Source organism: Xiphias gladius, chromosome 8, assembly GCF_016859285.1.
Source record: "Xiphias gladius isolate SHS-SW01 ecotype Sanya breed wild chromosome 8, ASM1685928v1, whole genome shotgun sequence".
Lineage (NCBI taxonomy): Eukaryota > Metazoa > Chordata > Actinopteri > Istiophoriformes > Xiphiidae > Xiphias > Xiphias gladius.
In genome coordinates this window covers 29,216,988-29,282,835 of record NC_053407.1, presented here as the reverse complement: position 1 = coordinate 29,282,835, position 65,848 = coordinate 29,216,988, and the positions used below count along the sequence as shown (strand labels likewise).

The following is a 65,848-nucleotide window of genomic DNA, read 5'->3' as shown; positions in this document are numbered from 1 at the left end:
AGGGAGGCAGATCGCGAAGAAAACCTTCACTGTGTTTTGTAGGAACCTGTAGCTAAAACCAGTCCCCCAGATCGACCGTGACGAAGCCGGCAATGAAGTTTGCACACGGGGACCTGGGAGGTGCATTCAATGACGGTCTGAAAATCATCTTCTGCAGCACGCGCCGCGTCCCGGTGTTAATGATGTTGGGAAAATCACCCACAGATGAAATCGTGACGGGTGTGAAAAACCAGGGGAATTTGGCCATCGCTGGAAGTAAAGGCTCAAAAAATGAAAATACATGAATCCAAAATGACAAGAAGGGATGAGTGTACACGGTTCACACACGCACACACAATCACACAGGAAGCTCTGATAAATTCCCACAATTCAGTTGCCCCCCCCCACAAGATGAATTCAAAAATCCCTCTAAATATTTGTTCACCTCTAACGTCCACTTTCATTTATTCATTGACTTAAAGCTTCTGGACAGCAGGAAGCTTTTGCAGCTCCTTTGATTTAATTTTTCCGTCCGTGTCGGGGGTTAAAACGAACGGTCACATTATTCACAGACCAAATAAAAGTGAATCTGAGTTTTTTTTTTTAAAAAGAAACAGCAGATCAGGTCCTAAAACCGAAAAAAAAGAAGAGACACAAATGGAAGAAAAAGGTAACGAGGGATCCAAAAACTCCATGTTCCACAAACAGCAAAACCCCTGCTCACCTACGCTTCTTTTCTTCGCCTTAAACTGGGAGGTCACAAATTTCACGCTGCTGTCTGTGGTCTGCAGAGGCTCAGCAGGTATTTCGTTGGATTAGGGCGTCATCAGTGGGTGAAGACCAGAGTCATGCTGCAGGAAACTGGGTCGGCCTTTAGGTACCAACGTTTTACTGGCATCTCCGCTGATGGTTTGTATTTTGTTGCTGGTCACTTTCTGTTATTAAAATACATTTAGAAGATCGTGTTTGGACTATGACTGCTTTTTTTTTGGTCTTATTGCTGATGCAACGCATGCGCGGCCGAAAGGGTAATCTAAGATAATATTTGAATTTAGGAGGATTCAATCTTTTGATACACTGATAACATAAATCTTTTCCCCCCAAGTTCGACATCCACCGTTTCCGTTCAAGTAAACATTTTGCTACGTTTTGTCGGGGCTGAACGTGTCCCAGGTCGGTCTGGAGATGAGCAGACTGGGACGTTCCTCATATTAATACATGAAACAAACTGTCTACAAATTTTTCACCATTTCAGGTTTGACTGCTTTACTCTTTTGAGTCTTTTAATATCTTCTCATTGTGTCTTCTTCATCTGCAGTGGTTTAATGGCACAGACTGGAAAATATAGTGCCACCAGCTTTTTATCTCGACAAATCCACTCCTCGTGTTCACTAAACGGTGGTGGATGGAAACGTGCATCAGTTCGCATTTTCTTTCGCAGATTTTTCTTCAAATTCGGTTAAAATTTGTGCCACATTTGGATGGAAACCCACTTAACGACGCAGCCGTATTGCCAGTCGGTCAAAGTGGGCAACAACCCTGTGGCCCAAGACCTCCAGGGCCCCCAAACTCTCCAGTCCTACAGAAACACACTTCAGAGGTGGCACGATTGCATTTAGTTCACCCGCAGTGGCTCAACCTGATGCAAAAATGTTTCAGCTTGAGCCAAAAAATTGGTTTGTGCTGGTTTAACTGAAAATCACTTTAAGATGAAGCAGCACAAAAGAACAGGATTTACTGGCATGGTAAAGTCTTTACGGGTGATCCTTCTTTATGACCTGACCGCAAGGCCGCGTCTTCAAAACATCTAGTTTTCAAAACTTTGCAGATGTAAATTAACTGGGGAGGTTAGCGGCATCCGGTGTTCACTCCAAAGTCTCCTAACAGGTTAATCTGGCTATGTCTTCACTGTGTTTATATTTTTCAGTCCTACGGATGTCTTTCCGCAGCTGAACCTCTCTGGAGGTCGGCAGTGCCACTTGAAATCAGATCGACCGGGACCCACCTGCTGTCTGACTGAGATAGGACCCTCAGGAACCTCATGGGCGGCGGGTTGGGCTGCGTTCCAAGAGCCTGCCGGGTTCCCAGTAACGAAAACCTGCTCTGTGTGCAGCGGAGCGTGGGTTGCAGAGCGTCTGCTGGGAGGCCGAATTCAAAAACAAGTAAATCACCGTGCGTCCAGAGATGACAACGAGCATGCGAAGACGACTCTGAGGTTCAACGATCCCCCAGCTGGGGGGAGGAAACGGACGACCGCTGCCTCTCCATCTGCGAGCTCTGGAGCAATCAAAGTGAAACCATATGGAACTCGGAGAAAACAGGGGAAAGTTAATGAGGTTTTGAGTAGGCACTAAATGTGACGGCGCTCCTTGAACTTTTACGACGACCTCCAGCAGGCTGCACATAATAACCCTAAATGACTTTACAGCCTGGGTCAGTTATTAGGATCTGCTTGGGTTACCGTCATGAGGTCTGCAGGGAGACGACATGACAGAGGGCAGGACTGCGGAGCGATATAGTAACGATTCAGCAGCCTGAGGAGATGGAAAATGGCCTGGGCGCTTTTCACGGTGCAGGACTGGCCGCTGCAGGAAATAAGGAGACCTGCAATTCAAACAAAGGAAACATAGAGAGGTGGACGTACTAGAAACCACTCCTACCTCCGCAAAGACGGCACGGTCCTCCAGATTTGTTATTTTCGTAGGAGAAACGATTCAAGCGCAGGATGCTCAACAATGTTCTCCAAAAATCCTTTAAAAACGCCTGGATCTGCAGTAAAAAATGAATCACTTGTCCACAGTCAAACTTTAGACCGAACGTCACAGAAATCTGTTCAGGAACGACTGCGCCCGCACGTTGCGGAGCGCTGCTCCCAAAAAGGGGGCAGCTTTCACCGTCACGTCTTCATCAGATGCCGCAAACAGGCAGCAGACAAGCAATAAATGAGATACAAAATCCAGGGAAAATAAAAATAAAAATAAAAATACATGGTATACGTATACATAAATCTCACTTCTAACATTTCTATCAGTATTTCTATATCTGGGAAAGAAAAAGGTTCTGTACTCTCAATACAGACTAAAATATAAATCATTTATAAGGTCAGACTTAAAACATATAAAGTCCTACTGTGGATTTGAAATAAAAACAAACATTTCGCACCCAAAATCCAATCCATTTTTTTTAAATTAATGAAGTTTTCCTTCTCACGTATTTATGGCGAGGCCATATTTCATCCTCCGTGTCCTGAATACACAGTCAAAACACGGTTTATGCAGATTCACAGCCAAGCAACAGTAAATAATAATAACAGTAATAATAACAAAATTACAGTGAGGAAAGAAAGACAAGGCAGACACAACTCTCAAGTCTGAGACGCCAATAAACCTGCGTACATCTGGCCAACATTTGGTTCCAGCAACACTCAGATCCTCCCCCATCGCAACGGTCATTCAAAAAAAAAGGAGGAAAAAAAACTAGTAGCAGTAACACAGATGAAGGAAATCCACGTCCGGTCCATAATTTATGTTAGATCATCTCTTTCACTGAGGGATTCTGTTGGCAGTTTATCATCCAAACTGCTGTGGAGTTCCTCGGGTCTCCGTGCTGCGGCTCAGAGCAGAAACACAGGACAAACACGCCCCCTACTGACCGTGAACCTTTATCCACATCAGCACGGCCGTCCCTTAACGGCTCCACCAGCTCTGAACCCAGATCTGTTTCAGCTCTGGGCAGGAACCTCTCAGGCACAAAAGTCATGTATCTCCTTCTCTAGGAGAAACTAGCGAGGCTTCAGACTTCTGGTCCTGTCGTATGTGTTCTCGTGAGTTGCAGGTTTGGTGTCCTCTGCATTCACCATTTGTTGGACATCTGACCTTCGACCTGCTGGATGTGTATTTGCCGGGTCAGAGAGACTTTCAGCCCCGAACAGCACAAAAATGTGGTGTGAAATTTTCAGCTCCGTTCTTTATTATTCCGATTTTGTTTGTTTTTTTACACGATTTACATTGACGACACAAAATCCCACCTGAACAAGACTGATTTCACAGCCAACCTGGTGTGACTGGACAGATTAACAGGGCACAGACATCAGAGGTTTGCGTTACAGGAATCCAATCACATTCAGAGCCCAACCCTTCCCTTTAGGCAGTGTTGCGCCGCTTCGGTCCGAAAATATCAGCAGCAGCTTACAGAGAGCCTATTGGTCAGATAGGGCCCCTCCCTGCCCTCTGACCTTTGGCACCGCCAGGACCCAACGCTGGTGGAAACGTCAGCGTGGTTCTCTCGCCCCGCTCGTTGTAAATCACTCCGCACAAAACAAGTCTATTATTATTATTAAAACACTGTTTTCATACGTCAGTTCATTTCTGTGGAGACACCTGAACCATTCAACATATTACGGTAAATCAATGAAGAAGAGGTAACAGAACAAAACAAATCCAGGCACACGCAGTTAATCAAAGTCAAAAAAGCCAAAGAATTAAATAAAGAGAAAAAAAAAGACGAAATTACAACATAAATAGCGTAGCACAGTTTCATTATAACAATAGTAGGATTATTTTTATTCTGATAGGTTTCTTTCTTTATGTAAATTTTAAAAATGACACCAAACATCCTCCATCCTCCACCCTCCAATCTTTCAACCTTGTGATGAAAGATTCAGATGATTTTGATTGGTAAATTCGGTACGTACCAACCTGCAGTGTCTATCAGGTAGGATCGCTCAACCGAACATCACCAGGCGGTCCGAAGGGACGGCCGCCCGCCAGATAAAGCTCCTCCTACTGCGCCTCCTCCAGCAAGTGAGGTGACGTCACCACGTGCAAAAGAACGGCATTTTAAGAGAGCTCTGTTTTCTCCGTCCCTACTGAGACACCGGGACAATTGACACGACTTTTTGGAAAAGCTCTGTTTCTGAGGATAAAGACGCTTTTCTAGTCCTGACAGAGAGATGAACCAGAAAGAGGAGAACCCTTCGCGAATTTAGTTTGTAGACCAGTGGCCTGATGATGTATTAAAAATGGTGAAGAAACGTGCCAGGATAATATCAGTGCTGCAGTGTTTCTATAGGCCGACCGAGCACATCCGCCTGGTCGCAAAGGTGAGCTCGATTCAACATGCAAATCCGCCGGAGCGGCTGGAGATCACAGCAACGAGGGGGGAAAATGGGACGCAGGGAGAACAGTTGTTTACCAGAAATACAACGTGACCGTGCCGTGGACGTACACTAACCGTATGATCCAGAGGTTTATAGTGCTGCTCCCCAGCGCTGCTGAGTTTCTTGTAGCCGATTAAAACTGACCGCTAACTGCTTCCATCTGACTTCCCAGCTCTACTTTAGCACCTAATTAAACAGCAAGAATGAAAACCAGTAGGTCTCTTACCCCTGAGGAGCCGGACTGAAAGTGAAAACCCTCAGACAGTAGTCCTCAGTGTAGTTAAAGTTTTACTTGTGAGTTTAAAAATGAGAATGAAACTAAAAATAAAGTAAGAGAAAACCTCCTAGGAGTCCAGGTGAAGTGATGAATCCACTCTTCAGCAGAGTAAAATGGACTCTTGACATGTGCAGATGATGACCTGCCTGTAAACATCCGCGTGTACCTGTCAAAATATTACCGGCCTGTTTTTACGACCGTTGCTGACGTCAATAAACGCTCCTCTGGGAGCACTGTCTCACACATGCTGTTGCACTAATCAGTGTTTTTTTTTTTTTCATGTTAACAATTAATCAGACGTCTCTGGGTGATGCGAAACCACCCAGTTGTAATGCAGAACCAATTATGCAGCTCTTTAGCCTCTTTCAGCTCCTTGTTTTGGTTCTCTGGCACATTTACCGTCCGGTTCAGTCTCAGTGTTTCCAGCAGCAGCAGCAGCAGCAGATGTTTTCATCGAACAAGCTGAATACAGCCACCATCCACTTCCTGCTCTGCAGCAGACGGACACAATCAGAGACCAGCTGCTGAACATATTAAAGCATTTAGCAGCTGAAGAGCCCGAGATTTCTTTCAAGAGCTGGTGGAGACCAAAAACGGAGCTAAAAGTGGGAGTAATGGACTTACATACGTCAGGTGGACATAAACATGACTCAGGGTGGATAATCATGTAGCTCGGATGTGCAAACATGCAGCTGTGTGCTGAGATGTTCGCCTTATGTTTAATGTTTATTTAACCGGCCTCTCTGCACAGCCAGCTCCTGCGACTTCTCTGCTCACTCTGGACGGGTCAGTTGATCGGCCGCAATGGGGAGCTCACGCTGCACGAAGCACGAAACCCAATGACGTTTATTCAGAGTATATTTGTACCATTGACTCCTATCTAATAACTGTCTGTAAACTCATGTGTGATCTGCTGTGTTCACTGCATCCAAGGGCCCCGGGATAAGAGACAGGGGTCCATAGCTACCGTGGCCACGTTTCTTGAGTGGTAAACTGGATTTACAAATACTCAATCAAGTACGATACAGATTTGATTCTCATATTACAGTCTAATTTAGAGGCAAAATTGTGTCTTTCTCTGCTTCTCTGCTTAAAAAACCCCACAGTATGCCATGAAAAATCCAGCTAAATTACAGGCTGCTCGTACACGACTGGGCCCAGCAGACCGGCGACAGAGGGAAAACGCAGCGTTTTTTAAAGGGAGTCTTGGTGAAGTCACATGATCCAAATATAAGTCAGAGGCGTCTCCCCGCATTCCCCAGGAGGCTGAGAGGATAAAGTTAGCTGCTGAGGAAACTCTAGAGGCCCCGGAGCCTCGGGGCCCCGGCAGGTCGGAGGCAGAGCTGCGAGCACCATACAAGGAGTGTGAGGGCATCTGTGTGTGTGCGTGTGTGTGTGTGGAGGTTGGGGCTTACTTGAAACCAGCATTGAGTTTAATCATTAAAGAACAACAGGACCTTAATGGGAGTTTGGATCATTGATCAACCGTGGGACGTCACTAAATACTTGTGTTTTCCAGTTCTTTTCCTTCTTTTTTTTTTTTCCCCGTTATTTGACAGTCTTGAGACTGGACGACCTCCAGAACACAGCTTGTTAATTTAGCTAAACGAAACACTGTGACCAGTCCGGAGGATGAGTCCTAATGACTGCGGCGACCCCCTGACCTTTGCTTTAGCACCACCAGCAGGACACAATTTCTAATTATACGCAAGAAATAGAAAAATCTGAGGTCAAAAACCCGTCTGGCGAGTCACATGACGCACATCATTTGACAGCTGCGGAACAAAACAGACGTGAGGAGGACTGCACAACATTTGATGAAGAATAACATCAAAAATAGAAAGCGAAGCTGCTTTATTTCTGGACTCAGGAGTGTTATGTGTGTTTTTATGCTTGATTTCTCCCCCAGAAGTTGTTGATTTTTAATGTGAAAAAAAGATTTATTTACTTGTGAAATGGCTGAAGAAATGATTAAAAATCAGCTCGTTACTGCGAAAGGTTATTTCTCCATTTGTTTCCATAGCAACAGTTTTAGCGATATGATTTTTGTTTAATTGAAAACCTTTTTATTTCACGATGGTTCTTTTCACGACAGCGGGGTTGCCACCGCCCTCTCACCTTTCAGCCAATCACATGTCCCCTGCCTATTAAGCTAGAAGGCTCCACAACTGCTACCAGATTTAGCCAGTTAGCTCCTGTTGTGCTAGAGCTACAGCAATGTCAACGTTGTTCTGACTCAACTATCAAGCTGCTGCTGTAAATAAACACAGTTTACAGACCTGGATGAGAAAAAAACCGTCCAGGCTGTGAGAAGAGTCTTTGAGGATTCCTGAAATTCCTTCAGAACAGAGTTACGTTTTGTAAAATGTCCCTCTAGGTGTTTCAACCGTGACTCCAATGCAGTGCTAATACAGGAGACCCACAAACTGGGGCCGGATGAGTCAGCAAGACCACTCCCTGAGCTGGAACCGGGATTCGTCAGACCTCACGGTGCTGCTGTCGATGTAGGGACGCACACTGTATTTAAAATGGGACAATGATCCAAATCCTTCTGCGGGTCCAAGGTTTTTACCGAAGGCCCTGATGAAACCTGATGATAAATACACTCAGTGACCAGACGTGGTCAGACTCCAGCACATATAAAATACCACGCTAGGGGCATTTCCTCATGTAATTTTACCATTAAACATACAAAATATTAATGAAACATTTTTTGAAATGGATGGCGACATCACCATTCATTCATCACCATCGATTTCATTGTCGCTAATCAGGAATATAAAGGCTCATATTAATAGGAAAAGAATCCAAGTTTGACAACTTCTAACAATATGGAGGTTGAATACTGCAGTTTTTAATGTTTTAAAACAATGATTTCTTGTGTGGAGCACTGATTACTACACAATTCTTAACAAATATAACACACAAAACCATGATAATAAAACATAGAATGATAAAAATGTTGAAGCTATTTACTAAAAAGTGTGAGTTTTCAAGCAGAGCAAGAGGCAAAACCACTCGTAACTGATTACAGAAATTTAAGCTTACGTCATTTCTTACAACTATAAATAGACACGTAATATTATATATCTAATATCATTAAAATATTAAATTAAATTAAAACAAAATAAATGAATTGATGAATAAAGGATTCAGTATTTTCCCCACCAGAATTTTAATCCAAGTAATTATGGCTTTAAATAATGATGTAATTAAAATATTATTTCACATTTTTAACAATTTAAAAGGCTTCACGTTAAAAGAAGGGAGCATCGCACTTAGATTCAGTATCTCAGTATTTGTGAATCTGTAAGTCTGAGTGAGGTGAGATGGAAAAAACAGAACAGAAGTCCGCACTTATTTTATTTCACATTTGACTTTATTGTGTTCATTCAACACGGTTCAGTTGGTGTGAATGTTTCCCTGAATGTGTGGAGTTTAAGACTTGGCGCCGTGTGTTGGTGCTTGAACCTGCAGAAACCCCTCAAAAGCACCTCCCCCTCCCTCCGGACAAAACAAAGTGAAAAGGAAAAAAAAGAACGAAAAGAAAACCCTCAGACAACGTAAACCTCCTCCAGAGCGACTCCTCTCAGACATGCCAACCTGCTGCTCAACCTGCCGTGTGATTTGACCGAAACATACAGCAACCGCCCGATTCAACCAACAGACACGAGACACGTGGAGTTCATATGAACAGAGAGACCAACGGCGGCGATACGTTTAGGAAGTCTCGAACATCTTCTTCCTGTCGGCCTTGTCCTCGATGTTCTTCCGCCAGTCGCCCACTGCTTCCGTCGGCTGCGGAGGAGAGGGAATCAAAAGCCAATTAAAAACAGACGTCCATACGAGAGGACTCATCCCGGCCTGGGTTGTTACAGCTTTGGATTAGGTTTTACCAGAAGGCTAAACTACCATTTTTATTCCACACGGAGGCCGTGTTTTTAGTAGCCAGTTAAAAAATACACATAGATGAGTATTCAATTAGCTGATTCCAGTGTTTTGGATTCAATAGAGTTAAACTGACTGGTGTTGAGCCGACAAAATAAACAGATAAAATGTTCACAATTTCTCCACCAAAGTCTTACACCTAGCAGTGCAGAGAAGGTTGTGAGACAGCACACGAGGGGGGTTCTGATCTGAATCAAGGGTGGGACTTTACAACTGGGCAAACTCCGTCTGCTGAGGAAAACCGTGGGACTCACTTGAAAGCTAGGTGATTAAAAAGTAATGTTTCTTTCACTACCTACTCTCTTCTCATATTAATACTGAACTGGCCTTTCAGAAAGTCAGAACTCTGTTCCGGCTTTAGGTTTTAGTTTTCTAACTGTGACACTTGACTATCTAAGTGGCTACTTATAACGTTAGTAATCTGCAAAATCTATATTATTTCATTGTTCTACAGAGAAGCCCTGTGATAGATTGGCGACCTGTCCAGGGTTTACCCCGCCTCGCGCCCAATGTCAGCTGGGATGGGCTCCAGCCCTCCGGCGACCCTCGAAGGACAAGCGGTGTAGCTAATGGATGGATGGAGGCTCTACGGATCGTGGACATATTGCTGTCTACTGTCGAAAGACCTCAGACTCTATCTCAGATGGGCTGTACGACGTCTAACAAAATCAACGGCATTTTTGAAAAATAAACCCGGAGTCAAAACACTTACCCTTGGTAACAAACTAGAAATCGTTACTTGTCTTTGTGTTTATCAAGGACAGGACAAGGACAGAATTCAACCCAAACATCTCACTTCCTATGAGGACACAACCACCAGCTACATGCCAAAAATATGAAAGTAAAAAAATCATTGAACCCACCTCCTCTTTCACCTCCTTCTTCACCTGCTTCAGGTTGGACCTCAGGTCCATGGTCACCTTGTGTTTGGAGCCCAGCAGAGCCTGAAGCATGGAGTCAGCAGACATGCGAACCTTCTTCAGGGCAGGTTTCTTCACGCCTATCAGGTCCACCACTTTGATCTTCAGGTCTTCGATCTGTAAAGGGAGAGGATTTTAGTTTTAGCTTGCCGTCCTTCAAAAGGCTGTTGGGGTTGTGATGCTGTCAGAGGACATTTACCTCTTTGTCGGCCTTCCGCACTTTGGCCTCGGCGTCGTACCTGTCATCGTCGATCTTGTCGATGGCGGCGTGGAGCTTCTTGCAGACTTCCTGTCGACAAACAAACACAAACACAGTTCGCATGTTACATAAACAGTACGTTGGTGCTCTGATGTTTCAGCCAAAAAGAAATACAGTAACCTCCTATTGAAAAACAGGGAATCAAGTTTATAATATTAATTCTGCCCATATCACCAACCCTGCGTGGCTGTAATCATGTCAAAATAATGAACATGATGATGTAAGTAAATGTGAGTAAATCACATTTTTGCCTCCAAAATGTGATCAACGGACAGGTCAGTGCAACCTACAGTAATGCTAACAATGCTAATCTTGACAGCTATATGCTACTTTAGCGCTCCACTTAAAACTGCCAGAAAACCATTGTCTGTGGAGGCTTAAGATAAATACAAAAGTCCCACGTTCAGGCTAGCTTGTTTTAGCTTCCCTTGTTCAACAGGTTAATACTTCATAGACGGTTTCTTTCGTTAGCATTCAGCATCTGTACAGTTCCCATGAGGCTTTAGCATGTTTGTTTCTAATAGAGTTGGAGTTAAATGCTAACAAAAAAAAAAACGGTTGTATCATCTTTGTTAAAATGATGCGGCGCAAAATTTTATCCACACAAAATGAGAAAGTACATCGCAGAATGGAAGCTAGCTAGTGAAACACAAGCTGGGAAAAAACGTGTCTCAACCTTTTGGTGGGGCGGCAGATGTAAATATGACACCGCCTATAACTAAAGACCCCGTTCTGCGAAATATGGTCAGTGTTATGTAACAGACAAATGGGATGATTCTCAAACAAGGTCTGGAGCCGCAACGAGCGTCTTTTTTCCGTGACTTCTGAGCAGGTTTTTTAATTTGCATTGGACATCAGAGGTAACGATATCTTCGGAAAGTGTGGGTCGCACTGGGTCTAAAAACGTGTGTATCATGTCCGTGTGTTGAGATTTGACTGAGTTATGACTCACCAAATCGCGGCATTCTGGTGCTAGGGGTTTTGAAGTAGCCTACCATCGCTGCGCCACTGCTGCCCTTGCAATTGCTGATCGTGTTGATAAGTAGCCCAAACTCCAATAACTAACTTTTTTTTTTTTAATAGAAAACCTGTATACACCCGTCCCTTCACCTCACACAGTATTTTTGCCTCACGTCTCTCCGTCTGCGCCTCCCTTAAAGTTTACAAACACCTCTTGAACAAACTCGGAAATCGCCCTGATGGTACAAAAAGTCGCCCGAATTATAACAACCCGTCCATTTTACTGCCCATTTAATGAACAGGTAAAGAAAAACTAATCCAACCTGGCTACACAGTTTGCTATTATTGAACTGGTGCCATCCTACATTTTCCAGAATGCCTTGGGGCCTGAACTTGTGGCTTTCAGTTATAAGTAGGCGTAGTTACATTAACCAAAGCTAACTCGTCAAAGTGTCACAAAAACTTGACTTTCTGTTTCGATTGATTTCTCCCTGAATGTTCTTCCAAAATGGCGGTTCTACAAACACGCCCCCGCTCTTCGACTCTGTCGGTGTTTATGGTCATCCAGGGCCGATAATCTGGATCTTTTTTTTTTTTTTTTTTCCCCAGGGAGACACCGATGCTCCTCTCACCATGAGGGCAGCCTGGTCTCCGCTCAGGTCCGGGGAGGGACAGTGTTCGGAAATGTAGGCCTCCTTCGCCTCTGCTACTTCCTTCTTCCCCTGCTCGATCCAGTTCAGGGCGATTTGGAGGATCAGGCTCTGCGGGACAAACAAAGGACCAATGTCCATTCAGAACACTGGGATGTCGTTTAGAGAGATGCAGCCTTTTACATGCACGTAAGCAAAATCTAAAACCCTGTTTAAAGGATAACTCTGGGGAGGTGGAGAGTAGGGGAGTCAGGAAGTATGGAGAGAGACTGGCTAACACATTTTGGTTTTGGTCTTTTCATGGGATTTGGTGACAATTTTAAAAAAAAAATGAATAATACCAGGTTCATCCTGTAAAACTGGGTTGGAGAAGTGACTTAAAGCTCAACACTAACGTTTTTAAGGTTGATATTTTCAGATTAGGCCTTGATTTGTATCCGGGGCTGTAAGAAACGCACCTGTAACAGCACCGATTTAAACAGAAATAGGTCTTTTTAAGTGGCTGGTTTACCTTCAGGTGATGCCTGCGGCTGGAAGTCATCTTTTTCCTGTTTGGGAGGAAGTTGTTTCACAAATCATTCACTGTGAAATCCAGCAACCATCTCGAACAAGAAAATTTAACATTTTTTCAAAGCACTTCTGCTTGTGTAAGAAGTATTATAAATTGTGAGTTGATTTCTGATCCTAACTTTGGGATAATATTGTTAATTATTGGGGGAAAAAAATTGCAAAGTTGCCAGTAATATTGCTATTTTCAGAAAAATATGTTAGATTCTTCAATTATGAGATTATGTGCTTGTACACAAGGATATTTTTATACTGAAATAATTCAGGTGAAAAGGAAACCTGATGGATCTAATCACTGATGATGTTGCTCGGACTTACTCGGACATCTTGGCGGTTTTTGCGGTTCACAACCTGCGTGAAGAGAAAAAACCCGTGAGAACACACCGAGGGGAGGAAGCACTGTGGAGTCTTTTTGGCCTCTGCTGAGCGCCGTAGCGGTTCAGATCGGGGTGGCAGTGCGAGGCTCTCCGACACCAGCACGTTTCCGCTGCTCTGATGGAGATGGATGGACGAGCATATCTGTGCCGTAACGTGATCTGAGGCCACAGCTGAGGAGCAGCGACGTCGACTGAACTAAACTGGGAAGCTCGAGATCGAGTGTCAGTTTACGACCGGATCGAGTTAAGGGTTAATTTGAAAAATTCCTCAGTGTATATATCAATAGTTCCATATCATGAACTAAAATTCATCATTGGTATCTTTAAATTACTTAGAATGGTGAAACACTGGGTCCAAGTCAGGTGAGATGATGATTTCTTATTTACTTTTTTAAGAAAAACAAAAATAAAACTGTTCAACTTACATTTCATCAAGTTTTTTTTTGTTTCAGGAGAAACTTCTTCCCTTTTGCAGTGACTCGACACACCCAGCAGACACAAATTTACCACTTCAAAAAGTTCTACAAACTTTTTGTTGATTTGCGAGGTTTAAAATGAACAAATTTACAACCTATAGACAATCAATTAAAATGACAGCAGCAGCCAAGAAAATACTCCAACCAGCTGTAAGTGAAATTTCCTGATCCAGCAGACGCAGGCAAATAAATGACTTATTAATCCATGAATAGTATCATTAACCTAATATTCATGATCATTAAAAGGTTAATTGAGCACTCGACCCTCATTAAGTCCATTTGGTCACAGAAAGTAAAACATTACAGCCAATCAGCTCCAACATTTTCGTGTTTTATGAAACAAAAACGGCAAAAATTTTAAGGACTTTTGTGATTCAGCAAAATAAAAATTTACTCTCAGTCAAAAAGATGTTTTGTCAAATTGTTAATCAAAACCAGAATCACATTTTTTCTCACTTCAGACTCTCAAGGCATCGCAATTAAACAGCTGCTCTGGCAACGTGATGACAAAACGGTGCTGTAGCCGTTTGAGTGCCGTAGTTCGAAGACTCTGCCTCCACTTGCCGGGTTACGATCACTTCCTAACGCGGAGCTGCAAACAGCCTCAGGACCATAAAACGCAACACAGCGGAGCTGAGCGGGTCTCATAAGTCCAGGTCTGTCAGGAAAAGGTCAAGTGTCAGCGACAAACACGTAGAAAGCGAGTTCAGGATGTCAGGACGGGTCAAAGGTGCGGAAACAAAGGGCTATGATCCTGTTTTATATGTCGGGTGGCTGAACTGAAGATCTTTTTTTTTCTTTTCTTTCTTTTTTGGTCTGGCAAAATAAAAGATGCTGCTCTCAGAGAGGCTGGAGAAATAAAATTAGAGGAAATGAAGAGGAGTTCTCACCTATTGAGAGGAGGAAGAAGAAGAGGACAAGACACACTTGGTGGAAGAAAGAGAGACACTGCCAAAGCCACAGACAGTGAAAAATGAAATAGGGTATATATGGTGGGTTGCGATGCCTCAGCAAAATGCCCAGATCCTCTTTATGGAAATGGATCCCCGGCCAGACCAATGGGCCGGCGAGCTCCTGAAATACACCCGGCCCAGCCCCACTCCGCTAACCGCACCTCCCCGTCAGAAGACCTCAGGCTGATCTGAAGGCTTCGGGATGCAGATTCACTGTATATGGGTGGGTTCACCGGATATAAAGGAACCCAAACCGAGGCCACATTCAGGGCTCTACAAACTAAAACCAGAGGTCCTGAATCAGCTCCAAAGGCTGCTTTTCTTTCTGCTCTCCCCCCTAAATCTTCCTTTAACGAGCTTTAATGTTGTTATTTGAAGCAATATCATCAACCTCAACCCAAACCCAGCGTTTTTAACCAACGTGAACACAGAGTCAAACAAAGCTCTGTGGTCTTCACGTGGGTTTGTCATCTCCATTAAACAGGATCACGTGAGCTTCCGCTCATCATGTCCCAAGAGATGCAAACACAAATCGGCTGTTTCAAGAGCTGTCTCACGTCATTCTAGAGCAGAAGTTGTCGTCATTCTTTCTTCTTTAAAAGGGGTCGTTCGACATTTTGGGAAATTTTCAGATTGATATCAGTTTCACGTCTGTGTGTTAACTTTGGACCGAGCCAAGCTAGCTGTTTCCCTCTGCTCGCAGTCTTTATGCTAAGCTAAGCTAAGCAAACCGTGCCCTGACTCCAGCTCTGTGCTTAAAACGCAGACATGAGATCTCTGTCCATCTTCTCAGCCTGGTCTCAGAGAAAAGGTGAATAAACATGTTTTACAAAATGTTGAACTATTCCTTTAGGACACTTACGCTAGTGAGTTGACTGCCGTTTAAAAATATTCTCACTGTCCTGGCAGATTGTTTTCATCTGTTTAAAGAAAACAAGACTTTCGTGGCTCAGCAACAGACAACAGGTGCTTGAATTATTGATGTTTAGATACTGATCAATATCTTTTTAAAAAAAACTGACATTACCAGGCTCAGATCTTAGTTTTGTATTATTGGCATTTAATTACTTAACAAAGAAAGTAATGACTATTTTCTGCCCTCCTCTGTTTCGCTGACTGAGGTGAATAAACGTATGCACGAGGATTTCTTCTCCAACTGAAACTTCACTCTTATTATTATTAGATTTTTGTGAAGCTTTCAACAACCAAAAGGTTTCATTTCTCTCGTGTGACAGACGGACAACTTTTGCTCCGCGCTGTATTTTTAAGTTAAGTAAAAAGAAACAGAACAGAGGGTTCAATTTATCCGGAGAATGACTCGTTTCCGAGTTTTCGAGCGACTCAGTATTTCAGTGTGTAATGTTACTGTTTAAGTGCCAGTTTGATGTAGTGTGATTTTGGAAAAAAAGCAAAACGAAGAATAATTAAAACACGGATAAAAGTAGCAAACAAATGAATCCTTATTTCAAAACATTTATTTCTAGTGGCTCCATGAAAACCTGTACATTTTGAACTAATGTTTCTCTGTCAGATGTTCTAACTGTTTCTTCGTTTCGGTTCAGTCTCTCTCGGGGCGACGGTATCACAAAAACAAACAAACAAAAAAAGAGTCTGAACTCTTGTCCCTGTGTGTCCCGCTGGGACTCATGAGACACAGTCAGTCACCCAGACCTCGGACGGAAACGTCTCCCCCGCTGTCGTCCTCGCCAGTCCAGGAGGGTTTTAGGAAGTCTCGAACATCTTCTTCCTGTCGGCTTTGTCCTCGATGTTTTTACGCCAGTCGCCGACCGCCTCTGTTGGCTGGAGAGACGACGACACAAAGACTCATTCACACGCAAACTCAAGTCTGAGACAAGACCTTCATGTGACATAAGAACTTTTTCTTACCACCACTACCACCAGTGCTACAAAAATGGACCCTTTTCTATTAAACAATGACCTTTTTCTGGGTTTGTTTTGTGGTTTTTCTTCCAGCCAGGCAGCCGTTGGTTTCCATTCATCTCACTTAGGTATAAAAATCAAGTTAGACTAGTCCCTAAACTCTCATTCACTTCAGACAAGTTTTAAAAAAAACTGCCAGTGCAGTAAAAGTATTTCATCTTGCTCTGAATATTTAGTCAAGCTTCGTTTCTCTTGATTCCACTACAGCAACCTGCCTTTTTCTTTATTATTTCAACACAGAGTCTCTTAAAACAAGTCGGTTCCTGCTGAAAACAGGCAGAAGTATTGTTAATGCACCGGCAGAGTTTAGAAGATACGGTCTTTAGGACTCGTTTATTATGAATTTGCCCCCTTGTAGTTACATGTTTTACATTACTAGTGATGGTTTGGATAATTATATGCCTTTGGTTCGTACAGGTGCTCGAGTTAACTTCTGACATCTAAAGATCAATAGTTAATAGATGATTACAAGCTGTGACTTGGAATCAAATCAAGTCGTTGTAGTCGATGCAGACCGCACGTCCAGCTGCAGCACCGCATAGTGATTACAAAACTTTGGCCACGGTGAAAGCAGGCAGGATGTTGGCAGTGACGGATCTTTTTTTCTGCAGCAAGTTTCACGTCTCCTCTACGTGTTTGTCAGAGTGCAGCCAAACGACATCAGGGCTTTGGTTGCAACAGTTAGCGTTTACGGATTTACCGGAAATGGGCCGGAAATGTGCAACGGCGCCGCTGTGGTCCTTTAACGTGTACAGTAACGTTTACTCCGCGGGGGAAGAAACAGAAAGGCGTTTCCTCAGCGGGACAGATTAGGAGGAGAAATGTACGGAAGCCAATTTTAGGCCAGAAAAAAAGAAGTGAAAAAATAAAACCAAGAGACAATTTGTACCGGCTGACTACCTCATACTAAATCAGAGTTATTGCCGTCATGGCCCTAAAGCTGTGGCTGAACTCAGTATCATCTCTAAAAACTCTTCTGAAAAGGCAATTCATCCTGACTGGACTTTTTAAATTACATTTCCTGAATCATTTCCTTCTTTATTCAGCTCATTTCTTGTGAAACGTCAGTTGGGTTGTTTGTGGACTCGTTCCTCACCTCCTCTTTGACCTCCTTCTTGACCTGCTTCAGGTTGGCCCTCAGGTCCATGGTCACCTTGTGCTTCCCCCCCAGCAGAGCCTGCAGCATGGCGTCAGCAGACATGCGGACCTTCTTCAGGGCAGGTTTCTTCACTCCGGCCAGCTCCACCACCTTCAGCTTCAGCTCCTCGATCTGGAGGCAGAGAAACGTCATGGCGTATTAGTTTACTCATGAGAAAGCGCCCGGTCGAGAACATGCGGTACCTCAGAGAGAGAAATGAATGACGATTTCTTTCATTTTTTTGAAAAGGACGAAAGCGTTTAATGTCTCTAAACATTTGTGCTGGTTCTCGTGGATTGCAGGGGTACGAGCAGAGGTGTAGCGCGCACCACCAAGGTCAAGTTGTGGCTCGTTTCCAAGGTTACGTAACCGCTGTGCCTGCGGTGGCAGGTTGACCTACATTAGTCCACTATAACTGACCACGCGAATGTTAGACCGACTTTATGAACAGTTCCTTCATGTTGACGCGGCACTCAGCTAAAGCTAAGCAGCGCTAGACGATAGCATGGATCTAGCGGGCTGAGATTAGCACGGCAATAAGCAACATAGGTAGTTTGTCCTTTGAATTATTTGGTTGACTTAATTGTTATTTATTGTATTTATTGTCGCATTTGAAGGTAGAGTTGCAGTGCAGGCAGAGGTCAGGCTCATCTGACGGGCTAAGCTCTCATTTCCTGCAGCCGCTGTGGACGCAGCACAGGCTGTCCAGGTTTAACAGGCCGGCCCTGTAACTTTTCTCTGCAAATGCATCACAAACAAAGCAACCGTCAGAAGCGTGAATGATGAATGAAGGGATGTTTTCGCTGCCTTTCGTCTTTACTCGCTATTTTTTTCTTGCACATCCCTCAGCACATGAGTTGAAGTTGTGAATCAGTCAATAGCTTATATGTCAGTTAGATAGCTTTGACCCTTCCAACTGTTTTTCTGGTCAATCTTTTACATGACGTATGCTTTGGTGATGACGGGATCTTCAATATAAAAGAAAAATGTTTATGAAGATTATGCGAACTGTGAATATATAATTTATAATATATCATATATCATATATGATATATACAAAATGTTCGACCCAATCTGAAACAAAGTTTAGGAAAATCCACCATGAACCGATGTGCAGACCCAATCCAAAAGGGACCCAAAGACCAGGTCTGATAAAGACCCGCAGATAATCACACTCAGTCCCACATGGATAATCCACCAATTAACGAGCAGCTTGGAAGAAGACCAACAATACACGTCTCCACTCTCCCACTGCCTCAACGGTTATGATGTTTGTGCTCAGTTTTACAAATACAGACTTGAATCTGTTTTGTTTTTTTCTACCCACCAGCTCTTCAGTGAGCATCTGGAGTCCAGCTCCCAACTTTCTACAGTTTCATAGTTATGACCAGAGATGGCGCTTGGCTGAAGGTGGAGGTCCCAGAGAAGCATCACAACAGAAACCTAATGTTTCTTGGCTAAAACATTCAGTCAATTTTTTTGCAATTTTATTTGACTCTTAGTTAATTGTGCACATTTATAATTCAACACTATTGACAATTTTGGACAGAAAACCTTTTGTCCTCCCTGAATAATCATCAAACTGAGAGTCGTACTCTGGCATTTGTTCTTCCCATACCCGATGATCTAAAGTCATGACTCCCCCATAAGTACAACGCCGGCAGATTTTTTTACTCCATCTCAGGTCTCTCACCTCTTTGTCGGCCTTCCGAACTTTGGCCTCGGCGTCGTACCTCACCTCGTCGATCTTGTCGATGGCCTGGTGAAGCTTCTTGCAAATTTCCTGTTGACAAATAAATAAACGTGATAAATACATAACGTGTCAGACTCATGCCTTCAGCTGCTATATGTCATATGCTACTCTATTCCTCCACGTCACTACTTTTCGGAGGGGAATGTTTTTTACTCCACTACCTTTATCTGATGACGATGATACTCTGCTGCTTTCGTGTTAACGCATCAGTAACAATAATCCAATGACATATACGATAAATATCTCAAGACTTCTACCACCACCACTGATGCCGTATGGCCACGGTACAGTCTACAGTGCAGTATTAATACTTGCGGGTCTTGAATTCTGACCCGTGCTCATGTCCTCTCTGCATTTTATTACCCAAGATAAACAAAAAAGATAAATAATAAATGTCATTTATGCATGTTCATTGTTTTCTACAAGAAAAGTGCAATGCAAAAGTTCTCACTTTGCAATATAAATAGACAAACGCACACACACACACACACACAGGTAAAATTGTGACCTGGTTGTGACCTGGTGTTCGTGTGTCAGACTTCATTATTCACAGAACCTCTTCTTGAGTTTTAGCGGTGAGCTGGGATCATCACTGTGCACATCAGGACAAGACCAGGGGGTGAATCTCTAACCTCACTGATTTCAGCTCGTAGCCGGCGCGTTGATCCGCCGGTGCGCAGGAACAGACATCAGGCCTCTGCACAACTTTTCACACCTCCACCGCCGAGAGAAGCTAAGTGGCTCATCTCAGTCATGCACTCACCCCTTTTCAGCTGCTACTACAACCTCTGCTCTGGCTGCTGGAAAGAGCAGCAGTAAGAGGGGAACTCCAACCTTAAGCTTCAAACAGCTGTTAACACTAGAGGAACTTCAGCCGTGTCATTCCCATGACGATCTAAATTCTGCTTCACAGGCTGTTTCACCACAACAGGAAAAAGTCTCAAGAATGAAACTGAATTTTTCACTTTTCCTTCGGCATCAAAAAGTGTCCAATGTGTTGAGTGTTGGTGCAAAGTATAAGCTAACGGCAGCATCGGTGCAAAGGTTGTTGTCTCACCATGAGGGCAGCCTGGTCCCCGCTGAGGTCGGGGGTGGGGCAGTTCTCGGCCATGTAGCCCTCCTTCGCCTCCTCGATCTCCTTGTTCTCCTGCTCGATCCAGTTGGCAGCGATCTGCAGCATCAAACTCTGCAGGGAGAGGAAAGGACGTTAACTTAGAGGTTGACGATGAGGTTCCACTGACACTCAGAGAGGCTGCTCATAAGAAGCGGGTGACGAGGAAAAGGAGGATTGATTCTCACCTTCAGATGATGCCTGCGGCTGGAGGTCATTTTCTTTCCCCTTTGAGACAGAAAGAAGGAAGTTGTTATCAGGACTGACGCAGAGGTTTCATCAAACAATATCGTAGTGGCTTCGATAAGGTTGTCTATTGTTTTCTTAAAGGAATTTTCTGTAAATACACTTATTTGCTTTCTAGAGCTGATGCCACATATTTGTACGTTAAACATAAGGCTACAACCAGCAGCTTGTTAGCTTAGCTTAGCATAAAGACTGGAAACAGGGGGAAACAGTTAGCCTGGCTCCGTCTCAAGGCAACAAAATCCACCTACCAGCACCTGTAAAGCTCACTGGATAACAGCTTCTTATAAATGCAAGTGAACTGACTAAATTTTAAATAAACTCATCATTTTCCAAATAATCAGTACCAAATTAAAGTGTTTTTTTCCCATTGTGGCATGGACAGTGTAATGCTTTATAACCCTCCAAAAACAAACATTACCTTCTAAAATGACCAAAGCTAAAAAGAAAAAGAGGGTTGTGTTTGGATTATACACTTGATTCTGACCCACAAGGTCAAGGTTTTTCCTGTCAGGATAGATTTGTGATCGCACCAGAACACGTGCGGTGAATCCCTGTGTTCTCTCTGATCAGTCATCACTTAGCCTAGAATCAGAGACACCGGATTGTGACACTAGCTGGGATCGACACCGGTTTTTAAACCCAAAACTTCCTTGGAAATTACGAGTCATTTATAGACCCATGAAATAAAAGCTGAGCCTGACAAGCTGAGTCTGACATGTCTTAAAATGTCCCAAATTGGGAGGTTAAAGTCAGATTCAATCTCATTTGCAGGTTAACGAGACCCCCCCAGGGAAAAAGAAGAAGAAGACTGTACTCACTCAGACATTTTGGCTGCTTGTGATCTTCACACCCTGTTCAGAGGACAGAAAAACACTCATCAGTTGAACGTGAGCAGACAGGTTTCTTAAAGCACACTGATTCTGTCCACGGCCGAACTGGACACGTCTTGATGCCCCAACATTATCAATCAGTGACCCTTTGACCTCCGGCGGGAAACTCGACACGCTTTACTATCATGGAAAACCGGCTGCCAGCGATCACGAACCGGCTAATTTTGGACGGGCGGGGTCAGATGCCGGGGCCCTCCAGCCCACCAGTTGCCCCCTCTGAAGACATTGTGCCTGGAATTTAGCTTCTTACGGCGAGCCAAAGGTCTTGAGCACGAGACGCCACCAGCAGAGGGACCGAATGTGGCGCCAAACACGCATTGAGGGCCGTAAACACCAAATCCAACATCCCGCAGGCATGCAAACCACCGGCTGACACCCAGCAACTGTTCACACCACGATCTAAAGAATCAGAAACTATAGATCTATACCATGAAACTCACTTAAAACTTAAACGCAGAAGCTTTGGGGTCGAAAAAATCCTACAAAATGTTCCTATTAAAGAACGGGTATTTTTTTGTAAGCGTTAATATGAACCACAAAGTACAAACTCTTCTTGTCAAGATTCAGACAGTTTTAAATCATCAGTTGGAACATTAACACAAGATCTAGTTTTCATCAGTTCTCCACTGTAGCAGTTTTCCATTTATCCCAGGATGCTCACAAACACTTTGTCAGATCTTCTTAGTTTCCTACTAACAACTCCAGACAAAAACTGAGTCACAACAAAGCGTCCAGCTAAACCCAGAAAGTCAAGAAGAATGATATAATTAAAGAAAATGAAATCCCCAGTCCCAAAGCCTTATCACAAAGAATCACATTAAGTTAATCATAGCAAAAATCTGTGGTATTGCTTTATTTTACAGCTGCATAATTTCCGAATAATATCAAATCGGTTTTAAGGAAAGAACCGTGTCATTTGGTACTATTCATAAAAATACAGTGTTCAATCTCTGCAGTTTCAATTACTGATTTTATATTAGTCAGTGCACAGCAGGTCAGCTGAACATGCAAAACATGAAATTTGTTCGGACGCAAGCAAGCAATTCAACATATAGGAAGGATCGTGTTTCCGATAAATGAAAATGAATATGTGAATGTTTACGTGGGTTTAAATGAAGCTTTTCTTTCAGGGAAATTCCATTTGTGATAGAATTAGCACTTAATTACATTGGTTTTTAGTGTGAAATTGTTTGGAAACCACAGGTCTGTAATTTCATAATCATTTCTGAACATATTCGGAAATTACACGTAACATAATGTGCTGCCAAAACCGTCTGCAGATTTGAGATGCTGGGCTTTAAATGTCAAATATCCCAGCCTCAAAATTTCCCCCACACTTTGCGAGCCGAACGAAACATCCAAAGGCCACGGATTTCATGAGGAGCTGATTTTCTTTAACAGACGAGCCAGACTTTGTCAAAATAAAACAATTAAATGACAAATTAGCCTCAGTTTTACTTCAAGTCCGAACTTCAACCTGCCTGAACGTCCAATAGTTATTTCACCATTCAGCTGATTGTCCTAGAGTGTCCTTCAATGGGTCCAGTAGGTCTCAGCTGCTGTTTAACTGCTCCTTCTCTCTGTCTCTACCACCAGAGCTCTGAACGCAGCCTCAGAGGTCAGAGGTCAACACCTGCAGCACCACCTTTAAAAACCAGTCCAAGACAATTAGAACCACCGCTTCGGTCCCACCTGCTAAGCGGACCCTGTATTGTTTCCTACCTGAGTGAAAGACGCCCGAGCTGCAGGAGAGACTCTCACCTACTGAACGTGACGAGGAAGACGGAGAAGAAGGGGGGGGGGAGTCACCGCCAAGTCCCAAACAGTAAAGATTAAACAGGGTATATAGGGTGTGAAGTGCTCACTCAGCACAAAAGTCAGCCCTCTTTATGGTAGCAGAGCCACTTCAGACCAATGGGCCGGCAGGCTCCAGAAATACCCCCCAACTCTCCGAGGAACCTCGTAAATTTCTGCTGCGGGAAGTCGCCTCCCAGGACTGGATGCTGGACGGACGCTATCGGGTTCCCTCCCTCAGAGACAAGCGAGGGGATGAAGCAATTGTTACACAACAGTCACTGCAGAGCGGGAGTGACATGGTTAATGCTCCCAGATTCAGTTTCCTTCACAGCGGCGGCGTAGCCGGGCCGCAGTGAGAACAGTGTGCGAATGTTAGCCACACCCGCGGGATGTCAGTTGAGACAAAGCTCAACTCAAAGTTACTGCTGAGTGAAGGGTTGAGCAGCCCGAGTCAAACAAGTGTTACGGCCCTTTTGATTTCGGACAGAGTGGTATCAGCTTTATCAGCGCCAGTCAGACTGATCAAGCCTCACGTTAACTTCAGGTGAGCTGTATCTTTCAAATACATGTCTGCACGGACGGAGGACTGTGGATTTCATCCCCCCATCACTTCAAGTGGAAGCGTGTTAGGAGAAAAAAATATATATATATTTCAGTGTATCAGCGTAAATCAGCTGTTGATTCAGTTATTTCATTTCAGCGGACTGACTTGATCCTGTCACCAAGATGGCCGCGCATTCAAACCGTCGGTCACGCTGCCGCATCCTTCTTTCACTACGGGGTCGACAAAACCAAACTAACACCGTGTAAAAGATGAGTTAGTGTAACGGACAGACTGAAAAGGAATTCGCGTATCTTCATTCGTTCCATTTGAATCACTGAACAAAGTGGGGATGTGGATGGCGATTCAGAGGGATAAATACAAGGCACATGACCTTAATCAATAAATACACCGACTATTAAGAAGATCTGTTTATATTCCATCAGGTCTTCAAGCTCAATCAATGGGTTTTTGTTTTTTTTCAACATTTGTAAATTTATCTCAGAACTGTCATCAAGTTGTTGTTTTTTTTACCTTTGACCCCTTAAATTCTGAATTCCCCACATGCAAGTCCACCAGAAGTGTGAAGAGATCTAAGCGTTTTCAACGACACCAGATATGTCAGGCTGAATTTAGAGGGGACGCGTCTAAAATGATTTCACTGCTTACTTTCACACGGGACACTCAAGACACAGCATGGATTTTCAACACAAAAGTCAGTATTGGGAGGTTAAGGAAAATTTCAGGCAATGATAAATCAAAAGTGAGAAAAAAGTGCAAAGAGGAAATCGTCACTCACCGTTTGCGGAACTTCGTGTTGCTGCTGCTTTGTTTGCGACCATCACCAAATACGATGAAGAGGTGGGCGAAAGAAGTGTGATTTGGCGGGAATGTTTGGCAGGGAGCTACGTTTCATGACTGAAACCAGGGAGAGGTAATGTGCAGGAAGAAAAACCATCCAGAAAGAGAAAAGAGGGAGAGCAAGGCTCCCCGCTGACATCTGGTGGCTCAACATGAGCACACCAGCCCGCTAACTAAAAGATTAATATACTGCACATGAAGAGGGTTTGTTCCCCATTTTGTTGCTTTGCCAAAAAAAAAAAAAGTTAAGTTAAATTTCAAGCGACTCCTGGTTTGGGATTAGTCTCTATTTCTATGTCAGACTTTTCGTCTAAGGGAAGAAATTTTAGGTTCAGATCAGAGAATTAGTGAGAGAATAAAAGTGACCGAGTTAATGAAACAAAACCAAGATACTCCCGACTAAAAAAACAACCCTTTCACCTCTAAACCTTCAAACATCGTCTGTAAAAAAAACTGCAGAATCACAGCATTGCCTTATTCCAAAAAAAAAGACATTTAATGGCACGAGTTTTTCCAATTCCATGAAAAAGGTCAGATGTAACAGTGGGAGGAGATGTGGCAGCCCAGAGGCTGTAAAAGGAAAGTTGAATATGAAAGTCTTTAGGAAGTCTCGAACATCTTCTTCCTGTCAGCTTTGTCCTCGACGTTCTTACGCCAGTCGCCGACCGCCTCCACAGCCTGACGGAGGAACAGGTTATGTGAAATGACGCAGGTGACGTATCCACCCCCATGGTAACGACTGAAATAAAGACGGAACGACGTCTCACCTCCTCTTTGACCTCCTTCTTGACCTGCTTCAGGTTGGCCCTCAGGTCCATGGTCACCTTGTGCTTCCCCCCCAGCAGAGCCTGCAGCATGGCGTCAGCAGACATGCGGACCTTCTTCAGGGCGGGCTTCTTCACTCCAGCCAGCTCCACCACCTTCAGCTTCAGCTCCTCGATCTGGACACACAAACGGAGGCTCAGAGAGCAAACCCAGCTGACACAGAAACTCACACAGTAAACCCAGAGGTGATGATGCCAAAGACCAGCCAAGAGCAGATGGACAGTTTGGTTTCCTGTGTCGCTTTGAACTGTAACCGCCTTCACACGCCTCTGCTCCGTTTACGTAAACGGGCAACAAGCCCACGAAGTCCTTGTGAAGGTACTCACGAAGCTCAATCCTTGGATAGCGAGACAGACGTTGACCATCATCATCCCATCAATCACTCCTAAGTCAGGCAGACACTGTACCTTGATCATCAGTCTTGTACGTTGTGTTACCTCACAGCAGGTGTTTTCATGGGCCACCTCTGCGCGGCCAGGACCTGCGACTCTTATCGTCACACTGAATGGATCGACTGACCGGCCGCAACGTGGTGCCCACACTGAACCTAGGCACAGATCCCCCGGTCGGTGTTGTCCATCTAATTCCAGTGAGGTTTATCCAACCAAGATAACCACGTCCACGGCAATGTTGACAGAAAGATGCACAACCCGTTTGGTCATTGAGTGTGAGGACTTGTTCACTGTCGCTTACCGTTAAAGAGAAAACTTGCCAGGGTTTAAACCCGATCATGGACGAAAAGGTCATTTTGTTCTTACAATAAACAGAAAAAACGATTACCGCACCATTACGTGGCAAGAAAGCCAGTAATTATGTTCCATTTCAAATGTAGCTACAGCAATGAATCTCCTGGAAGAAGTGGGAACAGTTCAAAGCTCATATACAGTAGAGCTCCTCTGCCGCCGACAACAACCCATCCGATCTGCTCCTCCTCTGGAGAGTCACCGTCGGACTACACGTAACTCAAATTATCGTCATGGGAAAGTAAAGCGCAGAATGGCCTCATAAGTCAATTGGACTCACTCAGACTCTCCGGCGTGCAAGAGAGACTCAACCGTGAGGACAAACCTTGGGCCAGGCCAGGCCAGGCCAGGCAAGTTTCTTTCTATGGCACCATTCAGACACAAGGCAATTCAAAGCGCTTTAAAGAGGCATAGAAAATCATAAGAAACATCAGTCAAACACTATTCAGATTAAAGCATCTATAACAGAGAGACGTCTCTACCTCCTTGTCTGTCTTCGCCACTTTGGCCTCGGCGTCATATCTGTCCTCATCGATCTTGTCGAGGGCCTGATACAGCTTTTTGCAGATTTCCTGTAGATTTGAAAAGAAAAAAAGTAGTTTTTTTTCCTCCCCCCAGACAAACCTCAGGGGGTTCCTCCTCTCTTTAGGGCGGGGAGTGAAGTTCAATCCATGTGTGTGTTAAAGGGTTTTACCATCAGAGCCGCCTGGTCTCCGCTCAGGTCGGGGTCGGCGCATTTCTCCGCCATGTAAGCTTCTTTGGCGGCTGCCAAATCGTTGGCCTCCTGCTCCAGCCAGCTAGCAGCGATCTGCAGCATCAGACTCTGCAGGATGGGGACGCAGAGACTCTGAAGCGATCACGTTTAGCATTCGGCTTTTATCGTTTTTCTTAAAGCTGCGATAATTTTTTTTTTTTTTCTCCTGGCCATTAGGGGGCAGGAGACCTCTACAACAAGCACGCAGACACACGGAATAAAGCTGCTATCGCTAACTGATCATCTCAGCGGAGTTGTGTTCGTTTCCGCCTGATCAGCCTGAATCTGACTGATCTCCCTGCGGGTAATTGAGAAATTCTGCTCAGCGTTACCTTGAGATGATGCCTGCGGCTCGATGTCATCTTCTTTCCCCTTGAATGGATGAAAACATCATATTAATGATAACACTGAGGGATTCTCGCAGAAATTCTCCTCAACGTGTTGGATGTTATTCAATCAATTTGGTCAAAGGTTCAAATTAGTGCAGCAACTAATGGTTATTTTCATCACCGGTCAATATGCAGATTATTTTTTATTATGATTCATTCTTTGGTCTATAAAATGTCAAAAAATAGTAAAATAGTAAGAGTAGTAATAAAGGCCAATCACAACTTTGCCGGATCCAAGTTGACCTGTTTTGTTGGATCAAAAGTCCACAACCCAAAGGTTTTCAGTTTACCATCAAATATGAGACAGAGAAGCAGTGAATCCTGCCATTGGAGAAGCTGGACCCAGAGAATATGAAGCATTTTCCCCAAATTTATGCTTGAAAAACAACTGAAACAAAACAGCTGCGGATTATTTTTCTGTCGATCGACTAATCGAACAATCAGCTAATTGTTTCAGCCTTAATTCAAATGATAATTGGCTGTTAAACGGTTTCCTCTCTTTACCAAATCCAGATTGTGAAAGTTTCTGCTTGGAAACAATAACGCTTTATTCTCTTTATAACAATTTCCTTTTTTTTTACTCCGTAGGTAGTTTTAAAAAACGGACAATTTTTCAAACCGAATAAACTCATACTTACTCAGACATCTTGGCTTCTTTTTGGTTTCAGACTCTGTCAGTAATCAGGAGAAACAAAAAGACAATTAGGAGAAAGCTGCGAGACGCTTGGGGCTGAATATCAGATGTTTTTCTGTCATTTACTTTGGTGACTGTAAACACTTGTTTTCACGGTCACCAAACTTCTCAAATGCATCGCTGTTTACTGCCTTAACTTAAAAAAGGTGTCGGAGACCTTGCCTGAATAAAACACGGCATTAAATGAGCAAAAATGACAACAAGATTCGGAATGACCCGCAGCTACATGCTATGAAACCTTCATTATCTAATAAAAATTCAACCACGTTAATTGAAAAACGAACTTTCATTCAAGTGATTGAGTCAGTTTTAAACTGAACGTCAACGTCAGCCTGCATCAGGATGAGACCTTTGACCTTTGACCCCTCGGTTACAAAACTGACCTTTTGATTGACAGGAGGAAAACTGCACCAGTTTTGTTTTTAGCTCCATTTCAGCACAATTTCACATCAGCACTTTCATATTTCTATTGACTCGAGATGATTGGCTGATAAATTGATTAGTCGTTTCTGGTAACTGATTGATCCTTTTGGTTATTTGTCAAATAACAATACCTTGCGCTAATGTACAGTGTATTATAGTATATTATATTACCACCATTTTACAGTGTATATCCATCTCTCTATCAAGTTGCATTTGACTAGTTACCCATTTGTAGAATATCACTGTATTTTTCAAAGCATCTTTTGTAAATCTGAATTTCAAATTGATCGTTTTTATCGTACCCAATTCTCCATTTTCCTCTCAGTGTTTTCTTGTTACACCTGAATGTTTCATATATAATCTGCATCATCTTTTACTTGATCCATGTTTGTCAACCTGTGGTCTGAGGGCCACTGGGGGCCCGTCAGCAGGTTCCAGGGGACTCGTGTGTCTTTGGTCATTTCTCTGCTGTAAAAATAGAAACTTTAGGATTCAGGATCCACGAATCCTGAGCCAATCAGGTCACCGCTAATCCTGGCTCAGGGTCAAAGGTCAGAGATGACATTCATGATGAGCCCTTCATGAGCAGTAACATTGAAAGTACGTTTACTCATCTGACAGGAGAGCAAGGGCAAGTAAGAGTAAGTGCCAATATTCAGGTATGTAATGATCAACATAAAATTAATTCCAGCATTTTAAAACCAGACTCCATCAATATTTGGACTATTTTTATCTCAGACGACTCAGCTCTGGATAACAGCCGAATCAAACAGCTTCGGATTTTATGTAGGAAAGATTTTAAAAGGGTTTTTCATTTCTGGACATTTCCATTAAATATTCAATTTGTATCTTCTGTTTCTTGCTGTTCTTTTGCCTGTCAGTTCCTCGTCTTTAATCTCAAACGTGGTTTAGTCTGAGAGATGCTGCTGGTGTTTGCATCATCTGTGATCACATCACTGTTTCCTTTTTTTCTTGCTGAGCTCACAGGTCTGGTTTTGGTCTCACCTGTCAGCGGTAATCTGATATTTGAGTTATTTTTCACTCAAGCGTAATCGGATATACCAGCAGTAACATGACACAGAAAAAGTAGAAGTGGTTTGTACAAATCTACAAGTTTTTAATTTTACAAGTTAGGCAGAAAGAGAGCAGGGCGCATCCTTAACTTCAGGAACCCACAAAAATGTAGTGTGAGTCCGGGACTTGTAGTTTTTTTAAACTTAGGATCAGGTTTAGAAATGTAAGGAAAACCTCTAGAAGAAGAACGTAAGCAATTTAGAAAAATCTGATCTAAATCTGGAACTAAACCTTGTGCCTGAAATTTAAGGTTCTCACTTCCAGCGTAAGTTCTTACAAAGCTTTTTGTTACACACCTTTGGAGAACATATTTTGGAAACCGTGTTTATCCATGAACATGAGAACCTTGTTATTTAAACTATTGAGAAGATCATCGTACTCACAAGTCACTAGGTGTGCAAGCATTTACCTACCAATCAATATATTCAAGTATTTTATTAACGTTAAATACTTCCATTGAATCCAAATTTGCAAAATTTCTTGATACATTTTTGTAAAGTGAAAAAACTCCCAACTGAGCCCCACTACATGATTATTACTTGAATATCAACAGAAAATGACTGCATTCTGCTAAATGGTGAAAGGTTCTGGTACAAATCCACCATCGTGTTTTGCTATTGAGCATCATCTTCCCTTTAGCCACTAAATCCACAAAGTAAAAGAGTTTCTCACCTACAATGTGACGCTGAGGAGGACGATGAGGAGGACTGAGTGAAGGACTGGGAGACAGTGAGGGAGTCACAGACTAAAAACTGAAATCTGTGCGGGGGGGGTATATATGGGCCTGGACGGGCGTTCGGAGGTTCCTCTTTATGGCCATGAGGAGCTCTGAGCCCAACCAGGCCGACGAGCTCCTGAAATACCTTCATCCTTTGACCCCGTCCGCTCGTAAATCCTCCATCTCTGGTGCCTGGTCGGTCCAAGGTGGTCAGCAGTCCTCAGGGGGACAGGTCAGGCTGTCAGCCATCCATGAGGAGATCTACACAAGAGTCAACAAATGGTTATCGTGGTTATCGTGGTGCTGGCATGTGGCAGGTGTGCAGCACTGGTCTGAAGATGAGGTTCTGTAAATGTGACAACTCGAACTTTAACCTCGATAACAAAATCAGGTTGTACCACATGCAACATTAGACATCCAGTTTATTTCATGATAGATAGGAAGAGATTCAAAATAAAACAACCTCGAACTCTTATATGAAGGGGCCTTTAAAGACGAACCTTATCCGCTGCTGCTTCAGCTCATTCTGCATTCAGACTCGGCGACTGAAAAACAACAGAGACAAATTAAAAACCATCAGTGAACGCCAACGAGACCCTGAAGGGACAACCTGTCACCGAGAATGAGATGCTGTCTCCAAAAACACACACAACTGAGGAAGATCCAAGGGACGCCGCTCACCTTCTGTGCGACTGAACGGCGTCCGTCGCTGATCGATACGGTCCGCTCACCGAGATGCGGACGCCCCTCAGCCGCCCCCGTCAGCAGGGTTCATTACCGCGCGTGATCTCGACCGTCAGTCGGTCACAATCACGTATTTGTACCAAACTATTTACTGCTGATCAACAACCAAGACTCGCTCTTTGGACAAAATTCATACATCTGAAAACTGTAAAAAAATAAAAATAAATAAAAAATTAACTCATTCAAGTAAAACACAGCAAAAGAAAAAAAAGAATAAAAGATAAAAATAGTTTAGAACAGCTCAGCATTGATCTTGTGTGACCTCTTTTACATTGCCACACTGAAGGAATCTGCTTTGGTAGATTTTTACTTTTTCAGGTAGTTTTGTGGGAAACTTTGTCCAAACATCTTGTGATTTGAAACATTTTTACCGGGAAGAAAATACATAACACGGTCGGAGGAAGTTTAAGAAATGCTGCTTTTGACATTTCCCGTCCAACATAATCAAGATCTGGCCTGAGATGTCTGCAGAGGACCGTAGACTGAGCACACCAAATAGTCCCAGGACGGCAGGTGTGGTACATGAAGACCTCTGCTGACCCCCTGTGGTCAGTGTCGGTTGACTCCACCTCCCTGTGCTAACTCAGTGTGTCTGTTACTCTGGAAACTCAACACCACCTTTTGGTACTGACATACGCTCCACTAGCCCTGATCCCGCAGGGCCAGTGAGCATCCGAGCCTTTCTGAAAAGCCCCCCCCCCCCTTTTTTTTTTTTGCACCAAACCATTTGAGCGAGTCCATATTCATGGACTCAGTCTGCAGTAGTGACTTCCTGTCATAGCAAAGGTTTGAAACCTTCAGTCAAAAGGTTTAGCTCTTAGCAGTACTTCTACAAATATAAAAATTAAAAGAAACAAACGCGCTTTTGTTTTTCAAACGAACTGAATTTCTAATCACAGTTAAGAGCTGCAGCTCATTATCGCGTTAAGTCTCTTGTTCCGTAGTAAAAACATCGAAAAATGAATAATATCATGTATAACATTAAAACGATTTTATATATAAAATGTGTATATGATGATTTGAGCACAATTCATTCTTGATCCTGGGAAAACACATCCGTGATAAAATATTCTAAACTCAAGGTTCACTCACTAGCTTTTTTTCTGGGGCTTTCAACTGTGTCTCACAGCCTTCCTCAGAAAATCCTGCTCAGTTGTCATCAGGTCAGCTAAAGGTGGGACGTGGGGCACGTGATAACACGTGGTCGTGCATGGAGGGGGCAGAGGAAGGCCGTGGGAAATGGTTGAAAGCTATGGAAATAGCTAGGAAGTGTCACCGTGAGTTTAGAGCCTTTTATTGTAGATCTGTTGTTGTTTTTGTTTGTTTTCTTTCACTAAAGAAGAAATTTCAACTTTTTAACTTAACAGAGAAAAACTAACAGGTCAACATTCACTTTTCACAGCTCCCTCGTCACATGAACAGAGACAACTCTGTCTCCCGCTAATGACGTTTATATATTAATAAAACATTCTTCCAATTGCGTTGTGATGGCAACGTGATCGCTGGCTGGATTATGTTCGCAGGCAACGTTTCAAGTTGTTTTTTCCTTTTGGTTTTTTTGAGTCATTTAAGCGCAACTCGACATCGCAACTGCTTGTGCTTAGGTTCAGACAACAAAAGCTCAAGGTTCAGGAAAGATGGTGGTTTCAGTTAAATGCTTATAATCGCGTTGTCGTTCATGACTCAAGCCACTGTGAACTTTTTCCGTATTAAACCGGACCGGGATCTTTCCTGAGCCTGAACAAAAAGCCGTGAGAGCCTGAACAGAATCAGAAACTAGTTTAATAATGCTGGACTCACTACAAGTGCATGTAGACAGGGATATCGTGTCTTGTCCCTCACTGACGTGCACAGCACAACAAAGAGCACAACACAACCCCGTTAAAGCTCGATCTCGCCTTCAAACAGAATTCGTCTCTGCCCAAGACAGAGTTTAATCTGCTGCTGCATCGTGACGCCACTCTAAGACTCTAAATGTCTCAGTATAAGGGTCAAGGGTTTTTTAAAATCGTTAACTTTTGCCTAAGCGTCTTTTCAGGGACCGAACTCACTTTGATAAAAACAAGCATGAATTCTGTTTCAAGGCAAGTTTCGCTTCAACGTTTGACCAAAAACGGACAGAAGAAAAAACCCCAGTAAAAGCAAGCCAAACCTCAACGAGGTTGTGGCCTTTCATTTTTTCAGATCATCTCATTTTGATGAAGGTGGGTCATGCGCTTCCTCTGCAGTGTTGTGCATCACTGAGTCAAAGACAGAACACTTCGTGAGAGTAGATGTAGGAAACAAAAAACATTTATTACAAAAACACTAAGAGCAGGAGGTCGTCAAAAGTGAACATCAGATCAGAACGAAACAGGAAGTCGCTCTACAGAATGAAAGTCTGATATTTGAGGGAGCGGTGAGATTAAAGGGTCATTTCCCATTTTTACCACTCGCTATACAAATGTACAATAACAGACCAAGCTGAAACTTACAGATTTAATGAAACAAAAGGTATTTCAATTCGATGAAAAATGTCATAACTTCCATAAAAAGTGCCAACAGCCCAGAGCAACTAAAAGAGCAAAGTTAAGTTCTTTAGGAAGTCTCGAACATCTTCTTCCTGTCGGCCTTGTCCTCGATGTTCTTACGCCAGTCGCCGACCGCCTCTGCAGGCTGCACGACACAAACAGTTCACAGTCAACAGGTGTCCAACAGTTTAATTACACTCCTGTTACCTGCCTGACTGTCCTCCTGCGGCGACTCACCTCCTCTCTGACATCCTTCTTGACCTGCTTCAGGTTGGCCCTCAGGTCCAGGTTGACTGTGTGTTTGGAGCCCAGCAGAGCTTTCAGCATGGCGTCAGCGGTCATACGCACTTTCCTCAGAGCGGGTTTCTTCACTCCGGCCAGGTCCACCACTTTGATCTTCAGGTCATCGATCTAAGAGCGACCAAGCAGCGTAAAAGGTGAGATTGAGCCAAAAGCAGAGCAGTGCTTTCGTTTAAAGGATAAGTCTAACAAGAAATGCAAATGCAAATGAGCCTTTTTCACTTGCCTACAACATCATTTCCTATTTATTTCTTAAAAACATCTATATAACGAATATAACGAGCGCAGGTGCTTAGTGACCCTTTCTCCCTTTCCTTTATAATTACTACCAAATTTGCGAAGGCCATTCACGGAAATGTCAAGGAATTAACAGCAAAAATAACAGGAAATGTGTCAAAATTATTCTGATGTGGAGAACGGCTCCATGGCTGCGCAGCAGGAGGAGGTTTACCTCTTTATCAGCCTTTTTCACTTTGGTCACCAGGTCGTACCTCTCCTCGTCCACTCTGTCGATGAGGGCGTGCAGCTTTCTGCAGGTGTCCTGAAATAGGAAAGACAGACCTGATGTCTACGTGTTGATTCATTAATGGATACTATACTTCAAATAACTGAGAGTAATAACGACAGCACTCTAAGTTTCTGACAGTCAAGTAAAACAAAACATCGTCAGCATAAGATTAGATAAAGAAAGAAAGACACAACTTAAAGTAGGACCATCTAAAGGGTCACTTGAACTGAACTATTTTAGCTGTTAGTCTGAGCTGTTCAGTGTATTCTCATAAACATCACAACTATTGTGGATGAGTTTTGTTTCATGATTTTGGGCTTAAATTTGGAATAAAAGACGACTAAATGTCACAGAGTCACCAACTTAACAGATTCCGGTGCCGAAACGGTGAAGCGTGAAACCCTGAGTCGCAGGATCCCTCACCAAGAGCGCGTTGTGGTCACCGGTCAGGTTGGGTGCGGGACATTGTTCATCCATGTAGGCCTGCTTGGCCTGTGCCAAGCTCTTCTTCTCCTGTTGAATCCAGTTCGCCGCAATCTGCAGCATTATGCTCTGCAGGACGGAAGGAAAGTCAGCGGTCAGAGAAGAAAAGCACCTGCGATATTGTTTTCATTCACCGGGTTTTAGGTCACGTGTGAGGATTTCAGGGAAAAGGTTTCTTTCTCTCCTGTAACGTGAACACTGTTGGGATTTTTCCACACGCAAAGCAAACGATCCAAAGATATCATTTTAAAAAGATGTCCTTAAACTTCACCTTAGACAGTGACCAGTCATCCCCTCGCTAAATGCTCCTATGTTGGTAAAACAGGAATCGAAGCAGTTTGACCGATTCAAGTCAACGTGGGACTAAACGATGTCATGGGGAAGATCGATGTGACTCTGAGCCAGTAGAAGTTAGAACGCTGACACTTTGTGAAACATAACGACGGACACAAATTCAGTTATCAGCAAACGTGTCGTCCGGAAAACCACAGTTAAAGCTTGGACACATCATCCGTACACGTGACTTTTTATCTCATCATCCACAGAAGACTTGCATCCCACAAACTCCCTCATCAACGGTTTATTGGACATTACCCGCTGGATGTCTAGAAAACAGAAAGCTCGGAGGCAGCACTTATTATGGATGCTGATCTTACAGCGTCACTAATGTCACCTTCTGCCAACTAAGAACCGCACCACAGTCAGAAGCTTTCCTCCCCGAGTCGGGTTCAGAGAAGCTTCTGCCTGCATTCGTCACGAGCAGACTGGACCCCTGTAACTCTGTTTATGGGCCTCCCGACTGAAACTACGCACAGACTCATCAACTCATCCAGAAAGCTGCACTCTACTGTATCCTCTTTTAAAAGCACAATAAATCTATGTGGGTCTTAGTACTGGTGTTTTTATATGTATACGAGTATCTATATACACATATGTAGATATATGTACCTGTATATTTATGTATGTATGTATGTATATATACGGTACGTGTGTGTGTGTGTGTGTGTGTGTGTGTGTGTGTGTGTGTGTGTGTGTGTGTGTGTGTGTGTGTGTGACTGTATATCTATGTATGTATGTATGTATGTATGTATGTATGTATGTATGTATGTATGTATGTATGTATGTATGTATGTATGTATGTATGTATGTATGTATGTATGTATGTATGTATGTATGTATGTATGTATGTATGTATGTATGTATGTATGTATGTATGTATGTATGTATGTATGTATGTATGTATGTATGTATGTATGTATGTATGTATGTATGTATGTATGTATGTATGTATGTATGTATGTATGTATGTATGTATGTATGTATGTATGTATGTATGTATGTATGTATGTATGTATGTATGTATGTATGTATGTATGTATGTATGTATGTATGTATGTATGTATGTATGTATGTATGTATGTATGTATGTATGTATGTATGTATGTATGTATGTATGTATGTATGTATGTATGTATGTATGTATGTATGTATGTATGTATGTATGTATGTATGTATGTATGTATGTATGTATGTATGTATGTATGTATGTATGTATGTATGTATGTATGTATGTATGTATGTATGTATGTATGTATGTATGTATGTATGTATGTATGTATGTATGTATGTATGTATGTATGTATGTATGTATGTATGTATGTATGTATGTATGTATGTATGTATGTATGTATGTATGTATGTATGTATGTATGTATGTATGTATGTATGTATGTATGTATGTATGTATGTATGTATGTATGTATGTATGTATGTATGTATGTATGTATGTATGTATGTATGTATGTATGTATGTATGTATGTATGTATGTATGTATGTATGTATGTATGTATGTATGTATGTATGTATGTATGTATGTATGTATGTATGTATGTATGTATGTATGTATGTATGTATGTATGTATGTATGTATGTATGTATGTATGTATGTATGTATGTATGTATGTATGTATGTATGTATGTATGTATGTATGTATGTATGTATGTATGTATGTATGTATGTATGTATATATACGTATGTGTGTGTGTGTGTGTGTGTGTGTGTGTGTGTTCAGACAGCTGAAACCACCACATCAGCTCAATCAGGTAGAAATACACTGTCACCAATCCTGATCCAAACATCATGATGAAAGCTACTTCATTAAAAAAGGCTTTCTCCCAGTAACTCCAGTTAGAAACAGCGTCTCCCACAGCGAGACAACAGCGGGTCACTATACTACCAGTACGTGCAGCATCGCGGCAGATAACAAGAGCAGCAATCACAACTGTAAGAATCTGAAATAATAAGAATCAACTACACTACAGCTCTACATACGTTTTTACTGGCTTGAATGTCTGCCACTGCTGCTAGTGCGAAACTCCCCACTGCAGCCTCTACTTCACCCATAACACACACACGACATACACACACACACACACACACACACACACACATGCACATACCCTCCTACAGACAAAAAAACACAAGTCAAGCTGCCGATTTTCTGTAACTACGCTGCTCAGTAAGGTAACTGGTCAGCTGGCCGTTCACTCGTAGTCATTTATATCAAACATCGGCCGGAAAAAAAATCACAAAATCACCAAATAACAAATGATTTTCAATGCGTTTGTTGTTGTACCTGCAGTTTATCTGGTCAAAAAAAGAGACTGACTGCTCCTTTAACAAAGAACCGCATGGACTCACAGTGGTGTTAGTCTAATGACAACTTTTTATGTTCACGGTTTAGTCTGTGACAATGAAAACCTTTTCATGACATGAAGCGTCGTCGGAAGCGCGACCTGACCGACAGGTCCCGCGTCCGACAGCCTGAAAGTGGCTGCAGACTGTGCCGTACCTTCAGATGATGCTTGCGGCTCGAATGCATCTTTTTTCTGCAAAGAACACAAACAACACTGTTACCGTCTCGACAGAGACAGAGCGTCCGTTCACCTGAAATCAGTCATCAAGTTCTGACCGAGGAGGTTCTGCTCTTTCCTTCAGTGGGGGACTTTTCTTTCTTTCTGACCTTCTGTTTCCTTTCTTTTTTTTCTTTTTCCTTTCTCTTTCCTCCTTTTTCTTACATTCTTTCTTTCGGTCCTCTCTTCTTTGCTCTTACTTTCTTCCTTCCCTCCTTCCCTTCTTTCTTTACTCCTTTGCGGTTTTTTTCTTCCTGACCTTTCTTCATCTTTTCTTCGTTTCTCCCGGCCTGTCTTTCTTTCTCTCACTGTTTCCTTCTTTTTTCCTCTTTTTCTCTCCATCTTACTTTCTTTCCATCCTCCCTACATTCCTTCCTTTTCTCCTGCTTTCGTCTCTATTTCCTTCTTTCCTCTCTTTCTATCCTCCTATTATTCTTGCCCTCGTTCCTTTTTTCTTTGTCTCTTTTCTTTATGAGGAAGGTATGAGAAAAGAGGACTCCTTCTTTCTTTCTCTGTAATTAAACATTTCAATGCCGTGCCACTGATTTGTTATTTCCAACATCTAAAAACACAAAGAAAATCCTTTTTTACTCCAGTAAAGTATTTGAACACTAAAACAAAATCGAGAATTAATCATCGAGAGGCAACACTTACTCATGAGACATGTTGGCGGTTTCTTTTCTTCACAACCTGTTTGAGGAGAAAAAAACAGAACAGAGGAAAAACTCACTGAGACATTGAGAATAAATAAATAAATGTTATAATCTGCTCTCTGCTCTAATAAAGGAGACCCTCCTCTCTATGAAATGTGATCTATTCAAACGGTTAATGAGCGGCTGAGTGGAGACAGAGCTAAGTTTGGAGTTGGGGTCAAATGTCGCCGCTGACGCCTGCGATAAGCTCCTGTACAGGTGTTCAAAACGAAATATCCTCAGGGAGTTAACACTTCAATTCCTTTCCCGGGGAAGAGTCCCTGCAGCAGAATGTGCCTCGACGGCGCGTTAGCTGCCAACACCAGGCTGTCAATATGCAAACCCCTGACAGGCTGCAAAAACAGACCCGACTAAACAAGCCGCTCAGTCCCAGGATCAGATTTCAAGTTATTTTTACTAAAAATAATTCAAGCTTTCAGTATTTCATCTTGTCTAATGAGTCTGGAAATGTCAGAATCTTGAAACTAGAGCTCAACGTGCAGGCAGAAAAAAAGGACTCAGTTAATAACCACAGTCGATGCATTAGAATGAAAAAAATCTAAAAATCAACAAAATGATTTTTTTCCAGATCAAAACTCAAAATTTTTTAAAATCAAAACTCCAGAAAAGCCCAGTCTGAGTGAAGAGACCAAATTATAAACCTTTCCAAATGAATCAAATGACAATAATATGTATTAATATGTAAAGTCATAACAGGTAACTTTATCTTTTAATGAAGTTAAAATCTTTTCCAGACCAAACCTCCAAAAAATCTCCAGTCCCAGTGCAGAGGCCAGATTTCTAAACTTTCTACTGGCCAAGAGCTTTAAAAATTAAACATTCACTGCAAAGGCCAGAGATTATTTCATCTCTTTACTACTACGAACACAGCTTGTTTCAGCGTTTCACGACGCTGCTTAATAGGTCGGCCGAACTGACTGACTAGAGTTTTTAGAGAACTCCTGAAATGAGAAGAGAAACTGGACTGGGAACAAGTGGAACTAGCTCAACCCCGATGGCTAATTTTCTTCTTCTCTTGTGAAACAATAAGTCTTGGCGGCTGAATCTGACACCAAAAGAAATGTCATCATCCACTCGAGTAAAACCGAAGCCTTGAGCTAAAATAATCCAAGAGGAGAAATCTAATTTCGAAATAATCCGATAGTCCAAAACACAACACACTGCCATCTTTGAAAAGGCCTTGTCTTACAGGGAAAACTCAAATCGGTAAACTTTCCCAAGCAGCCAGATGCTTCAAAAATGAGACCTAACAAGTAGGAGTGGACAAATAGAAATCATCAGCAAAAGCCAAAAGCAAACAAATAAGCATCATCCAACCTCAGTTCATTCAAATCTCCGTGCAGTGCTGTTTAAACACAGTCCTCAGATCTCATCCCGCAGTAATCAGCCCTCTCCTTCACGCCGGATCACATTTCCCTTCACTTATTAACAAACCCTCGAGAGGTCAGGACTCTCATCACCTTAGCACTTTACAAACAGGTCTCCTCAAAAAGACGCTAACTGCCTCCGCACAGCCGCTTTGTATGGATTTACCGGCTCCGTCCAGGCATTCAGAGAGGAGCCAGAGCAGGAGCAGGGGAGGAGGAGGAGGAGGAGGAGGAAGGAGGGAAAAATTGGTCTCACCTACGACGAGACGGAAAGTCGAGGAGAAGGGCAGCAGTGGCCAGAGGCAGTGGGAAGAAACTCACCCTCGGGGTGTATATATACGAGGGCTCAGATATGGATATGGAGCTCCTGTTTATGGAAACGCAGGAACCTCAGACCAATCGGCCGGCAAGCTCCTGAAATATCGTCAACACCTGCCAACTTCACCCTGTAAATCAGGCGTCTTCGAGGAGGAGCCTGATATCGTTTTAGGACTCCGCTCGGTGCCACTGGGACGCTATAAAAGGGAGGAAAGTATGGTGATGCTTCGCACTCACCATAAAACCATCAGAGTGCAAACGTTTAACCGGATGAATGCAGGACCGGTGAAAAGAGTGGGACAGCAGAGTCATTTCTGTCTTCCTGAGGGGGGTTGTTTCTGGCTTGTTATCATGCTGAAGGTGCCCAAGATCCCTTTGAGTTTGAGTGATGATTAGCACTCGGTACAATACACTGCAAATAAAGGCTGGAGTTGGCTTCTAATTCACAAGTCATGGGCAAACGTAAGGAAAGTGGTAGATTTTTTGTTCTCACATCTCCCAAAATGCACAAGCTGGTACAGGGAACGTCTATGTAGCCTCAAGGCGCTTCTAACCCTAGCGTCTGACTTTTTAAGACAGCGAAAAAGAACGAGTTGACTGTTCTTCTCTGTGCAAACTGAATAGAAACAGAGACATGTAGGTCTGGACCAAAACCTGCTTTGGTTAAACTTGTCAAACCTGGTCCAGATTTCAGGAAAAAGCCAAAAAACCGTTTCAGATTTGAGAAAACTTTCATCTGTTTTTTAAAAGATCTAATTAAAATCCACAAATCGGATGCCAACTAAAGCTTTGCATCTTTCTTGCCACAAATGTGCTACACGTTTCCCGCTGAACACAGGACGAGGAAAAAATTCGGCTCGTGAGCTAACGAAGAGCCAAGTTTTCGAGTCGGTGACCGCGAGAGTTTAAATTCTTTGACATATACACCGAACAAAGGGATACAATAGGTAAAAAAAACACTCCTAAACCCTCCTTACAGCCTCTCTCGTTCAGTTTTAAAGTGCATGGAATAAACAGCTCTTTTAAAACAACATGGTTGGATTCACATAGACTGAATAAAGTCCTATATATCCGTAGCGTCTGCCGTTACCACTTACTTGTAGGTACATTTATGCAGTTCGTCCCTTGTGCTTGGCAGAGGACCGAAGCGCTAAACTCAGCAACTTTAGAGATCCTGCCTTTATCTCAAGGTATGTCTGGATAGATTAACACAAGATTAAAGTAGACATCTTTAGAAGAGAAGAACAAGGAACAAAGACATCTCAAGACATCTATAAGAACCAAATTCCATACATAAAACGCATACATTTAACTTTACAGAGGACTCGTGTTTACCTGAATTTGGAAGGACGAACCACAAGAACTTCTGGAGGAGCCAACAGCTGACGACCTTTACCTTTCTGATCTACAACGTTTTCTAAATTGTATTAATTATTGACTTCACAGAAAGAGACATTGAAAACACAGTCGTGCAACAAAAAAAGCCCAGATTCCCGAATCTCAAAACCGAAGGTGCGATGAATCTCCAGTGTCCTGCGAGTTCAGAAACAATCTCAAAAGAGAGAAAGCACCAGTGAAACTTTGATATCACTTTTAACTATTGCTCCAGATAAAGTGCTTAACAAGCTCGCATTTCTTCCATCTATAAATATAATGTAATGGCCAACTGGCCTGGTTAGCGTTTCATCTCGGATTGCTGCTCCGCATCGAGGATCCGGCCAGAGAATGGCTTCCAGACCATTCTCTGGCCGCAGCGGGCCCTCTCATATTAACACTTGTGCTATAAAAATGTGTGGGCACGATTTCAGGTGGGCATGAAGGCAGATCATCCCTGTGGATAACGTTATGTCATGACTGACTCACCAAAGCATTCTTACTTAATTGCCTCAGATTCCTCTCGGGGACAACTTGCCTGAACAAGAATGTTTCCTGCGATACGTACAAGTACGTAAACAGGGAACCGCAGGGGGATTGACAAAACATTTTAGGTTTCAGTCTGTTTAAAGACCTCCCTATTATTATTATTTTTATTATTATATTTTACTATATGTACTGCAAGTTGCTTGTCAGTGTCTTCCAAAGCAACTGACCGTCTCAAAACTGATGCAGTACGTGTTTCCTCACCTGCGACCTTTACAGTTAAGGTTTGGTTAAGTTTAGGCAACTGAGCCTACTCGGTTAAGGTTAGAAAACGAGTGTGGTCATTGTTAAACAACCGGTGCTATCATCCTTAGCCATGTTAGTGGCACTGTTCTGTGGATGGTGCTGTCAGTTAGTCAGTCGGTCCACCACTTTGGTCCAGACTGGTCTCAGCAGCTATTAGATGGTTTACCACAACATTTTGCATAGACATTCATTACCCCCCTAGAGGATAAATCCTAATGACTTTGGTGATCCTCTGACCTTTGCTCCAGCAACCAGCAAGTCAAGTACTATGCTTATTTTGTGCAATTTTTTAAAATCTACTAAATGGATTGGGACTAAATGTGGTTCAGATATTCATGTTGGCCCCAGGATGAATTGTAGTAAATTTGGTGATCCTCTGACTTCCTTATACCATCATTGTATACAAAATTTAATTTACTTTGGTTTTTATGACCAATTACCTGCAAAACTAATGGCTTTCCCATCAGCCCTAACTGCATTTTGTTTTTACTGCTAATTAGCAAATGCTAATTAGCTTGCCAACAGGATAAACTAAGATGGTGAACGTGGTAAACATTTCACCTGTCAGTTTTGGCTGGACCAAAACAGCTGGGCCAAAACTATAAATGCAAATGTCCGTCGCTGACTGACTGACTGACTGATTGAGGAAGTTACACCAGCGGTCAGCCGGCTGAGTTTTGCCCTCCAATTCCCAGCCATATACTAGGTTTTGACCTGGTCTTGTTTGTTTGTCATTTAACGCAAAGCACCGCTGCCACTAGCGTGACTGTAGACTCTTAGGGCTCTATTTTAACAATCTAAGCAAACGGTCTAAAGCGCATGGAGCAAGTGCATTTAAGAAATACATCTTTGCTGGTTTAATGTCAGAAAAAAAAGGTTGCAGTGCCAGACGCACGGTTCAAAAGGGTTGTACTATGTCTCTAAATTAATCATGGGTGTGTTTTCGGCGTAACATGCGATAAAACAATCCAGGTGTGCTTGCACCTTGGCAGACTGCTATTATAATGGCTGATTTGCCAAGAAGTAAGAAAGAACGCTCATATTATATTACGAGTTACCATTGTGGCACCATTAAAAACAACAGTGAAATACAACAGTGAAATACTACGCAGTGAAATACTACGCCGTTGACTTCAGTCCAGTTTCCACGGGCGCTCATATGGGCGCAAGTACATTTGCTATTCCAGCAACGTGGGTACTGGACGGGAAAACGACAACTCCATGGGTCTGCAACCAGCGAAGACACTTGCGTCACGCTTGGCGCCGGAAATCTGCAGCTCTCTGCCACATGGCCCTCGTCATTAGTTCATGAGCCGCTGTTCTCACAATAAACTATATGTAGAAGTTTTTGTCAGTCTGTTTTTTTTACAAATTCAGTAATGAACTCTCAAGATCAAATTCTCAACAGTTTTCAGCCTCTCAGATTGTGAATCCAATGAAACAAGCTAAAAAGGAATTTGTATCATGTAACCTTGAGGTTTTAATTACATGTCCTTCACTAACAGAAGAGGAAAAAAGCAGTCTGCGGCTTTAAACAGGTGTAAGTGTTTCTTTAGAGTCTAAGGTGCCGGCAGATGACCACTGTCACCAAATGGTCCCTGGCTGGATTTGATTTTAACGGGTGACAAACCAAAATAGTTTGAAACCACTGGAGCAGGAGATTCAGTTATAAGAACCGTACTGTCTGAAATGCAGAATAACTATGTCAAAGGCAACAGAATTTTTTGTTTTTGTCTTAGAGAGGTGTCCCTCATCCAAGCTTCACCCGATTTACCGAACGGAACCTTGTGAGTCTTTAAATTCAAAAGCGACTATATAGACCAGCGCCTGAGGTCGAATACACAAAGATGCCAGCACTGTAAACCAGCAGCTTTCCCACTGAACTAGGTCACACATTGTACAACACAATGGCACTTACATACAGATTGTGGTCATTCATCTTGGAATGACGCACCAGGGCTGATTATAAGAAGGCTGTTGTCACGCAGCTGAAACTTTCACTCTCTTGGTGATTAGGTCAATTACAGAAGTGTTAGATAACATCAGAATGTTGGCTTTCAAAGCTGAGTTGCAGAGACATCAATATATATATATTAAAAAAAGAAGAAGCAGCAATTAAGCCGGGCCAATCAGGATCTAAAAACTGTCTGAGTCCACAAAAGCCTTTGCCTTGTTAATTCTCCTCCGGTGAGCACCTCAGACCCGTTGACCAGTAAGAAGTGTGAAGCCATAGGTCTGAGGTCTGAGGGGAAAGGTGGTGACAGATCGAGTCTGAGTCATGCTGGGAATGTAGCGGTGGAGGGTGATGCTGGGGGGCGGGTTCATGGTTCTGTCAGAGAGACGGGCAGGGGGGTTTTTAGCGAGACGTCCGGCTTACAACTCAAGCCTCAGGAATGTTCCGTGTGGTAGGTCCGAGGTTTGGAAATGCGTGTGAAGCGTGTGGCCTTTCCTCGCCGTGTGAAAGCACAAATAACCAGATGTGTACGTTTACATGGAGTTCGATTCATACGCCCGGTGCTAGTGGGAGTTTGTTTAGATCGATCCACCACCTGGTTGCGTTTGAAGCGTGGACGCGGGGACCTTGTCCCCCCCCCCCGCGGGGATGGTGCGAGGTTGGATATACTGCTTGTCACTAAGGGTTTTCCAATACGATCATACATATTGCAGTACAGCAGATGTATTACAACGTCAGAAAAAATTCCCATGAATGAACCAAAAACTTCAATAACTCATTTTGTCAGTTCTTAAACACAATTAGTTTGGAATCCTTCCTTTTGAAAACCTTTTTTCACTGCTAATTTTCCAAGTCGACTCTGAGTCACCAGTTTGAGCCAGTACTTCAACTGCTCAGCTGTGCTGCTCCAACTACACGTTGCCATTCAACATGAAGCAGCTTGTTTTTGAGCAGACTGAACGTTACTACTTATGGTTTTGCATCACCCCGAGTTATGAGGAAGAACATCTGCAGAACAGCCACCCAACACTAATAACACCTGTCACAGCCTCAGGTACCATGTCTCACAGTGTCTTGATGCGTAAGCCCAGGGCCCTGATGCTTTCTGATCACGCTGAGATTACACCTCTCTGACGACAGCCGACCCGCTGACCAGTAAGGAAGCACTACCAGCATCTTATTTGAGAACAGATTGGTCAAATTCACCAGCACTCAGCCGGGGTTGCCCGGTCAGAATTGGGCTACTTTTGAAGTGTCGCCACGGGCTGAACTTGGGGAGACATATTTTGCATGCAAATTACAAGAGTTATATCTATATATAGAAATCCATATTCTACACAAAATTATTTATTTACACCCAAATCCTAACAAGCTGACTCCAGATCAGCACGTGGATACACGCCCAGCACGCCACCCACGTCGGTATTGGAGGCCTGTCGCAAAAGAAAGTGGCACTTTGTGCTGGAAGCTAACTGAGATATGTATTAGTGTGACTACTTACTGGTTCTGCAGTGACTGCCACTGGGAACATCTACTGGTGCTTCTTTTGTTTTGGGAGACCAGTGGTAGAAGAAAATCGGATGGTGCAGAACAGCTCAAAAGTCAGCACCATTAGGTCAAATGTTTAACTGGCCAATGGACGTTTTGCAGTTGATCAGCGGTGAGAATGTGTGTGTCAAGGTTCAGTAGAGTTAAACTGAAATAAAAACCGGACTTTAGTTTGAGGGTGAGAGTGATTCCACTGATCCTGGCGATTCCACTTAAATGAACCGATGGCGTGACCCAGCGCTTACTGTCCTGTTACTGTGGAAAGTTCTGACAACAATGCTCAAGAGCTACGCTGGACAAAAATACAGACTGAGGTAGAAATCAAGTGAATTAAGCTGCAGCAAAGTGCAGCGAATGTTGAGAAACAAAGACACCTCGGAAGCCTGAATCAGATGTTAAGTAGACGAATGTAAACGTTCAAACCCAGATCACACGCTGCAAAACCTGGGCAGAGCTGTAAATCCTCAAGGAGCCTTCAAAGGTTTTTCTTTTGGATCGGTTCCACATCACTGTGAGGGTAAAACATGTAAGTGCTGGGCGTCACAGGCAGAGACTGGTTGTGAGGGAGGGACTGGAAGTGAAAATCAAATTTAGATTCACGGTGCTGTTGGCCGCTATAGCGCCTCCTTGCTGCCACACTATAAACTGCAGCTCAGACTTGCATCTCATTAAGAATTTTGAGTTTTTAGAATTAAAAAATGTGCAAAAATCAACTGCAGTGTTATTATATTAGCAGGTTTACACAAGTGGAGTGGGATATATTGAAAATCTTTGAAACTAAAGAGCTTCTTGGTAAAATCCAACACGGCAGGTTTTTTTGTAATTTTTCCTACACCACACATTAATGCCTGTTCTGCTGAGTTAGACCTTTGTGAGCATCTTATCTTAGTGTTATGATTTTACTATGTTCAGATGAAAGTCACCAGGAGAGGGGCTGGGGGGGGGACCCAGCAGCAACTCCCACCATAGCTGAGGGCATTTGACTGAGAGCCTTGTCAGTAAAGCAGACACGCACAAACTTACAGTTCTTCTTCTTCTAGGGGCAATAATGACTTTAAAGTGATCCACCTCAACACATCAGACAAACCTGAATGACCTCCTGAGAGCCAAATGGGTGTTGGGGGGGTGGGGTGACATCTAGTGGCCATCTGAAGAACTGCAGCCAGAGGCACTAACTGCTGACTATTGCTGCCGCCTGGTGGGTTTACTCACTTTAGCTCGTTACAGTTTGAGAGTAGCATTGCTGGCTGTTCCGTTCGTCTGCTGGCTGATGCCCAGATTCAACATAGTAAGGCACAGTTTTCAAATCTGAAAAACCAAATCATTTGGAGGGAATGAAACCCCGCTGATAGACGTACATGGGCCGTAACCCTAAATGACACCAGTGTCCTCCTCACAGCCCTGTTGGCAGACAAACACCAGGCCCAGGCTGGACTAGGAAATTCAGCAGGTGCTCTCAGTTTGTGTCTGGTGTCAGTTTCCACCTTCAGCAGAGGAGACTCACCTCCTCTTTGACCCTCCCTCTTCATCTGGTCAGTGCTGCCAGCCAGCGGGTTGCAGGACTGGAAGGGGAGGATATACAGCATTAAATGAAATGTAAATACAGCTGCTTTCTTGAAAATGACCTTCAGCTCCTGAGCTTTTGTTTTCGTCTCGCCTGAACCGCTCAGACGTCAGCTCTGCCGTAAGAGCAACTCCCACGGAGGAGTATTTCTCACATTTGACCGTAATTAAAAGCGTCATCCAATAACTGCAATGTAACGCTCTGCCGCCGGCGCTTGTTGTGATGTCTTGTTTGATCCAGAAGTGCTGAAGGATGTGACATTGGGAGCAGCTGATTTCACTGATTAGCAACCTTCACTTGGAGAGGAAGAGCTTACCAGTGAAGTCAGCTGCTGCAGCGTTTTGATTGGAACACAAACCTGCAGGTTGGACTGCAACTGCATTTTCCCCCACGAATGCAACACGGCTAAATGATGTAAACACTGCTAAATAGTCTCACGTTATATATGTTACACCTGAGTCTCGTGAAGCTCAGACCTTTCAATGCACAACCCCTGAAATGGCAGCTGTGCACGATGCAACCCAGGAGCAACCGTCCTGCTACCTGCGCAGTTGAAAAATAAACCGGTCAGCGCTCTCTGGTGGATCAACCCTGTGGTGGAGACACTGATTACTGTTTCTTATAAGCCGACCTCCTGTATATGTAACAAGCTACCGGCCGCTAATATCGACCATTCCAGTGAATCAGTTGGAATCGAGGAGCCACTCGCTGCAAACCGGAACCGCCAGAGAAGTTTGCCAATGGACTCTGAGCAATGCAAAACATCGATCTCTGAGCTGCCGATGGTTACAGGCGGAAAATCTGTAATTTACTACGGTTGCGAAGTGGGAGGAGCTATTTCCACAGACAGTGTGACGTGACTCGCAGCTGGAGCACTTCTTGGCTCGACTTGAATCTCTCCTGATCCAATCATCAGTCCAAATGATTAACAACGACTTCACAAAATATCTGCTTCTTTGATTAAAAGTCAAAGGTACAAACTTGCGTACGAGAAACTTTCCTCGGGAAAGGTTCACTTCGCCTCCCAAGGTGCATTTCGGCAACAAGCGTCCAATCACCGAGTTTGAATGTTTGTAGTGTGAGCTGTCAAGGTTGGTTTTGATTCAGCGCTGTTGGCGCCGTGATTCGTTAACAACTGCAACGACGGTTGTGATTCGCGCCTCTTGCCGGCCTCCTCTGCAAAGCAATGGCGTCCAAGGCTCAAGGATATCGGTGAAACCCCCCAATGGGGATAAACACTCCTGGAACCTGCAGCCCTTTCACATTTCACAACTCTGTCACTTTGATATGTTAATAATGACCTCAAAATGAAACTGACATCTTAAAAATGAAATGAGCAAAATGCTGCAATACTGCAGCCTGCTGTCCACAGCTGTCCACAGCTGTCCACAGCTGTCTTGCTGTCTTGATCGCATCAGTAAGGGTAAGACGCTCTGGGTGAAGTGATTTTGTAACTGAGCCCTACGTCCGACGGGTCATTGAATTGAGATTTCTGACACTTATCACTGTCATCTGGCATCATCGCTGACGTGTAATCGACCGGCGTCTGTAAAATGCAGAGCACTGCATTGTGGGACCGTGAGCAGAGAGTAGCGCACATGCCAACGGGGCCACTTTTCCCATTCCATTTGGGGATTTTTGAGTCTATACGTTTACACAGCCAGAATTCAGACACTCAGATAAAATGGCACTGCTGTATAAAGCACATCGGGAGAAAACTCGGGAGCTCAATAACACTAGCTTAGTGCCTGGCGTTTTACACATCCTCAATACTACAGCTGCTAAAAGACAGAAACCGCCGGCAGACTACTGTTCACCCCACCGCTGGACTGACCTGTAACGCAACTTCCGGAGACTTGAAAGTTTTACCAACTTACTCTTCTAATAACATTTGTGGCCACGTGCTCGTGTGTGTGTGTGTGTGTGTGTGTGTGTGTGTGTGTGTGTGTCATGGTCGTTCTGAGGGAAGGAGCTGTCTTGTTGGGATCTTGCGTACTGGGCGTGTAATTTCTCCTCAGGTCTCTCTGGCGAAAGATCCTCCTGGATAAATAGAGCTCAACTAACCGACTGAACACACTAGGATACAGACCTACTGCCTATAACCATCTGCATCTCGGATACTGGGGTTGTTTTTTTTTTTGCTGCTGAAAGTCAATTTATACAATTTTGCTTATGTGTACGATCCACCCCGACACCCAGCCTGCAGTGAGGGGTGAGCATCTGGCATCTTCCACTGCTGATTTTGCCTAATATTTGTGGCTGCCGAGTTTTATTAGCGAGGTAAACAAAGACACTCGAAATGAGCTTTCGTAGCTTAAACTTCGTAGTTCGTGAATTTATTAGTTCTTCTCTGCTTTTTGACTTTTTTTTTTTCTGAGTCGTCTCTTACCTGTAAGTCCTGAAGACAGTTTTTTCATTCATGTTCAGGGCTCTGAGTAGGACAGAGACAACAGTTCTCCTCCCGCCTGAAAGGGAAAAATTTGAAAACTGTGTCATTAGGCACAGAAGAGAGATGCTTCTGTGAGGCGTTTCCACAGTGTAGCTGTGCACAGTATTTTACCACGGGTTAGAGGATAGGTCAGCGCCGTGGAGGCTGCAAAAGGCAAGCTGCTGTAGCTCTCCTCTCTCCAGATGGCTCTCCTGCTCTGTTTTCTCATTTCTAATTCTGGCCAGTGCGAGTCTATGTGAAGAGGCAGCTGTTATCGGAGGATATGATACGGCCGTCAGCAGAGGTCAAATATAACCTGCAGTGACTCAGAGGAACGAGATGCCAATTACGCGGGACATTGTTGAGGCTGTCTAGTTCTGGTGCGTGGTGTTAAAGAGACGCGGTACAGAACGAGACCAGCACGGTAAAACATACAGATTACTGACATCCCATCCACAGCATTCAACCGCCCAGCGTCCCCATAAAACCAGATCCTCTATTTGGCGTGAAAACCACTTGTCGTGACCAGGATTACCGTGGGACTCCAGTGCTGTCACACTGTTTGGTTGAGATCAGGACAAGCCAGGAAACTCGAAACCCGTAGGCTGAATGTCTGACGGCGCGACAGTTGTTTCATACGCTTCGGCCATCACTGGACGTGACGCACGACTGTCTGCTCAGCAGAGATACGGCGGATTGAGAGCCTGTGGATGAGGGGGATCCAGTGCAGAAGCTACAAAATGCACACAGTATTTAGGTAACTCAAATCCCTGCCTGCCATACTACCTAGGTTTTCACATAGAAGCTCCACGACAGTCGACGTTTACTCCTGGCCGAGTGACGGCGACTGGATCGCGGACTGGGCAGAAACAAAAGTCACCCGACCTTGTGGGAGTGGGGAGAAATAAACCGGGTCTAGAAGGATGGGAATGAAATTAAAAGAAAACTCTTCGGTACAACACGGTGGTGTCATTTAGAACGGTAGGAATATCAGTGGCATTTTGTCAGAGAGGAAATTATTATTTTGAGCAAATGGTTTCATAAACAGATTTGGAAGAATGACAGTTTCTACCACAGCAGTGACGCAAAATCAAGGCTGGTTGAGTTTTTACCTGTGGCAAAGAGTGACGCATCTCCAACATCATAATCAAGGCTGTTTGTTTGGTTGGTTGGTTGGTTTTGTTTTGTTTTTTGTGATCACGGTTTTAATATGTTTTGTGACAGGTCAACAAAACACCACATCTCTCTTTATGGAATTGGAAACAACTGCCGGTCCCACAAACCACCACCCTCTCAGCATCCGCATAAATAACCCTTCAACATCGTTATGCCTGTTTTGTACATTTTTATTTTATTGGCCGAGCAGAGTGTCAGGGAGGAGAGAGTTTATCTGACAGCGACAGGAAGCCGAGTGAACATACCTCTGCAGCAAATAAAACCAGGTCACGTTTGAGTTGCCTGACCTGCAAGAAAAAGGAAAGAAAATCCAGTGATCATTGTGGAAAACACGACCAACATCCGGATGTAATGATACTTGAGTAAATAACTCACCTCATTTGCTCCTACTGGGGAAAAAGGGCTGAGCCTTCTCCATTCATAATGTCGAATAATTACAGATATCGACATGAGGTCAATCGATAAAAAAACCTGAACATTCTGCTGTAGGAGTCCACTGACACATTTTATACATAGATTAGCAAAAAAAAAAAAATCAGCTCTTTATAGAACAACTATTTCTATCTGAGCCCAGCTTGATTTACAATTTTTAAAGGCTAAAAACTACAAATCAAATAGACTTCAAATTTGTATTTATATGGAAGTTAAAGGATGACTTTTTAGTTTTTTTTACTTTTGTAAACTTAACCGTTTTGCATAGAGATGAGCACCCAAAATAATTTCTGTCATTAGATGTCTGTTGTTAAGCTAACTGTTAGCGTAACGGTTAGCTAACGGTTAGCTTAAGGGTTAGTTGTCCGCTACAACTGTTGTCTTCAGTTTGTAAACATTTCAAAGATTTAAAATAAGAATTAGTTTATTTTCTGTGGCCTGAGAATTCATACATTTTAGAAAGACTTTTAAATCTTCATCGTATAATGTTGCATTAGCTCGGGATTAGTATAAAGTTAATGCTACATAAAAAGTGTAGCGTTAAATCTAAAGCAGATAAGGTCTAAGTTTGGCAGGATGAGAGAAAAGCTGATATTTTAAGTACAACATTTTTGTTTACCAGTCATCTTAAACGAGCCTTGCAGGTTTAAATGCTTTCACAGCCGCTACAATTTCTGATTTTCTCACTTTTAGCATAATGCTAATGTCGCCTACATTTCTCCGTGCTTCTGCTTTCGCCCTCAATTCATCTGAGCAGCGGAACAAACTCCCGAAAGACTTGAACTGAACACAGGCATTGTGATTTCAATTTAAGATTCAACTTTTGTAGAGAACTTGTGTGAACTAAAACAGGAAAGTGTTCACAAATTCGACAAGACTGAACAAGATGAACATGAAGCTTTTGTATTTAATGTGACAGCAACAAGACGAGAAAGGGAGATCACATTTCGCGTTGAACAGTTTAGAAAAGATGACATGATGTTGTTCAGTACAGACTGTGGACTGAATTATACTTCTGCAGTGGGAGTTGCAGTCGCTAGCAGGTGACCTTTGTTTTATGTACAGGTCTTCACTGGCCTTCTGCTTTACTGGATCCATTACTGACGGTTAGCTTGTCACGCTAACGCAAGGCTTTGTCAGCCTCTTCACACTGGGCAGTGTGGGCGTTTCTACTTGCGACACATCACGGGCATGGAAGCGGACAACTGCCTCGGTCCGAGGGCGACAGAAAGAAATTTCTTAATAAATCGCATTTGAAAGTAACTAAACCTAAACTCAAGCCGCGCCCGAAGCTTCATGCAACAAAGCGGCCCCATGACGACCAAATCATTTGTCAGGAACCGTCAGTGGTGGGTCAGGTAGCAGCAACCTAGTGGGCTCTACCTGTGCCTGTGTACTGCCACGAGATTCAAAATTTTGTGTTTCAGCATCTGTAGATGTTAGTTCATGTTAGTTAATCACTATGATTCCGCTCAGTCAACACACCACAGTAAATGAAGGTGAGAATAATGTGAATTTCTTTCTCCTTTTTCTGGATTTTAGATTCACTCCTCAGGGGGGAAAAAAGAAAAAAAATTCACATTCACTTTCAACACTTCACCGTGGGCACTGATCTGTGGGTTTGCACTGAAATTCGTTTGGGATGAAAAATTGCTATGGCATGTGTGTCAGCTACAGTGCAGCTGTCTGTGTGGTCTGGCAAGGCATCAGGGGGACACAACGAGATGACGTAATTAAAAAAGCTTCAATTAAACCTCCAAAAAAAAAAAAAAGTGAGGCTTTGATGCAGAAGTATAACTCAGCCTTAGAGAGCACAAGCAGGTTTGATTCACTACTCGTGTGCTAACTGACATCAGCACAGTACAAATACATCGCAGTACAGTGTCAATACAGGCAAAAGCAGAAGGCATCTTAAATTCAGCTGAAGAGTTTTGTTCCAAAGTGAGATATCCAAAAACTACAATGCTAAAAAAAAAAAAAAAACTAACCCAACCCTGCCTCATCCATCTGTGCTCACATTACAGATTTTCTGTATATTTGCCAAGTACACATTTGTGCAACTCGACTCATCCTCTGGATAAAAATACTTTCGTTTAATTCATTTGTTTAAAAAAAAAAAAAAAACTGCTGAAACTGAAACCAATCAGTAGGTGACACCGAGGCTTTGAAGCAAGCACACAAGGGTAATGGCTGAATGTTAACCTGAAAATAACACGTCTGCACAGTCAACCACCATCAGCCTGTGAGCCAGTTGAGGAGATTAAGGCCATTTATCACTTACTGTACCACACCAGAAGCTTAAAAAACACACCGTTTATCAGTAAAAACCTCCGCAGCCTTATCTGTTCAATAAAAGTCACAGTTAAGGTGGATACGCAGCATTTTGAAATAAAACTCTTCAGTTACAACGGCGGGAGACCTGAATTCTGTCCTGAAATCACTCCCAACAATCAATGACAGATGACATTTAACTATCAAACATCTTCTTCCTATCAGACTTGTCTTCAATGTTCTTACGCCAGTCTCCCACGTCGCGCAGCTGCTTGTCCTGTGAACACAGACAGTATTTGTGTTAGTTTGTTTAATGACCTGCTAAATGATAGGGTACAAAAAAGAGGGGGGAAAAAAGTTTACCTACGAATGACCAAAAGAAAAATGGTGGTAAGCTTCATTTTTTCCCAGGTAAATCAATAAATGTCACTCCCACGTTGGACTAATTCCCCAGTTAGCATTTGTTTGGTTTTCCATTCACTCAAACTTGACGATAGATTCAGACACAATTCAAACACATAACACATTAAAGGACAGTGGTGGAAAGTAACCAAGTATATTTACTCAAGCAAGTACTTGTACTTTACTTGAGTATTTCTATTTCCTGACACCATATTTCAGTGGGAACTATTGTACCTTTTACGTTACATTTATCTGACAGCTGTAGTTACTAGTTACCTTTCAGAATTAGATTTTACATTTTTTTAAAAACGTGATAAAATTATAAAATACAATACAAAACCCATCAATAAAAAAATCCTTGTGGCCTCTTTTGTGATCTTTGAGTTGTTTTTTTCAAACCTCTAATCCCCTCAGATGGTTTCGTTTAAATAACTGTTAAAACCTTGAAAGAAGTAAAAAAAATTATCCAATATTTCAAGTACCGAGTACTCTTGGTAAGTAGAATTTCTAAAAAACAAACTTCAATTTAAAGCAGATGTGAAGAAACCACAACGACAAACCCAACCATAGCTTAGGGAAAAGAGTCAGTGGAGTATCTGTGGTTGTATTGAGGCTGCAGCTGAGGACTAGACGAAGCAGGTGGCTCCTCACCTCCTCCTTGACCTCCTTCTTGACCTGCTTCAGGTTGGCCCTCAGGTCCATGTTGACTGTGTGCTTGGAGCCCAGCAGAGCCTTCAGCATGGCGTCAGCGGACATACGCACTTTCTTCAGCCGAGGTCTCTTGAACTTTCCCCTCAGATCCACAATCTTGATGTTGAGATCTCTGACCTTTTAGGAGGATTCGAGACACAAGGAATAAATTATTGACTCTAATTATAGGTCAAATCACATTTTTAACATTTTTTTGGTAAACGTTCATTCTTGTTGGTGTGGTGATTTTACACACCAACAGAAAATTTTTTGAACAGGGCTTCCAAATATGAAACAGAATATATAAGAAGAACGAAAAATACCTTACAAACAATGTTCACGAACAAGAAAAAGATACTGTATGAGAACAAATTCAACCACATGTGGTGGCCAATTCATGTTTAAAGGAAAATATCGTTGCTGTAACATTAACACCAAATTGTTCCTAAGGATACATACTACACACTATACTGATACATACTGTAGATCGATAGATGTGTCTCCTCTTCTAAAATAAAACTCAGATTCAACCATGCAGGTGGCTCAACCAATCGCCAGAAGCGGTTACGTCACAGACAAGAACATGTTCCCTCACTGGCTTCCCGCCCACCAGCACTGACAGTCGTGTTCGTTAGAGCACTCGGCCAAACTGGGAAATTTCTGCAAATTTTCACTCCATCGGTCCATACGACTGACACGTTCAGGTAGCGTTTAAAGTTTCGGAACTGATCTCCAACCATTTCTGGCAGGCTTGCAGGCCCCACTTCACCTCTGCCTAACTTTTTGCCCTATGAATTCGCACAGACGACTAACATAAACCCTGCTGCACTGTGTTTAAAAATGGAGGGGTCACTGTTGTACCATATGCCGTCGACCCGCGCGTTGGCTCGCTTAATGGGACAACCCGATTTTAAGATGACTTCCCTTTTCCAACAGCTGTTTTTGCGAAGAAGATTTTTGTGAGAGTCGTCCTGCTGGGAAAGTTGTAATCCACGGAGAAGAGAGTCCTCATCACTGAAGGCTTTTCTCTCGTGTAAGTGAAACATGAAATACAGCAATACGTAAAACCCAAATCAGTGTCCCTCAGTCACAGACTCCCTCTCTCTCCTGTCAGACTGTTGAAGCATCAGAATCATTTTTCTGACAGTTCTCATGTTGTGGGACTCTGTCGTTCTGTCTTTTCGTGCTCATCGCCTGTGACGGCGGTAGTTCTCTGCTGTTTTGGCACGTTTTCTGTTTTTCTGGTTTGTCATGAATTGTTTTTCCTCCGACCAAACACTTTCAGGGCTGACTGACTCTGAAGGACTTGGAACAAACGGACTGAAGACACTCAGCAGCATTAAGGCTACAAACAACCCGTAATTCAACTCTCTCTGAAGGAGCTGGCGTTACACTGGCGCTCTCCCCGTTCAAAAAGCGTATTTGAAGATGTCGACACGCAACTGTTTCGAAAGACGACCCCCACATTTTCAAACCTACTTTCCAGACAAAAAATATCATTTTAATTTTGGGCAAATATAATATCACTGAACCGGACAATAGTGTGCATTAACACTGTAATACACTGTTAACAGTCTATAATCCCCGCGCTCAAACCTAAACGTAAAAATAACTTTCAAGAAATCGGTTTGTCTGCTGAAATCAGTACAGCGAACAGACCTGAAAAAGTGTCTCACCTCATTGAGAACCATGTTCAGCTTGAACTCTATGCTGTATCTCTCCTCTTCACTGAGGTCAATCTGCTCATGAAGTTTCTCGCAAAGTTCCTGAAGAGAAAACAGTACTTTCAGAGGAAGTGTTGAGTCTGTTGGGTAACTGAGGCCCCGAGTAAAGCTTTCACCAAATCCATTGGAACCCGGTCTTGGCCAAAATATTTTGATCTTGATTCAACCCCCCCAAAACATAGTCAAACAGAAACATGTGGAGTTGTTAAAAGAAAGTGTGATTGGGTTAGAATGTACTGCCGGTGTTTTGTAGGATACGTATGAGCTGGATTTAAGAGACGTAGGAACACAGTAATAAGCCCGACAGCATTTTATCCTGGACTGACGCGGGACAGTCTGTCCCGTTCGGTCTCACCATGAGCTCCTCCTTGGAGTACGGCAGCTCCAGAGGAGGACATTTGTTTGACAGGAACTTCTCCCTCTCCTCAGCCTTCACCGCCGCCTCGGCGTCCAACAAATGACCCGCCACCACCAGCATACAGCTCTGCGGATCACATCACCGCACAGCTTTAAGTATTTCCAGCCACATTTTTAAAGTAAGCAGGAGAAAATAAGGCAGCTTCTCTGCTATTTATTCCTCATTCCTCACCTTCAGAGTATGCTTGCGCCTCGCAGACAGTCTTTTCCTGCGGACAGAGACGTGAAAAACATTCATCAGACTGTGGGGAATTAAAGGAGATTTGTTATCAAGAAATTTTGCAAATCCATTATTATTCATTATTGTTTATTTAACAGAATTATGTGGCGATGATGCCGTTGCAGTTCATCCTGCAGTTTGTGGCGTGTGTCATGTGTGCAGAAGCCATGGCTGCAAAAAGGTGAAACGGACGATGTTTCGAAATTCCGTTGACATAAAATTTCGAGAGCATGACATGGATCTGGCTCGAACCAGATGCGGTGTTAGACAATCACGGGATACATGTGCCAGATTTCTCTTAGACGGGTAAGTGCTGCAGTTTAGGAGAACAGTGTGAAAATACCCGATTTCACAACGTTAATAAATCCTAGACAAATAAAACCACAATTTCCCAAAATCAGGACACTAAGCATAACCTGCCGATAAATCATATTATATTCAATGATATTTACTTACTCAGTGGCCATGTTAGCTGCAGGATCCGGATGTTAACTGGCAGAAGGACAGAACACAGAAAAAAGAGAGTATTAAACTTCCCGTCTACACCGGAGGTGGGAATGTGTCGCGTTGTGTGCGTTGACGTCTGCCGCCTGTCATCAACTTTACCTGCATCTTATCACATATCTGAGCAGTTTTGTCACATGACACACAACGTGAAGCACCGACGGAGCCGCAAGATTAATTAAGAGACTTTTTCTCTGCAGCAGTCTGACATACGTCAAGTGCCATGTACTTGGCAGCGCTAATTAGATCAGTTCTCCCACACAGCTCCGGGATCAGCCGGTCATGGGGACTGGTCAGAATGTGCAGGTTTGTGTGTTTATAACAATATAACATCATAACAGGAAAAGGCATCTGATTGTGGCGAACACAATATTTCTTCGTCCAAAAAGATCTAAGAATAGAAAAGTTACAGTATCTCTGGCAGAGCTCTTTTTTTAATGAGACGAGACAGAATACATTGACTCTGATTCTGGTATTTCGAGTGTGGTTGTGCGAGTGATCTCAGTCTGAACGGACGTATCAGATCTCATGCTAAGACAGCAGGAGTTAAACTACCAGGGAATTCTTAATTAAGTCGGTTTCTGACGTTGTCCGTAGAGTGTAAACGTTCCACCACTCCTGACATCCCAGCGTCCCTGTATTCAGAGTTGGCTTCCACTGCTAAGCAAAACGCAACAAGTGAAGAGGTAAAAAGCTAAACTCCACATCTTTACTTTCCCCTGTACTGTTTCCATATCAAACTGCTTCACATTTGAGGGTCACGTCTCCTCCTTCTATTTCTTCCTCCGCCCGTAGAAACCCAACTCTCTCACATTTCATGTTTGGATCGTGTTAATTCTATCTTAAGACATCATGTCAAGTCCAGGAAATTTCATGGAACTGAACTTTGTAACCCGGGCCGCGTTAATGCCTTAAAGGACCATACCGCTATTTTTAGCCACACTAGCAGCGGGGATCAGTGGATATAGAGGTCCAACACTGTGGTCCAGGCTCAAATATCTTAACAACTACTGGACGGATTGGCACGAAATTTGGTTCAGACATTTACAGCCCACAAAGAACAACCTCTTCTAATGTTAGTCATCCTCTGACCGGTCTCTGAGCGCCACCAAGAGGTCAACGGTTACACTTGTCCAACTTTTCACAGGATATGATACCTCTAAAACTGATGAATGAATTCCTGTATTTCAGCCTAAGATGAACTTGCAGGCTAATGCTAACATGCTAACACTATCATGATAACACGCTATTTGTTAGCATGTTACGCTAACACGTTTACATGCTAAATAAAGGTATAGTAACATGCTAACGTGTTAAATAATACATGTTAAAAGTTAGTATTTAAGTATGGTAGCTTTTAATAACATGCCATGCTAAATGTTACTGATAAACATTTTCAGGGGATTTTAGCATGTTGGCATAACTTACTAACATTAGCAGGTCACATTTACACTTGAACACTTCAGTACATGACAGGATATCTCTAAAACCGACTGAATTCCTATCACCCATAGCATTACTTGAGCCTAAAACTAGCATAATGTGCTAACATTAGCATGTTAATATGCTAAATGTTAAATGCCAGCATGTTACATAACTTGTTAAACTTTAGCATGTTAAATGCTAAATGTGGGCATAAAAACAGACAAGTTTCATCAGATTGAAATGAGAATGATACAATGGTAACTATATTTATGTTTACATGCTAAATTTAGCCTTTTAGTAATGCCAACAAGCTAATGTGCTACATTAGCACGAGCACATTAAAATGCTAAATGTTACATGCTAATTGTTAGTGTCTCTTCAGTGCTGTTAGAGCCTCAAACAATCTTGTTTACTTGTGTACAATAACTATTACAGGGTTATCTACTTCTACACTGCTGATAACTTTTAGGCTTGTTGCATCTTTTGCTCCAGTGACTATTAATTATTTACGTTTGACATTAATGCTGACCATTCTCCACATGTTATACATTTTCAGACAGCTTTTGATCCCATTTCATTCATTCGTTCACAATGACACTCGGCCAACCGAAACTTGCTTGTGAGGTCAACATCAGTAAATTTCATGTCTGCAGCTAACAAAGCCGACATGATGTTCACTGTGATGGATGAGCCAATTGGACTCAAGTGTCTGTCTCTTACCTTTCTAGAAATAATGGAAACAGTAAATTCAAAGTCTTCAAAAACACTATAAGATGATTGGAAAATGCTCGGTAGTGATGTAAAGCATACGTGATTTTTGCAATACATGACTTGCACATTGTGGCCAGATCAACCTGTCTGGGGACCCCAGGGCAAAAATTCACTGTTTGGCCCCTTTTGCTTCCAAGATCTCGTCAAGTAGAGCGCACAAAGCGACACTATAGATGGCAGCTTCGTTATATTTTGCACGGAGACCCAGAAACCGACCAGTACTCATGTACCCAGTTGGTCATCCAGCTTTGGCCCTGTCTCATACCAGCAGGTAGCTCTGTATGAAGTTGGGTATGGAGTTCGAACCTGTTTGCAAATTTATTAAAAAAAAAAAAAACAAAACAAAACCAAAAAAACCCTACTTTTTAATTTTGCTGATCCAAAGTTCATTGAAAAAGATTGGACCTTAACAGTAACATGACTACTGGGAGGAGATGGGATGTTAGCAGTGGACTCTTGTGCCAAATCAGCCCAACAAACCACTAACCACCACTCTCTTAATAGGCTTTAAAGGTTCTCTAACAATGTCAAGTTCGGCTACTTCCTGCTCTGCTTCTAAAGGGCAATCCACCCCGGCGGCATGTTTTGAAGCACTTTAGATATCTGTCACTCATCCATCTAATGGAACCAGAGCTGCAACAAACAATTATTTTCATTACCAAGTAATCTGCTGATTATTTTCTCAATTAACTGTTCGCATGTTTTAGGTTTTACACTCCCGGCAAGCAGTCCAAAAACAATAATTTGTCAATACTTTGGTTGATAAAAAAATACCTGCAAAACTAATGACATTCCCATCAGCCACAGCTACACTATTCGTTAGAAGCCCAGCAAACTGGTTTGGAAAGATAATACTAGACTGTGCAAACCAACCCTTTAAGTACCAGCCTTGAGGCCTCTGAAGCCACTTCCAGCGGTACTCAGAGGCCAGATAGTCGCTGCCTGAGCTGCTTGTAATGTTTAGGAGCTGTGACAGGGCGGTGGATTAAGACTCTATTCCTGGAGCCACAGCTGTTCCTAACATCTTAATTATGGAGAAAAAAAGCATGACAGCAGGCTCATCTTAAAAGAAAAGATGTCTGACAACCACCGCAGGCATCCTAAAACACATAGCTGGCCCAGGAACAAATGGCCGTCATCTGTAAACCAGTAACAGACAGGGGGGTATCTCAAGGGCTGACAATGTATTTTAGGACGCATCGAAACTCGGAGGACATAACAACACATTGCTCTGGAGATGGAATCATATCTGCAGGGTTAAATTTGGGCTGTGAATTTGTCTTAAGTAAGTGTGTGTGGGTGTTATGGCTAGGATTGTCTCTGGAGGGAGGAAGGTGGAAGGGTTTGCGGTAACCCAACACCGCAGAACACCCCTCGGACAGCCAAGACATTAGAGCACATCGCAAAAATAACTTGCAGCTGGGATGACCTCAGATGCACATACGGTTCATCCGTTTAACACTGAGCAAAACACAGACAAGAAGGCACAATAGCATTTAAAAAGTTGTCTCTAAAAGAGAAATAAAAACTTAACTCAGGAAAATTACGAAAGCCAAAAACAGAAGAAGCCAAAATTCATCTTAAAAGCTTCTCTATTGATGGAGCCTTGTTTTTAAAAAATAAAATAAAGCTTTACTTTTGCTTAAACATAAAAAACTTTTGGAAAAGATGATATATATATATATATATATATGGCGACCAGGGATTAAACTGAAGCATAAAGTGAAGAAAGACACTGAGGTTTGGACCAGGTTTTCCTCCAAAGACAAAGTTTTGTCAATACTTCCCTGAAAGAAACAGCAAAAACAAATTATTATAGATGATATTTATTTCCATTCACCCTAAACCTATATCTTAAAGAAGGAAAAAGGATATCTAAAAGAAAACTCCTTGATCAGGTCCATAAAATTATGGAAAAACCAAAAAACAGCCAAAGGACAAAACAAAATCTGTCGTAAAAGCTCCTCTATTTTAAGAATCTGGTTTTGGAAAAGACAAAATAAAGTTTCACTGTTGCCTAAACACTCAGACACTTGTGAAGAAAACAGGCTAAATCTGGTGAGTGGGGATTAAAGTGAAGCGTGAGGACAGACGCAGAGGTTGGCAGATGCTACGGAGTGGTCCAGGTTTTCCTCCGATCCCCTTGGTGCTGACAGGAGGATAAACACTCCCGGATTGATTTTCAAGTTCATGCCTCGTAGTGGTGTTTCCTTTCAGCGCACCACATCAACAGACCGTATATCATGAGTCTGCCACGGCAGCAGACTGAGCACATGTCAGAGCGTTTCTAAACTGAGACAAAGCCTACTCCTTCAACCACTGAAATCCAGGAGAAAAAAAACGGTCAGAACACGACAGTAAGGGTTGCAATAATGAAAGAAACAGAAAAGGAACCGAAAACTTTCCATGTCTGATTCAAAATTTCTCTTTATACAACAGTAAAAGTACATTCAAATAATTTAATACCAATTAAACATCAACTACTTCATGTGTAAATTGCTAAAATTCTCTGTAATTGACACTTCGTAAAGCACTTCTAAACAACAACAAACAATCGTGATTGGCAATTTACCGCCGCTACTCACCGATCAAATGAATATGCACATTAATAAAACTCTTGGTTGAACGCCAGCACCGGCCAGTCTCACGACCATGCGAGCGATCATCGAAATAGTCGGCAAAAGCTTCTACGTAAAACCTCTCTCTACAACCTTCCTCTGACAAGTCTTTATTGGAAGAAACCAAAACATAAATCCAAAGCAAACGTACCGACAAGACGAAGGATTTACAACTGCTGTCACACAGAAGAGTGTGAGTGCAAACAACCAAAATGTTACACGCTTTCAGATTTCGTCTGCTAAACACACTAAAACACTGTCACACCGGCAGAGAGAGATGTTCTTACTTGAAGCGAGCAGAGCTGTCAGCTTGTTAGAGTCACAGAGACACAGACTGAGTCCCAGGCAGACGAAGCGTTAAGAAGGTATATATTGCAATCTCTGATAGCCCTCTAAATCCTCCACTTTCTCTTTATGGAAGTGGATTACCGGTCAAACCAATGAGCTGGCAAGGTCATGAAATACAGTACAGTGTCATCTGCCCCTTTCCTCGGCTCGCCTCCTTATAAATAACCCGCCCTTTAAGATTGTTATCTGTATTATCTTGTGCCATCGAGCTTCTGACGGACAAAATGCAGGAAAGTGATTGAACCACGGAGGCATTTTGTAATCAGCACTTAATATATATAAATATAGACAGAAATCATTTATAGGCTTGCTATATAGCAGGAAAACACTCGCTGACACGCTGCTGGCAGAAATGTGTGGCGCTGTATCTCTGGAAGACACGGCAAAAAGACAAATTCATACACTATAAGTGTGTATGCGTATACGGGTTCAGGTATCTATAGGTTCAGCAGTAAATATGGAATCAATCGAACGATTGGCCATGCTGCATGGAGCCGAACCTTTGGCGGTTGACTCTAATCAGCTCTATGAGTTTGGTGTCGTGAGTATTCACATGACAGCAGAAATGCGAGGCAGCATTTTTGCGGGGAGTTTGTGCAGTTTGACAAATCGCAATTTGCAAAATTTAAATGTTATTTTCCAACTATTTAAGTTCTATCGGCGATTGTGATCTGTTTCTATTACCAAGCCAGATGACTTTTTTTATAAACCCACAGACCACGAGGTGAACTTTGTTATCAGTAGTTAGATCACTAGCCGGACTCCAACAGCCGTTTTGTAATAAGCCTTCCAGCAAACGTGTTTTAGTTTGACCGTAATACGATGATTTGTTTCTGTAGGGATACGTTGAAAACCACTATCAGCTTGTCCTTCATCTTTAATGGCAGCATCAATTGAGTTACAGTATCAGCGAAAAAAATAAATAATAAGTTAGATTTTAATGTTGTCTGGTGCTCGTCCCCATATTAAACTCGCTGCCAATCAAAGCAGCTGCCAAACCTTCAGATTTTGGTAATGGAGTAACCCTTCTCTTTATATTTGGATTACGGATTGTGCCTTTAAGGAAAAGACGGAAGGAACCTGCACTCACAGTGTCCTGTTGCAGCCAAGTGAATCTGTATTAGAGTCAAATACCTGAAATGTAAAAACAAACCTGTAAGACAAAACAAATGGCCTCATGTTGATGTAATTTCACCACACTTAAATACACTTAGATCTGAGTTTAACTACATTATGGTCTGGTACAGTCCTGGTTGAAATTATTGGCACCACCAAATGTTAAGCAGAGAATTTAGAACATCTTCAGAAATAAATGCAAATTGACCAATTTCGTATAATCAGAATATTTTATAAAATGTCCAAAGTTGTTGAACAACAACAACAACAAAAATGCTTTTTCATATAGTGGCTTGAAAAAATTATTGGCACCCTTTTGATGAATTTAAATGAGTTCCAATTACCAGTTCCAGTTACAACGGCCCGAATCACACATCCAGCAGCACAAAACAATGGTTGAAAAGGAAAAGGTGGACTGTTTTAAACTGGCCAGCAAGGAGTCCTGAACCAAATCCCATTGAAAACCTTTGGAGAGAGCTGAAATCTGCCATTGAAAAAAGGTTTCCTGCAAACTTTAAAAGAGTTTGAACGCAGAGCAATGGAAGAGTGGCAGAAACCACCAGCAGAGAGGTGCCAGAAGCTTCTGGATGGCTACAAGAAACGTTTAGAGCCGTTGTTGCCAAAGGTTGTGCAACCAAATATCAGTGAAGGGGGCCAATAGTTGTGTGTGGGGTACATTTTGTTTTTGTAATATTTCACTATTATGCAAGTAACTTTGGACATTTAATTAAAATGGTTGGATTATACAAAATTTATTAATTTGCATTCATTTCTGAAGATATTGGGCTGCCAATAATTTCAACCAGGACTAAACCATTTATTAAATGTTTATATAGTTCTTATAAAAGGCTAAGTAGCGGGTATTAAAGTGTTACTACATAAAAATTTAAGACAAACGGTTAAAGTCAACTTAAAAAACAAGTAATTAAATAAAGACTTCACTTACCTCAGTTCTTTTCCCAAGTGATCTGGAGAAATTCTACTCACTAAGAAAGAGAGTTGTTCTCTATGAATATCAAAACCTGATTTAATATATATACTGTATATGTTTGATTCTAAACGTCTCCAATTGTACAATAACGTTAGTTCACTGACTTAATTTAAAGTGGACAAATGAGCTATATATAATTATTTGGGGTTATGTGTCTCGCTGTCTCTCACCATAACGTTACACCTCCATAGAGAATGTGTTGAAGATGACATTCAAACCGTCTGACGCAATTGCAGGCTTTGCACGTCATAAAACGGCAACAACCAAGAAACAAGACTCAGTCTGTAGTCTCAATACTGGATTATGAACATTCCCACAAGGTCAAAAAAAAAAAAAAGGCACATCTATTAATTTTTCATCCACCTGCTGTATGAGTGCTCACCTTCAACACAGGCTATTAGCATGGATGGATTAACCAATGGGCCTACCAATCATTTATACAGTGGCTCTGGTCCGGGAGCCCAAGAGGTCACAGCGGCTGTTAACATTCTTGTTTGAAAGTCCCAGAGCTTAGTTAAAAGACACAAAACAACCACAATGAGACACAAAACGACCACAAAGTGAAACAAAACGACCACAACGAGGCACAAAATGACCACAAAAAGACACAAAACAACCACAATGAGACACAAAACGACCACAAAGTGAAACAAAACGACCACAACGAGGCACAAAATGACCACAAAAAGACACAAAACAACCACAATGAGACACGTAATGACCACAAAGAGGCACAAAACAACTGACAAAACAGCTTACCTGCGGATGGCACCAAAGCAATATCCCTGATGACAATACCCC

At 42.7% G+C, this 65,848-nt stretch overlaps 5 protein-coding genes across 6 annotated transcripts; all 5 read right to left on the bottom strand.

Annotated features, from left to right (window-relative positions):
- Positions 1-8,852: 8,852 nt before the first annotated feature.
- Positions 8,853-13,254, bottom strand: LOC120793195 (troponin I, fast skeletal muscle-like). Its single transcript, XM_040133020.1, has 6 exons — positions 13,037-13,254; positions 12,663-12,699; positions 12,134-12,262; positions 10,482-10,571; positions 10,226-10,399; positions 8,853-9,212 (listed from the first exon to the last, which is right to left on the bottom strand). The coding sequence occupies exons 1-6, from the start codon at positions 13,042-13,044 to the stop codon at positions 9,135-9,137; spliced, it is 516 nt and encodes a 171-aa protein (XP_039988954.1). The 5' UTR covers positions 13,045-13,254; the 3' UTR covers positions 8,853-9,134.
- A 2,992-nt stretch (positions 13,255-16,246) lies between these two features.
- Positions 16,247-21,290, bottom strand: LOC120792923 (troponin I, fast skeletal muscle-like). Its single transcript, XM_040132321.1, has 6 exons — positions 21,247-21,290; positions 20,656-20,695; positions 20,414-20,542; positions 19,297-19,386; positions 17,562-17,735; positions 16,247-16,324 (listed from the first exon to the last, which is right to left on the bottom strand). The coding sequence occupies exons 1-6, from the start codon at positions 21,288-21,290 to the stop codon at positions 16,247-16,249; spliced, it is 555 nt and encodes a 184-aa protein (XP_039988255.1).
- Positions 21,291-25,405: 4,115 nt separating this feature from the next.
- On the bottom strand, positions 25,406-28,162 carry LOC120792921 (troponin I, fast skeletal muscle-like). The gene is made up of 6 exons (XM_040132319.1): positions 28,155-28,162; positions 27,460-27,499; positions 27,068-27,196; positions 26,856-26,945; positions 25,573-25,746; positions 25,406-25,483 (listed from the first exon to the last, which is right to left on the bottom strand). Exons 1-6 carry the CDS (start codon positions 28,160-28,162, stop codon positions 25,406-25,408), a joined length of 519 nt encoding a protein of 172 aa, XP_039988253.1.
- A 5,535-nt stretch (positions 28,163-33,697) lies between these two features.
- On the bottom strand, positions 33,698-49,977 carry LOC120793639 (troponin I, fast skeletal muscle-like). 2 transcript variants are annotated; one of them, XM_040133895.1, is made up of 8 exons: positions 49,904-49,977; positions 47,455-47,512; positions 38,539-38,574; positions 37,824-37,860; positions 34,911-35,039; positions 34,431-34,520; positions 33,917-34,090; positions 33,698-33,824 (listed from the first exon to the last, which is right to left on the bottom strand). In XM_040133895.1, exons 3-8 carry the CDS (start codon positions 38,547-38,549, stop codon positions 33,747-33,749), a joined length of 519 nt encoding a protein of 172 aa, XP_039989829.1. In that variant the 5' UTR covers positions 38,550-38,574; positions 47,455-47,512; positions 49,904-49,977; the 3' UTR covers positions 33,698-33,746. The 2 variants fall into 2 exon arrangements, with proteins under 2 accessions (XP_039989829.1, XP_039989830.1); XM_040133896.1 differs by lacking the exon at positions 47,455-47,512.
- A 3,785-nt stretch (positions 49,978-53,762) lies between these two features.
- Positions 53,763-65,033, bottom strand: LOC120793638 (troponin I, fast skeletal muscle-like). Its single transcript, XM_040133893.1, has 8 exons — positions 65,003-65,033; positions 64,031-64,074; positions 57,731-57,766; positions 57,227-57,263; positions 56,993-57,121; positions 56,590-56,679; positions 54,875-55,051; positions 53,763-54,098 (listed from the first exon to the last, which is right to left on the bottom strand). The coding sequence occupies exons 3-8, from the start codon at positions 57,739-57,741 to the stop codon at positions 54,018-54,020; spliced, it is 525 nt and encodes a 174-aa protein (XP_039989827.1). The 5' UTR covers positions 57,742-57,766; positions 64,031-64,074; positions 65,003-65,033; the 3' UTR covers positions 53,763-54,017.
- Between the last annotated feature and the right edge of the window lie 815 nt (positions 65,034-65,848).

What these genes read in the sequence shown, in the direction of transcription:
- LOC120793195 (XM_040133020.1), bottom strand. An exon ending in GCCGCAGGCATCACCTGAAG is followed by an intron (nt 12,263 to 12,662) that starts GTAAACCAGCCA and finishes TTTGTCCCGCAG; the next exon opens with AGCCTGATCCTCCAAATCGC. An exon ending in GAGACCAGGCTGCCCTCATG is followed by an intron (nt 10,572 to 12,133) that starts GTGAGAGGAGCA and finishes GTTTGTCGACAG; the next exon opens with GAAGTCTGCAAGAAGCTCCA.
- LOC120792921 (XM_040132319.1), bottom strand. An exon ending in GCCGCAGGCATCATCTCAAG is followed by an intron (nt 27,197 to 27,459) that starts GTAACGCTGAGC and finishes CCCATCCTGCAG; the next exon opens with AGTCTGATGCTGCAGATCGC. An exon ending in AGAAGGAGGTCAAAGAGGAG is followed by an intron (nt 25,484 to 25,572) that starts GTGAGACGTCGT and finishes TTCCTCCGTCAG; the next exon opens with GCTGTGGAGGCGGTCGGCGA.
- LOC120792923 (XM_040132321.1), bottom strand. Translation starts at nt 21,290, where the DNA reads ATGACTGATCAGAGAGAACACAGGGATTCACCGCACGTGTTCTG. An exon ending in GATTCACCGCACGTGTTCTG is followed by an intron (nt 20,696 to 21,246) that starts GTGCGATCACAA and finishes TCTGTCTCAAAG; the next exon opens with GGGAAAGAAAATGACCTCCA. An exon ending in AGAAGGAGGTCAAAGAGGAG is followed by an intron (nt 16,325 to 17,561) that starts GTGAGGAACGAG and finishes TCGTCTCTCCAG; the next exon opens with CCAACAGAGGCGGTCGGCGA.
- LOC120793638 (XM_040133893.1), bottom strand. An exon ending in ACTCCAAGGAGGAGCTCATG is followed by an intron (nt 56,680 to 56,992) that starts GTGAGACCGAAC and finishes TTTTCTCTTCAG; the next exon opens with GAACTTTGCGAGAAACTTCA. An exon ending in TGAACATGGTTCTCAATGAG is followed by an intron (nt 55,052 to 56,589) that starts GTGAGACACTTT and finishes TCCTCCTAAAAG; the next exon opens with GTCAGAGATCTCAACATCAA.
- LOC120793639 (XM_040133895.1), bottom strand. An exon ending in GCCGCAAGCATCATCTGAAG is followed by an intron (nt 35,040 to 37,823) that starts GTACGGCACAGT and finishes TCCGTCCTGCAG; the next exon opens with AGCATAATGCTGCAGATTGC. An exon ending in GTGACCACAACGCGCTCTTG is followed by an intron (nt 34,521 to 34,910) that starts GTGAGGGATCCT and finishes TTCCTATTTCAG; the next exon opens with GACACCTGCAGAAAGCTGCA.